Here is a 60,948-nt window from a genome sequence, read left to right as displayed (position 1 = left end):
GTTCACACCTTTAATCCCAGCACTTTGGGAAGCCAAGGTGGGAGGATCGCTTGAGCCCAGGAGTCTGAGATCAGCCTGGACAACATAGTGAGACTCCCATCTCTACAAAAAATATGAAAATTAGCCGGGTGTGGTGGCATGCGTCTGTAGTCCCAGCTACTTGGGAGGCTGGGATGGGAGAATCACTTGAGCCCAGGAGGCAGAGGTTGCAGTGAGCCAAGATCACGCCACTGCACTCCGACCTGGGTGACAGAGCAAGACCTTGTCTTGGAAAAAAAAAAAGTTCTGTATGTACTGAGGACCCTCTCAGGCAGACAGTCCTCAGAGGAGCCTGAGCCAAAGCTCCTATCCCCAGGGAATGAGGTTCAACCCTTCCCATCACTTGTTCCTCACTCTGGTTGAGAAGAAAGAGGCCCAGGTAAGAATGGGGAGCTCCTACAGGCCCAGGTAGGAATCTAGGAGTCTGAGACCTCCCTTACTGCCTCTGGTTCCCCCCACGACACCCACCCTCCAGACTCTTCTTGGCTACAAGCAAGATCTCATCCAACTTCCCCAAGCTGATACACTACTCCCAAGCCAGGAGTCCTGTGGACTTGTCCCTAACTTACCTATGTCAAGCCATATGCGCTTGCCTGGGTCTGCTTCCACCTCTATACAAAGCAGGGTTTGGCTTTAGGCATACAAGCCTTGCATGAGACAATGGATCAAGATGGACTTGCAGACAGGACTGAGGGGCAGGCACCTGTATCCATCAGGACCAGAAATCCCAGGGACCCTCTGCCTCCTCTAAGGCTACAGTGCAGGGAAGCATACCCTTAACACTTAGAGCCAAGCCTGGTCACTGCTAGAGGGTGAAAGGGAGGGAGGTGGGAAGGACTGCTATCTGGGAGCCAAGCAGAGGGGCCAGATGGCCACATCCTAGGCCTGCCCCTACCTGCGCCAGAGATTGGTAGAGGGCCTAGCTCCACCTGGCCACACCCAGACAGGCAGGTGGGAGCTACCCTGTTTGGTCCAGATTTGACTAAGAACAAAAGACGGGAAGATGTTCCATTGCTCTAGTAAGCAGGATTAAATGTTGGCAAGGTGGGAAAATGAAGATTCTTATAACCCTGAAATATGTGAAAATTTGGAGAGCAATTTGGCAATACCTAGTAAAGCTGATGACTTAGAGAAAAAGAAGTTGCAGAATGCCCAAGATGATACCATTTATGTAAACCTGAAACTCATAAAATGATACTGTATGCTCTCAGACATAAGGATTTGCTTTTTTGTTTTTTTGTTTTCTGAGACAGTCTCACTCAGCTGCCCAGGCTGGAGTGCAGTGGCGTGATCTTGGCTCACTACAACCACCGTCTCCCGGGTTCAAGCGATTCTCTTATCTCAGTCTCCCAAGTAGCTGGAATTACAGGCACCCAACGTCATGCCCGGCTAATTTTTGTATTTTAGTAGAGACAGGGTTTCACCATGTTGGCCAGGCTGGTCCTGAACTCCTGGCCTCAGATGATCCACCTGCCTTGGCCTCCCAAAGTGCTAGGACTACAGGAGTGAGCCACCTCGCCCGGCCAGGATTTGCTTCTAACATCACATTTATATGAAAGTATAAAAACCTGAATGAAAAGGAAACAAGCCCCTGCAAGCATTATATTCTTTCATGTTAAAATGAAAAGACCTCACCAAACTAATTTGCAACCATGAGAAACAGCGGGGAGATGATAATGAAAAACAAAGGGAATTTCATTTTTGTCATTTATTAACCTGGAAGCAAATATGACAAAACAGTCATACTAGTAAGTCATCTGAATTTTTTAAATCTCTTAATAAAACAACCAAATCCCACGCAAATCAGTCCACAAGGGAGGCCCCCGCCTCCACAGTGCAGGGTGACTGAGTGTATAACTACGGGCCAACCCCCGCCTCTCAACCGGAAGGGAGGGCACTCAAAAGAGGAATTTAGAGAAAAGGCGGAGAGGGCGGACCTCGGGAAAGGGTCTGGGCGGGAGCCCCACCTGGCTCCCCACCCCTCCCGAAACCAGGGGAAAAGCCTGTGGCGTGGCGCTGCTGTCTCCCATTAGCAGTTACAGGGCCGAGGCTTCCCGCTGATTGGTGGAAATTCCGATCTTCTGATCCCTGATTTGCATAGAGACTGGGGCCTGCACCCCCGCCCCTCCACCAGCAGCAATCGGCCAACGGTGCTGCGCCAGGAGCGTTCTGGGCTCGGCGCCGCCCAGTCCTCCTGGTCATCTCGGAAGCTGTTTTCTTCCAGCTGCTTGGGACAGCTTTTGTGAATGCCTCCCTTAGGGATGTTCGAAAGAGGAGTGGCCCGACACTGCTAGAAACTGGTCCTTTCCTTCCCACCTGTGGTAAGGATAGGTTCTGCTACGGCAAGCACTCAAACTCAGGCTGGTTTGAAGCTAAACGATTCAGACAACTTCCAAGTATCAAGAATGAAAGAAAAAGAAACATAATAAGGAGCCCACCACCAAGACTTGTAGTTATTTCCTCAGAAAGCCCCCATGCCCCATTTGTGACAAAATCCATTCCTGAAGACTGATTCTAAAAGAAACCAAGTAAGATCTAGAACTTTCCCCACCAGCATCACTTTCCAAAATGTAGGCAGAAGTTTACCAAATATAATTTATTCAGGAAAAAAATAAATTTTAAGAACTTATTTTTATTTTATTTTAGAACTTAAAAATAAATTTTTAAGAACTAAAAAACTGAAAGAGCCCAGTGGCTGAGCAGAAAACAGCTTACTACGAGGAGTACCAGATCAGGGCAGAGACTTCCCAGCTGGGTAAGGCATGCTTTGAGGGAAGACTCCACCAGCCCTGCCAGGAAAGGGCAGCAGGCGCAGTGCCCCTATGGGGCCCACATGGCTGGTGACAGCAGCAGGACACCTCTTCCAAAGCTGTCCACCAGCCCCACTAGGGGCTCCTACTCATGGCGAAAAAGACTACATGAGCCCACAACTGTCAACTAACACCGTGCCACCTCCTCCCAAAGCAAACACACATACATACAATGTTAAGAACCTATTATCAGAACAGCAGTGCAGCAGACCCTGGCCTTGGTCTCTGAAAGTCCTGTGTCACTGGCTGTAAGGACGCTTGGCCACAGGTTCCTCCTCCTTCTCCCGCTTCAGCCATTGCTCTAGGAGTCCTGCAGTGCCTCTCTTGGTGGGGAGTGGACTCTTCTGCAGGAACTGACTGGACCACTGGGGAACATCTGACTCTTCCTTTTGAGGTGTTTTTGAGTCTTCCTTTTTGGGTGACTTTGTGGCCAACCACTGCAACATCCTCTGGCTACTGCCACTTGCCTTGAGCTCCTACAAGAAAGAGGAAAAAGCTCAAACCATACAGCTCAAGCTTTTGGGAAAAGGCCAAGTCCAAGGGAAGAAACAGGGGAAGAGGCATTAGGTACTTACCCAGGCTTGGAAAATGTTACTAAGGGCCAGCTGGGGCCCACCAGTCAAGAGTAGAAAGAGAGGAGTGTGCTCTAAGGGGCAGGAAAGTAGCTCTTAGAGAAGGTTTCACAGAGGATTGTGTGGGACCAGCCAGAGAAGAGAGCTGAAAGGCATTCCAAATGTGCAGAGAATGAAGCATTCTCAGGGAAAAGAATGTAATTCAGCATGACCCAGGGGGAGTGTTGGAAAACGAGACTGGAGAGATACAGAAGAATTTCTAACAGCCACTGTGATAAGGCTAAATTGTTTCCTCTTTGTGCAGACAATCTGTACAACCTCTTCTTGACTGTCACTACTCCATTCTGCTTCCTTTACATCACACCCCAATCCTGAACTGAAAGGTTCTGAATTAGCACAATGCCACCTCTCCAGAATGTGACATCTTTTGGAGTAAACACCATGGCAGGGCTAGGTACAGTGGTGCATGCCTGTAATCCCAGCACTTTGGGAGGCTGAGGTGGGAAGATCGCTTGAGCCCAGGAGTTTGAGACCAGCCTAGGAAACATAGGAAGACCCCATCTCTATAAAAAATTTAAAAAAATGAGCCAGGCATGGTGGTGTACGCTTGTAGTCCCAGCTACCTGGGAGGCTGAGGTGGGAGGATCATTTGAGTCCAGGAGTTCGAGGCTGCAGTGAACTATGATCATGCCACTGCAGTCTAACCTGGGCAACAGAGCATGACCCCGTCTCTAAAAAAGAAAAAGGAAAAAAAAAAAAGACCATGGCAGAAATGGGCAGCGTCTAGTCCAAAATGAATACAGGTTGAGCATCCTAACCCTGAAAATCCAAGATCCAAAATGCTCCAAAATCCTAAACTTTTTAAGTGCTTACATGACTTTGAAAGGAAGTGCTTGTTGGTACATTTCAGATTTAGGATATTCGGCTAGGAAGTATATAATGCAAATATTCCAAAATTTGAAAAAATTCAAAATCTAAAACACTTCTGTTCCCAAGCATTTTGGATAGGGATATTCAACCTGTATATAGAATTAGTTTTAGAGTTATCCAATTTTTAAAAAGTGCCACAGTTGCAGGAGTTTATCAGAATCAAGACAAAAGAAAAAAAGATGACACTGACTGTGGGTATGGAAAAAACTTTAAGAAAAATAGAGAGGGGGACAGCTGTTCTTACAATCATCCTTAACACGGCATTCTAAAATGTCTATTCTTGGAACATTCCAAGTATGTCCTATTTTAAGTCCCTCCATGCCACCTAAAAACAATCACTACTCCTAAATCCTTACCCCAAATGTCAGTGGGGGCCAGCTTTTTGCTCTGGAACTTCTCTCCCCACTGCAGGCCTTCTGTTTGTTTGCCTTCCATTCCTAAAATACACCCTCTGGATCCTTGCTGATTCTAAGAAGTTAAGGTTCATGGTAGGAATGCTCTCAAATCCTCCTGAAGGAGACTAAGGACTAGAGCTCCTGCAACTTGTAGTTCGGAAAGCAAAGATACAGAAAAGAGACACCAAAAATCATGGTTGGGGACGGAGAAACAATATGGTCAAGGGCTCCTTTGTCTTTCTCACCATCACTGTCTAGATTAGGAGTCCTCAAATGTGGTTTATCAGACTCATCAAAGAAGCTTTTTTTTTTCCTTTTTGTGGAGAACGGGGTCTCACTATATTGCCCAGGCAGGTCTGGAACTCCTCAGGTAAAGTTACCCTCCCACCTTTGCCTTCTAAGTGCTGGCATTACAGACATGAGCCACTGCACCCAGCTGAAGCTTCTTTTTTTTGAAACGCAGTCTCGCCCTGTCACCAAGCTGGAGTGCAGTGGCCCAATCTAGGCTCACGGCAACCTCCACCTCCCAGGTTCAAGTGATTCTCCTGCCTCAGCCTCCCAAGTAGCTGGGATTACAGGCACGGGCCACCACACCCAGCTAATTTTTGTATTTTTAGTAGAGACGGGGTTTCACCATATTGGCCAGGATGGTCTTGATCTGTTGACCTCGTGATCCACTTGCCTCGGCCTCCCAAAGTGCTGGGATTACAGGCGTGAGCCACCGCGCCCAGCCTGAAGCTTCTTAATTATACAAAAGTCCAAGCCTAGCTCTAAATGTTGATTCAGGATGTCTAGATAGGGTCTAGCATTTACATTTTGAAAGAGTTCTTCTCCTGGGGACTCTGAGTCACAGCCAGGTTTGAGAATTGCTGCTCTACACTACCTTGCTGTGTACAAGGAGTATGAGAGCTTTTGATGGTCCAAATTAAAGGGCTGATCATAAAAGGCCACATCCTAAAAGAAAGGGAACACTGACAGAAGACAGAAAGCTCAAAAAGGACTGTACCAGTCACAGGCCCCTACCTTTTTGACCACCAAGTCGACAGGAGCCAGACACTCAGGAGTGTTGTTTCGCGAGTTGTTCACCACAGAAGAGACTGCATGGAAGGTGATGTTCTCTGTTGGGTGGATTAATTTCAGAGCTTCCTGAGTTGACACTTCACCAAAGTCAAGCCATTTAGAAACTGCCTCCTCTCCATCTAATATGGCAGGCATCCTGGCCAGGGAAGTCAAGACAATGGTTGGGAGAGGCAGCATGAGAATAAGGAGAGAAGGGAGAGAGACTTGAGTCAGCTGATACCTCAAATATCACAAGGGGAGCTTGCCCTCCCTCTGCACCTCACATGCTGATTGCTGCCATGTGTTCCCTGAGCACAGGGTGACAGGGCACCAGATTCAACACCTGGAGAGCCATGTTATAAAGTTTCATGGCAAAGACAGTGAAGAGTACTAACTGGTCTAGTGTACTCCAGTGTCCACTCTAGTAAATTGGTAAACTTTCTATGACACCCCAGCCTAGAATGAAGGGAAAATAGATCTTGAAAACTTGTCTATCAACAGCAATCTCAAGCCTCACCACCTCTGAAAGACTTACAGTAAGAAAATTGTGAACAAAAGGAAGCCATGCGTCAGAAAAGCAGAGAAGCTGTCAAACATGACTCCTGGTACCCAGAGGATGTAAGGAAAATATACTAGGTTTAGCTTCCAGTTTTATGTCCCAGGCCAATGCAAAGTGTGGCACACACTTTTTGGGCGGTACAGTTGATTCAGATACAGACAAATGTTCATTTGTCTCCTAAATATATACATAACATATAAAATAATGTTAAATACTGTAATGTATAAAATAATGGTACATTTTTAAATGGTGATTTAGATTAAATGAAATATAATTTTTAAAGGTTAATTACTAAAAGAGAACTACATCACATGAAAGCATATTTTGTTTTTTTTTTTCTTCTTCTTCTTTTTTTTTTTGAGACAGAGTCTTGCTGTGTTGCCCAGGCTGGAGTGCAGTGGCGTGATCTCCACTCACTGCAAGCTCCACCCCCCGGGTTCATGCCATTCTCCTGCCTCAGCCTCCTGAGTAGCTGGGACTACAGGCACCCGCCACCATGCCTGGCTAATTTTTTTTTTTTTTTTTTTTTGAGATGGAGTCTCACTCTGTTGCCCAGGCTGGAGTTCAATGGCATGATCTCGGCTCATTGCAAGCTCCACCTCCTGGGTTCACGCCATTCTCCTGCCTCAGCCTCCCAAGTAGCTGGGACTACAGGCAGCCGCCACCACGTCTGGCTAATTTTTTGTATTTTTTAGTAGAGACAGAGTTTCACCGTGTTAGCCAGGATGGTCTCGATCTCCTGACCTCATGATCCACCCGCCTCAGCCTCCCAAAGTGCTGGGATTACAGGCGTGAGCCACCGCGCCTGGCCATTTTTTTGTATTTTTAGTAGAGATGGGGTTTCACAGTGTTCACCAGGATGGTCTTGATCTCCTGACCTCCTGATCCACCCACCTCGGCGTCCCAAAGTGCTGGGATTACAGGTGTGAGCCACTGCGCCCGGCCACATGAAAGCATATTTTCACAGATATAGCCTAGGACAAGGCTAAAGCAGGTAATCCTGACAGGTGTCACACTGCATTCTTTTCAGGAGAACTCCAAAAAATCACTTCAGGGAGTACTCAGCTCTGGCAGAAAGTATAAAGGTAGAATACAAGTATAGTCAGTTCTGCCAATGCTTATGTTTAAAATGCAAATCTGTTCCAATGCCACTGATATAGTAGAGAGCAATTGGAGCACAATGCAAATTTTGTGTTTGCTTATGCACAGTTTCATCTGTGAGAAACACAAGGTGAACACCGAAAACTGCACCCAGATGAAGTGAGCCACAAAATGCACCCATCTCAAACACTGACTGCTACTTTGGCTCACTGCATACTATTTTACAAAATTGTGTTTTGCTCTTCTTTTGCCTTTCTGAACTTTTCTATATATATATAAAGATGCACATTTAACATCTCAAACATGTCTAAGCTTCCTGGCTCAAAACATGGTAGGCAGTGCATGTGAATGGAAACATTTTAAATATTGAAAAGAAGCTTGAAATAGTAAAGGATCCTGGAAGAAAAATGAGAACATGTGATTATTTCCTGAGCAAAGGATATCAAAGAGTCCACATCAGTGATGATGCTACAAAAAAAAAATGACCATGGCTGGAACAACTTCAAGAAGTACTCCAGCCAGGCGCGGTGGCTCACACCTGTAATCCCAGCACTTTGGGAGGCCGAGGCAGGTGGATCATAAGGTCAGGAGATCTAGACCATCCTGGGTAACATGGTGAAACCCTGTTAGCCGGGCGTGGCGGCGTGTGCCTGTAGTCCCAGCTACTCGGGAGGCTGAGGCAGGAGAATGGTGTGAACCCGGGAGGCGGAGCTTGCAGTGAGCCGAGATCGCACCACTGCACTCCAGCCTGGGCGACAGAGTGAGACTCTGTCTCAAAAAAAAAAAAAAAAAGAAGCACCTATAAGGTTCATACAAAAAATATATAAATAAGGCCTATATATAAATAAAATCTTAAATACCACAAGTGGCTCCTTTTAGTGCTAGTAGTGGTTAGTTTACTGGTTTCGAACATGGCGACAATTTTCAAAGCTTTCTGCTATTGGGAGAAGCCACAAGTACAGATGAAAATGTGCTAAAGAATTTGTAGCAGTGATACAGAAGTTAATTGGAGGAGAAGGCTATACATTGAATCAAATATTCAATTTTAATTAAATAGCATCTATTACAAATGCATGCCTCAAAGGAAACACATTCATAGGAGGAAAACTGTGCCCCAGGATTTAAGACTGCAAAAGATAAAAAATTTTACATAACCTTCCTTCCACAACTTCACAATAACTCATGAGATGCATTTCTTCCAACACTCACTTCCACAAGCAACAAGCAAACTTCAGGTCTTGTCGAGGTATAGTGCCATATTTATTGTATGTATGTATGTATGTATGTATGCATTTATTGAGATGGAATCTCACTCTGTCACCCAGGCTGGGGTGCAGTGGCATGACCTTGGCTCACTGCAAGCTCCACCTCCTAGGTTCACACCATTCTCTTGCCTCAGCCTCCCGTGTAGCTGGGACTACAGGCGCCCGCCACCATGCCCGGCTAATTTAGTTGTTGTATTTTTAGTAGAGACGGGGTTTCACCATGTTAGCCAGAATGGTCTCGATCTCCTGACCTCGTGATCCACCCACCTCAGCCTCCCAAAGTGCTGGGATTACAGGCGTGAGCCACCATGCTCAGCCTGTAGTATTTATTTATTTCTTAACCACCTAACATGAATAAAACAGTGCTACTGTTTTATTAGGTTTCCATTATTTTTTTAATGTGTCACTGACAACATTTTAAGTGTTGTCTCCTTAACCCCACTTTTCCCCTAAGTTATTTGGTTTTTATTCTATCGTTTTGCATAGTACAGTGATTTTTAGGAATGTATGTCATGTTAGAGACAAACTGATTGTAACTTTACGTTGTAAAATGACTTGGTTTCCTACTCTCTAAAGCTACCTAAAAGCAGAGGACAAATCATCTTTTGGATCCTTTTGGATCCAGGGCTAAGAAGTATGACTTGCCTGTGGTGGATGTCACTCAAGCCTTTGCAGGAATCCACTGTGATGATGGTATAGGAATACAGGACATCTCCTCCCTCTGGGGGCTCCCAGCAGTCAAAGATCCCAGCCATTGTCAGCAGCCTCCAGTTGTCCCAGACTTTCTCCCAGTTCTCAGGACTATCTGCAGCACCAATGCTACCTGACTGGAAGCAAAATATATGGGCAGATTAGATGCACTCAGCAGACTTCTTCTACATGCAGGTTAGGTACTACTTCAGACTCGAGAGCATGGAAATCATTTTAAAAGTAATTCAGCCCACGTCTTATTAACCCCTCTGTCACCAAAGGAAAGAAGGTTGGTGGCAAATGCCAACTGAAGCTATAGATTCATGGCTCCTTAATACTTTCAGAATTTAACACCTTCACTGGACATTTAGGCCTTCCGTGAACTGGCCCACCATTCTAGCTATTACTTACATTGTTAATTTGAACCCAAACCAGCTGTTGGTAAATGAAGCTCTCATGCAATGTCATGCTCCTGTGTCTTGCTGAAGCAACCTTCCTCTGCCCAAAATGTCCTTCCCACCCTTTCTTAATTGAATTGAATTTCATGCCAATTCCTAATTGCCATTCAAAATTCAATTCAAGGACTAAAATGTAGAAAGCTGGAAAGAACGTCACTTCTATTCTAACAATAAGAAAAAAGCTGGATAATATGCAAAATTATAACTTTTCTTAAACTCATCAGAGAGGTAAGTCGATCAATTTCCCTGAAATTTAAGAAAAGACAAGGTCCTCCAAGGGGCAATGGGACACAAGTACTGGCTTATTGCCAGCATCAGGAGGGAGACACAAGCCTTCATACAACCAGGTTAAGAATTCAGATAATGTTATTATCACATTTCTACAAGCAGCGTACAGGCTAGCAGGATAGTACAGAATCCCTAGGAGCTGCAAACCTCAGAGGAGTTTGCACCAGCTCACAGGCTCTTCTCCTTGGACTTTGCCAGTGCTCAAAAAAGACGGCACAGGGCAGGAGCCTGGAGGAAGCCATCCTCACTGTTGCATACCTTAAAGGCAAGCTCCTCTGCCTCACCTAATCACTTTTCCCCTAAGGAGCAAAAGTCTTAAGCTGCCAGGGAAAGGGTAATAATAATAATCCCTGTCACTCCTAGGAATCAGGTAAACACCCACGGAGGCTGGGGAAGGAGAAAAAGAAAAAGCCCCCTACGCCCTGGGGAAGACTGAGTCAGAGAGCCACATCTGCTTAAGACAGACTGAACGGAGAACTGCCTCCACCCCTGTTTAGACGACAAACATTAAGTGACAAGCAGAAGCAGTCTACCTCTGGAAGAGGGAAAAGGGCACAAGAAAGACCATGTCTAAGGCACAGGCTCACAGGAAAATCCAACAACTGAAGAGAGGAGGGCTGCTGAGAAACCCTCTGGAAAGTCAATCCTTATCCTAAACACTGGATAACACCAGAGCACTTGAAAGCCTGTGGTCAAACAAAGGCACTGTAGCCTGGGCGTGGTGGCTCATGCCTGTAATCCCAGCACTTTGGGAGGCCGAGGCAGGCGGATCACGAGGTCAGGAGATCGAGACCATCCTGGCTAACACGGTGAAACCCCGTCTCTACTAAAAATACAAAAAGTTAGCTGGGCCTGGTGACGGGCGCCTGTAGTCCCAGCTACTCGGGAGGCTGAGGCGGAGCTTGCAGTGAGCTGAGATCGCACCACTGCACTCCAGCCTGGGCAACAGAGGGAGACTCCGTCTCAAAAACAAAAACAAAAACAAAACAAAGGCACTGTAATGAGAACAAAGCCCAAACCCAGTTCAATTCCTGACAAGACTGACTTAACCCCATATATTAATGGCCTAATAGAAGAATTTCCAGACATAAATATTATTAATCTCAGTCTCTGTCCTACATATCATCTCTGGCAACAATAAAAAATTACAAGACACACAAAAAAAGCTAAAGCAATCAACCACCAAGAGATTTAGAAATTAATAGAACCAGATTCAAGAGATTATATTTCCCAGATGCTGAAATTATCAGAGAACTTGAAGTAAGTAAAATTAATGTCAAAGACTCTTGTGGAAAAGGTGGACAACATACATGAACAGATAAGGAACTTTAGCAGAGAGACAGAAACTATAAGAAAGACTCAGTGAACTTAAAGATAGGTCAATAATGGCCAGGCGCAGTGGCTCATGCCTGTAATCCCAATACTCTGGGAGGCCAAGGCAGGCAGATCACTTGAGGTCAGGCGTTCAAGACCCACCTGGCCAACCTTATCAAACCCCGTCTCTACTAAAAATACAAAAAAAATTAGCTGGGCATGGTGGTGCATGCCTGTAATCCCAGCTATTTGGGAGGCTGAGGCAGAATTGTTTGAACTTGGGAAGTAGGGGTTACAGTGAGCCAAGATTGCACCACTGTACTCCAGCTTGGGTGACAGAGCGAGACTTCATCTCAAAAAAAGAAAAAAAAAGGTCAGTGAAAAGTATCTAAACTGAAACAGAGAGAAAAAAAGAAAGAAAAATGGAGAGAATATCCAAGAACGATGGGACAATTAAATCATCTAACACGTGTCATTAGAATCCCAGAAAGAGAAAATGGGGCAGAAGAAATATTTGAAGAGGAAAAAGCCAAGACATTTCCATAAATTATGAAAGATATCAAACTGCAGATCCAAGCAGCAAAGAGAATAGGCTAAAACACATACACACAATGTATTCAAACAGCTGCCCTAAGAGAAAATCTTAAAAGCAGGGGTGGAGGGAGGTGGAGGGGAAGGTGGTGAGAGCAGCACACATTTATGCATTACATACAAAAGAAAAAAGACAGTTATACACTAGACTTCTCAAAAGAAACTATGAGAGCCAGAGACAATGAAGTGTATTTTTTTAAAGTACTGAAAGAAAACAAAACACCACTGACCCAAAATCTTATATACAGTGAAAAATACCTCTCAGACAGTGGTTGCCAGGGGTTAAAGACAGGGAGGTATGGAAAGTGACTACTAATGGGTGTGGTTTTATTTGGGGTTGACAACAGCATTGTGGAATTAGTGATGATGGCTGCACAACATTTTGTGGTTTTTTTTTTTTTTGATAGAGTCTCACTGTGTCACCTAGGCTGGAGTGTAGTGGTGTGATCTCGGCTCACTGCAACTTCGACCTCCTAAGCTCAAGTGATCTTCCCACGTCAGACTCCCAAGTAGCTGGGACCACAGGCGCGAGCCACCATGCATGGTTAATTTTAGAGCCACTGTGCCTGGCCAAGGTTTTGACTATACTAAAAACCACTGTACATTTTAAAAGGGTGAATTTTATTATATGTGAATTATATATCAATCAAAAGCATGAATTTTTTTTTTTTTTTTTTGAGATGGAGTCTCACTCTGTCGCCCAGGCTGGAGTGCAGTGGCGCCATCTCGGTTCACTGCAAGTTCTGCCTCCTGGGTTCACGCCATTCTCCTGCCTCAGCCTCCCAAGTAGCTGGGACTACAGGTGCCTGCCACCACACCCGGCTAATTTTTTGTGTGTTTTTAGTAGAGATGGGGTTTCACCGTGTTAGCCAAGATGGTCTCGATTTCCGATTTCCTGACCTGGTGATCCGCCCACCTCGGCCTCCCGAAGTGCTGGGATTACAGGCATGAGCCACTGCACCCGGCCCTGATGATTTTTTAAAATAAAAAAATAGATACTTTTTCAGACCAAAAAAATCAGAATTTATTACCAGCAGACCCACACTACAAGAAAAATTAAAGTCCTTCAGGCAGAAGGACTATAATACCAGAGAGAAAACTGGATCTATACAAATAAGTGAAGATCCATGGAAATGGCTAAAATGAAGGTACATGTACAAAAACTTTTGTTATTTTTTACCACTCTAAAACATAATTGACCATCTACAGTAAAATAGCAATGTATTGTAAGTTTATAGTATATGTAAAAATAAAATGCATAACAGTAGCCCAAAAGACAGGAGGAACTGGGAGAATACTGTTGTAAGGTCTTTTCAATAGTAATGTAGTGTATAAAGACAGAATGTTATTAACTTAAAATGTATGCCGTAAGCTGTAGGGCAACTACTAAAAACATTTATTTATTTATTATTTTTTTTGAGACGGAGTCTCGCTCTGTCGCCCAGGCTGGAGCACAGTGGCGCAATCTTGGCTCACTGCAAGCTCCGCCTCCCGGGTTCATACCATTCTCCTGCCTCAGCCTCCCAAGTAGCTGGGACTACAGGCACCCACCACTGCACCCGGCTAATTTTTTTTTGTATTTTTAGTAGAGACAGGGTTTCACCGTGTTAGCCAGGATGGTCTCGATCTCCTGACCTCATGATCCGCCCGCCTTGGCCTCCCAAAGTGCTGGGATTAGAGTTGTGAGCCACTGCGCCCGGCCTAAAGACATTTTTTGAGAGGTAAAAATAATAAGCCAATAATGGAGATAAAAGATTATTCCCAAAACAGAAAGATCAGGAGAAAAGGAACAAAGAGTTGATGGAACAAATAGAAAACTAGCAAAACAATGGATTTTAACCCAATCACATCAATAATTACATTAAATTAAATGTTCTAAACACAAATTAAAAGAATGATTGTCAGACTGAATCAAAAAGGAAAACCCAACTATCTGTAGTGTAAAAATTAAGTTCAAGTCCAGGCGCAGTAGCTCATGCCTGTAATCCCAGCACTTAGGGGGTGCTGAGGCAGGCGGATCACCTGAGGTCAGGAGTTAGAGACCAGCCTGGTTAACATGGTGAAACCCTGTCTCTACTAAAAATACAAAAATTAGCCAGACATGGTGGCACGCACCTGTAATCCCAGCTATTCAGGCGGCTGAGGCAGAATTGCTTGAACCCAGGAGGTGGAGGTTGTAGTGAGCTAAGACCACACCATTGCACTCCATCCTGGGCAACAAGAGTGAAACTCTGTCTCAAAAAAAAAAAAAAAAAAAAAAGAATTAATGTATATTAAGCTAATACACATTAAGTTCCTAGAAAGAGTAACTGACTAGTAGTAAGTGCTTAATATTTGCTATTATAATTGATAGATGTTTTTATAAATTAATCTTGTCTTGTACCAAATCATTTGTGTGTTACTAGACTGGCTAGACCGGGAATTTTCTTTTTTAATTTATGTTTTATTTCAATAGTTTCTGGGGAACAGGTGGTGTCTGGTTACATGAATAAATTCTTTAGTGGTGATTTCTGAGATTTTGGTGCACCCATCACTGATAGGGAATTTTCTGAGGGTGAGGCAAACTCTCTTGACTACTGAAACTGCCCCGAAGAGTTAAAAAACAAACAAACAAAAACACCAATGACTAAATTCTTGGGCTTACAGGATAGCACATAAGAAAATAACTTGCTGAAACAGTGAAACTCCCTCCGCTTGTAAGATAACAAAACTGGCTGAATTGGTTGGAACCAATAACTGACTAGAGTATATGCAAAACAAGCTTGCTTATATCACAGCCTGAATTTCCACCACATTTCATACTAACTCCCCCTGAATTTGCACATGAGACCTATATGGAGGCAGGAAGAGATAACTGCACATACCTGAAGACTTTCCAGGCCTCCCCTTTCCTTCCACCAATCACCTACTAATCCCAGAATCCACTCCCTAAACCTTTTTTTAATAAAAGTACTCCTTAAAGCCAGCTAGGGAGACAGAGTTGGGCTGGACTCCTGTCTTCTTGTTAGTCGACTTGAAATAAAAAACTTTTCTCGGCGAGGCGCAGTGGCTCACGCCTGTAATCCCAGCACTTTGGGAGGCCGAGGTGGGTGGATCACGATGTCAGGAGATTGAGACCATTCTGGCTAACACCGCGTCTCTACTAAAAATACAAAAAGTTAGCCGGGCCTGGTAGCACAGGCCTGTAGTCCCAGCTACTTGGGAGGCTGAGGCAGGAGAATCGCTTGAACCCGGGAGGCAGAGGTTGCAGTGAGCCGAGATCGCGCCACTGCACTCCAGCCTGGGCAACACAGAGAGACTCTGTCTCAAAAAAAAAAACTTAAAAAAAAAAAAACTTTTCTCTGTTACCCAGGCTGGAGTGCAGTGGTGCAATCTCGGCTCACTGCACCCTCCACTCCCCACCTCAGGCTCAAGCTATCATTCCACCTCAGCCTGCCAAGTAGCTGGGACCAGCTACTCAGTATCATGGTATTGGCTTCTAGCACATTGGGTAGCAAGTCCCTTTTACTCAGTAACACTATTTCCAGTCCCCAAAATGAGATGACAGGTGAACAAACAATTCCCAATTTTAACACGCAAACTGCTAAGAACTCAGGTGCTTTAGCAGTGTCAGACTAAATAATCTAATTAAAAATAAAACATGATGTTGGCATGTCAGATTTGTTTTCAATCTCCTGATAATGTTTTAACATGAACAGTTCAAATTATGTCTTACAGTGAAAGGGTTTTTGTTTCATTTCTGAGATGGGGTCTCACTCTGTCACTCAGGCTGGAGTACAGTGGCACGACCTCAGCTCACTGCAACCTCCACCTCCTGGGCTCAAGTCATCTTCCCACCTCAGCCTCCCAAGTAGCTGGGACCACGCCCAGCTAATTTTTTGTATTTTTGGTAGAGATGGGTTTTCGCCATGTTGCCCAGATTGGTCTTGAACTCCTGAGCTCAAGCAATCCACCTGCTCTGGCCTCCCAAAGTGCTGGGATTACAGGCATGAGCCACCGTGCCTGGCCTGAACCACTGCGCCCAGCCACAGTGAAAGTTTTATGAAGGAAATGTTAAACGTAGAGTTGTAATATGACCTAGCAATTCCACTCCTAGGCATCTATCCAAGAGAGATGAAAACAAATCCATGCAAAACTTGTACATGAATGTTCATAGCAGCATTATTCATAATAACCAAAAAGTGGAAACAATCCAAGTGTCTATCAACTGATGAACGAATTAACAAAATGTGGTCTGTTCTTACAAAAAGGAATGAAGTGCTGATCCATGCCAAACATGGATGCATCTTGAAAACATTATGCTAAATCAAAGAAGCCAGTCACAAAAGACCACATATTCTATGATTCCATTTTTATGAAATGTCCAAAATAGGCAAATCCATAGAGATGGAAAGTAGATTCGTGTTTGACAGGGGCTGGGCATAGTGGAGAATAAAGAGTGATTGCTAATGGATATGTAGTTTCCTTCTAGAGTGATAAAAATATTCTAAAAATAGAGGTAATAATTGCATACTTTGAATATACTAAAACACTCCTGAATTGCACATTTTAAAAAGGTGAATTTTAAGGTGAATTATCTCTCAATGAGCTCATTTCATTTCATTTCACTTTATTTTATTTTATTTTGACAGAGTCTTGCTCTGTCGCCCAGTGCAGTGGTGTGATCATAGCTCATTGCAGCCTCTATCTCATGGGTTCAAGTGATCCTCCCACCTCAGCCTTCTGAGTAGCTGGGACTACAGGCATACACCACCATGCCCAGCTAGTTTTGTATTGTTTGTAGAGACGGGGTTTCACCATGTTGCCCAGGCTGGTCTCAAACTCCTGGGCTCAAGCAATCTTCCCGTCTTGGGCTCCCAAAGTGCTGGGATCACAGGCGTGAGCCACCGCACTGGGCCAAAGCTGTTATTTTAAAATAAATAAATAAAACTATGGGGAAGAAAAAAATGTCGTTTGGATTAATTTGTTTCCCTGTGCCTTTCCAAATATATATTGTGAATGCTGATAATGATACCTTCTCTGTCTTGATCTGAGGAAAATAGATGAAGTATGGCTGCCTCTGGTTTGTTCCTTGACATCGCTGCCACTCATAGAATCCATCTGCTAAAACGACACAGCGTCTTCCCTTTCTCAGAGGCACCTGAGGGAAAATGTGAGCAAGATATGGTCTTAGTGATACAATCATGTTTCACAGGTTGCCATTACTTGGAGAACTTGAATTAAAATCTGAGGTTTGGGCCAGGCGGGTGGCTCACGGCTGTAATCCCAAGACTTTGGGAGGCCGAGATGGGAGGATCACTTGAGGTCAGGAGTTCGAGACCAGCCTGGCTAACAAGGTGAAAGCCCATCTCTACTAAAAATATAAAAATCAGCTGGGCGTGGTAGTGCACACCTGTAGTCCCTGCTACCTGGGAGGCTGAAGCACGAGAATCACTTGAACTTGGAGGCAGAGGTGGCAGTGAGCCAAGATCATGCCACTGCACTCCAGCCTGGGCAAAAGTATGAGACTCCATCTCAAAATAAATAAAACAAACAAACAAACAAACAAATATGTAAAATCTGAGGTCTGCCAATGTATGACCTTAAAACGGTTATTTAATTTCTCTGTACCTCTCTTTTCTTTTTTTTTTTTTTTTTGAGACAGAGTCTTGCTCTGTCGCCCACGCTGGAGTGCAGTGGCGTGATCTCGGCTCACTGCAAGCTCCACCTCCTGGGTTTACTTACGCCATTTTCCTGCCTTAGCTTCCCGAGTAGCTGGGACTACAGGCGCCCGCCACCACGCCCGGCTAATTTTTTGTATTTTTAGTAGAGACGGGGTTTCACCGTGTTAGCCAGGATGGTCTCGATCTCCTGACCTCATGATCCGCCCACCTTGGCCTCCCAAAGTGCTGGGATTATAGGTGTGAGCCACCGCGCCCGGCCACTCTCTTTTCTTATGGATAAAGAAAGTCACAACTCACATAGATGTTGAAAAGATTAAATAATGTACATAAAAGCAATCACCTCTTTTCTAACAAATAGGTACTTGTCATAGCTAGTCTTCAAAGGTGCCTCCCCAATGAAGCATGCTTCCCAGTATTCACACCCTATGTAGACACCTCCCACACTGAATTTGGGCTGGCTCTGTGTAACCCATAGAATGCAACAGAAGTAGGCCGGGCGTGATAGCTCACACCTGTAATCCCAGCACTTTGGGAGGCCCAGACAGGTGGATCACTTGAGCCCAGGAGTTTGAGACCAGCCTGGGCAACATAGCCAGACCTTGTCTCTATTTAAAAAAAAAAAATTAAACAATAACAATAAAAGAATACAGCATAAGTAATGCTGTATGACTGCCAAGATTAAGTGATGCTGTAAGACAAAGGCTTGTATCTTCTGTCCTGCTCTGTTGGATCATGAGCTCTGGGGTAAATGAGTCACCATAACAGAAGCCTGGCTACCCTGACACCCTCGAGCTAGGCATATGGAAAGCCTTCTAGTTGTTCTAGTCATCCCAGCTGAAGGGTCAGATGTGGGTGAAGAAGTCATCTTGGACATCCAGCCTCAGCTGCCATCTAACTGCAACATGAGAACTTCCAAGTGAAAACTGCCCAGATGAGCCCAGTCAACCCAGAGAATATGAGAGATAATGTTTATCATTTTGTTTCACACTACTAAGTCTGGTGTGGTTTGTTATGTAGTAACAAAATAGCATTCCACATTAACAACTGGGAACATTCTTTTTTGTGTTATTTATTTATTTTTGGTTGTCCTCTGTAGGCTAGGATGGAAACACCCTTTGGAACCTTATTTCTGAGGTATACGGGGCACTAATAGCTACCAGCCACCTACCTTAAATGACCGTTTCTCCATTATGGTATCACTACGACAGTTGGTAGTATTGAACTGCAGCTTGGAAGGATCACTTTCTTTGAACCAAGAAGGGACCAAGCCCCAGCGCATGGGAGCAATGATACGCTCAGATGAGTCTGCATCCTGCCACGGAGAGAAGATCTAGTGAGGAGATCATAATGAAATTCTAACCTAATTTAACATATGTATTTATTACATTATTTAGTAGTATTGAAATATAAAGAATTCAAGATTATTTTTAAACAGGGAATCTACTTGAAAACAATTTTTTTATTTTTTTTGAGATAAGGTCTGGCTCTGTCATCCAGGCTGGAGTGCAGTGGCGCTATTTTGGCTCAATGCCACCTCTACCTCCTGGCTCAAGCCATCCTCCCACCTCAGCCTCCCAAGTAGCTGGGACTATAGACACATACCCAGCTAATTTTTGTATTGTTTATGGAGATGGGGTTTCGCTATGTTGCCCAGGCTGGTCTTGAACTCCTGGGCTCAAGTGATTTGCCCACCTTAGCCTCCCAAAGTGTTGGGATTGTGGGTGTGAGCCACCACAACCAGCCAAAAACAATTTAATGACTTATCATGATGTAGGTAACTTGAGTTCTTTAGCAATCATATTTACTAGAATTTAAGACATTCTGTTTGAATAAGGTAGAGGGATGCAAAGAGGTTTAGTTTCTTTAAACTTTTTTGTTTTTTAGAGACAGTTTTGCTCTGTTGCCCAGGCTGGAGTGCAGTGGCACAATCATAGCTCACTGCAACGTTGAATTCCTGGGCTCAGGTGATCCTCCTGCTTCAGCCTCCCAAGTAGCTGGGACTACAGGTGCACACCATCATGTCCAGCTAATTTTGTAGAGATGAGGTTTTACTATGTTCCTCAGGCAGGTCTCGAATTTTTTTATTTTTATTTTTTTTTGAGACGGAGTCTCGCTCTGTTGCCCAAGCTGGAGTGCAGTGGCACGATCTTGGCTCATTGCAACCTCTGCCTCCTGGGTTTAAGCGATTCTCCTACCTCAGCCTCCCGAGTAGCTGGGACTACAGGCTTCCACCACCACGCCAGCTAATTTTTGTATTTTTACTAAAGACAGGGTTTCACCATACTGGCCAGGCTGGTGTTGAACTCCTGACCTTGTGATCCACCCGCCTCAGCCTCCCAAAGTGCTGTGATTACAGGCATGAGCCCCTGTGCCTGGCCTGGTCTCGAACTCTTAGGATCAAGCGATTTTCCTGCCTCAGTCTCTCAAAGCACTGGAGGATGCTATTTTTAGGAAAACCTATATACAAGGTTGGCCCTCAACAACTCAGAACTAGATTTTGAGAGTGTTCCCACTTTTCCCCAACTCATAAGGGTGGTTTATTCTGACTAGTCCGTGTAAACAATAAAGTTTATGCCAACACCTGTTTTCCTTCTGGGAGTCTGAAATTTTGGTACCTGCTAGGTACCTGCTAGAGTGCCTACATGATCAGCCTCCAATAAAAACCTCGGACCCTGAGTCTCTAATGGGTTTCTCTGGGCATAAACATTGTACATACTAACCTGGGCATCATGGCAAACTCCAGTTTCTACCAAAAAAAAAAAAAAATTATTCTGGTGTGGTGGCATGCACCTGTAGTTCCAGCTACTTAGAAGGCAGAGGTAGGAGGACCACTTGAGCCTGGGAAGTTGAGGCTGCCAGTGAGCTGTGACTGAGCCACTGCACTCCAACCTGGACCACAGAGCAAGACCTTCTCTCAAAAAAAACAAAACAAAACAAAACAAAAAAAACCCACAAAAAAACAAAAACAAAAACACTGTACATATACATTACTACATTTTTCGTTGCTGGAGAAAGTAACATGCTTGGAAGTATCCTCCCACAGGAAGGAGAACATAAGGAAACCTGTGCATGACTTTTTCCAGATTTCTACTAGTGTCTTTTTCCTTTGCTGATTCTATTCTGCGTCCTTTTACTAATAAACCTTAGACACACTATGCCTTATACGCTTAGCCCTTCTAATGAATCTCTAAATATGGGGGCAGTCTTGGGGACTCCCAACACATGGTTGTCAAACTTTTTTTAAGTAATGGGCCCCTTGATAATTTGATGAAATCTACAGATTAAGCAGCACATACACATTATTCTGCATGGCACAGTACACTCTGGGTTGGGAGAGACCAGTGAGCAGAGAGTGCATTTTGGGGTGTTACTACAATGGTTCAGGGGTCTGGTGATGGCAGTGAGAAAAACAGTGACATCCAAAAGATTTTTAAAAAAAAAAAGAAAGAAATTGTAGTACAAATGGATTTGGATGAAAAAAAGCAAGGATGATTAAGTTTTCAAGCCCAGAAGAGTGAAATAATGATGGTACTACTGAACAGAGAAGAAAAAATGCTGATGAAATGTTTTATGAAGATCATACGTTGAATTTCTGATACTAGTGAGAAGTCTGTGGCAGTTTTCAAAAAATGGTTGCAAAATCTGACACTCCTCCCATTGAGAATTGAGAATCTATGTTCGTTCCCCTTGAATCTGGACGGGCTTGTAACCAACAGAATGTGGCATGAGTGATACTATATGATTTATCTCATAGTTCTGAAAGCTGGGATTAAGGTGCCAGCAGATTTGGTGTCTGGTGAAGGCCCACTTTCTGGTTCACAGATGGTACCTTCTCACTATGTTGTCACATGGCATCTCTGGGGTGTCTTTTATAAGGGCACTAATCCCAATCATGAGGGCTTTGATTGCCAAAGGTCCTATCTCCTAATACCATCATCTTGGGGGTTAGGATTTCAACATATGCATTTTTCAAGGACACAAACATTCAAACCATAGCAGCTGTGGTCTAATAAGACTTTATACAAGCAGGCAGTAGGCCAGATTTGGTCTGAGGACCGTAGTTTGCCAATCCCTGGCGTAGAGGAAAGAGCAAGGTCTTTGTAAGGAGATCCTGGTTCAAAAATCCTTTCTCTGAGCCAGGCATGGTGGCTCACGCCTGTAATCCCAGCACTTTGGGAGGCTGAGGCGAGCGGATCACCTCAGGTCAGGAGTTTGAGACCAGCGTGGCCAACGTGGCAAAACCCCATCTTTCCTAAAAATACAAAACTTAGCTGGGTGTGGTGGCGTGTGCCTGTAACCCCAGTTACTCGGGAGGCTGAGGCATGAGAATTGCTTGAGCTCGGGAGGTGCAGGTTGCATTGAGCTGAGATTGTGCCACTGCACTCTATGACTCTGATGAAAAAAAAAAAATCCTGGGCCGGGCGCAGTGGCTCACGCCTGTAATCCTAGCACTTCGGGAGGCAGGTGGATCATGAGGTCAGGAGATCGAGACCATCCTGGCTAACACGGTGAAACTCCGTCTCTACTAAAAATACAAAAAAAATTAGCTGGGCGTGGTGGCAAGTGCCTGTAGTCCCAGCTACTCGGAAGGCTGAGGCAGGAGAATGGCGTGAACCCGGGAGGCAGAGCTTGCAGTGAGCCGAGTTTGCGCCACTGCACTGCAGCCTGGGCAACAGAGCAAGACTCCGTCTCAAAAAAAAAAAAAAAAAATCCTTTCTCTGCTACTTATGACGTTGGACTAGTCTCAACTTCTTGGGCCTTCAACTTTCCTTATCCAAAAATTAGAACAAACAATAATTACCTTGTAGGATAATTTTCAAGAATGAAAGATAATATAGTTAAAATGTGTGGCATGGAGTAGGCACTCAAATTGTAGTATAATATTTTTCTAAGGTAAGGATTAAAAACAAATCATAAAATTGTCTATAAAAAGATGACTATTAATGCCATGAAGGTAAAGTTTCTTAGAGAGTATATCATGTACAGGATTTAACCTGAGGGTACAAAAAATTTTGTTAAAAGAAGAAATTAGGGTAAAGGCAGAGTTCCAAGTAAAAGTACCTACTAAGATAAAAGTAGAATGAAGAAAGTCAGGAGAGAATGGAATCTGAAGAAAGGAATCATCAGTAGTTGCAGTCTCAGGAGAAGGGCTTCCTTTTGTTTAAAAGCTAATCCCTCCATAGTGCTGCTGATAAAATCCAGTCCTGCTTCTTCCAGAATCCTGCCTGCTGTATCCGTTAATTCTCTTTTTTTTGAGATGGAGTCTCGCTCTGTTGCCCAGGCTGGAGTGCAGTGGCACGATCTCAGCTCAATGCAACCTCTGCCTCCCAGGTTCAAGCGATTCTCCTGCCTCCGCCTCCCAAGTAGCTGGGATTATAGGCATGTGCCACTACACCCAGCTAATTTTGTATTTTTAGTAGAGACAGGGTTTCACTATGTTGGTTACGCTGGTCTCGAACTCCTGACCTCAAGTGATCCACCTGCCTCAGCCTCCCAGCCTCCCAAAGTGCTGGGACTACAGGCGTGAGCCACTGCACCCGGCCAATTCTCTTTTCATATATATACACACAAACAGTTGATTCCCTTTATTTGCAGTAGTTAGATTTCATAAAGTTGCTTTGAGTACTGAACTGCTGCTCTTAGGGAAATGCAAGGTTATGTTTCTAACAGCATCTGGTGACGACACTTTCATCAACTGATCAATATATGACCTTGTTTTATGTGTGTTTCTGTTTAAAGACATCTAATTTAAACTTACTCTTAATTCATTTACACCAAATTCAAGACCAAGAGCACTATAACTCATGCCTGACTAAAGCTTACCCAATGTATATATCTTCTTTGTAAGACATATCACAGCCTTCTTTAGCTTGGGAATACCAGCCAGCACTTTAGTGCTATGCTTGGGATCATTTTAAACAGTGAAATCACACATGGCACTAAACTGGCTGCAAAAAAGATACTTGTTTATAACGTAAGAGATGAAACAAGAAGGCAGAGCTCTGCCTCGATCAACCTCAGCTGGAAACATCAAGGTACTCAAATTTGTCAGCTCTCTGTATGTGCACCAATGATTGCAAAAGCAAAGTGAGTATGAATTTAGGGGTTACAAATAAATTTTAGTGAGTAGGTGAATTTGGAAATATGAAATCTAAGAATAATGAGGACTGTTTGTGTGTGTTTGTGAGAAAGAACAGTTGAAAACAGAGATTTCATAAATCCTCTTTCTCTTCCAGAATCAAATTTGCCTTCTGGCAGCTCAAGCCTATAATCCTGGCACTCTGGTAGGCCAAGTGGGGAGGATCCCTTGAGCTCAAGGTTGATTTTTCTTTTTTGAGACAGAGTTTCGCTCTTGTTGCCCAGGCTGGAGTGCAATGGCGCGATCTTGGCTCACCGCAACCTCCGCCTCCCAGGTTCAAGCGATTCTCCTGCCTCAGCCTCCCAGGTAGCTGGGATTACAGGCACCACCACACCTGACTAATTTTGTATTTTTAGTAGAGACAGGGTTTCACCATGTTGGTCAGGCTGGTCTGCAACTCCCGACTGCAAGCGATCCACCTGCCTCAGCCTCCCAAAGTAATGAGATTACAGGTGTGAGCCTCTGCACCTGGCCTGAGCTCGAGTCTTGAGACCAGTTTGAGCAACATAGTGAGAACTTCCCCCTCAAAATGTCAAAATGAAAAGCCTGTGATCCCAGCTGCTGGGGAGGTTGAGGCAGCAGGATCGCTTGAGCCTGGGAGGTCAAGGCTGCAGTGAGCCATGATTGCGCCACTGCACTCCAGCCTGGGCAACACAGCAAGTCCCTGTCTCCAAAAAAAAAAAAGTCTTCCAAGCAGAAGGACCCCCAGCTCAGTGCATAAATGAGAATGAGACAACATTACGCAATGGTCAACTAAATGATCTTTCATCAGAAATTTGCAAGACAACAATACTGAAAAATCTGCGGTTCTCAGTACGGGACAACTCTGACACACCCCTCCCCACCATCCAGAGACTTCTGGCAGTATCTGGAGATACCTTTGGTTGCTCTGATCTGGGGGATGCTATTGTGGAGGATGCTACTGACATCTAGCTGGTAGAGGATGTTGCTAAACGCTCTACAACGCCCAGAATAGCTCCCTATGACAAAAAATTATCCTGGCCAAAACTGTCAATGGTGTCAAGGTTGAGAATTCTGCTCTCACAAATTCCACTGATCATCGTTGAGAGTGTACCCTTGACAACTGTAAACCAAATCCAAATGTGAGAATGACGAATAGAAAGTAGTTGAAAAGCCAAAATACTAAGACCATTGCTCAATATTAGTCATCTTTCCTCTACCCTTTTGGACTTCTGAACAGAACAGCTGGTAGCACTGGGGTGGATAAATGAAACAGGAAGTAATTTGCAAATCTGTGGTTTCAAATGAAAATGTTGCTATCTATATACATATGCAGGCTGTTAATGATTTGAATGAACTGCTAAAATGGTTCTAATTTTGCTTTATAATTTATAGGTCTGAGAAAAATGAGATATCAAATATTATCAAAATTAAGAAACCATAGCAATCTTAACAAAACTTGTTAGAGATGTGAAATCAAATACTATATCAGCAAATTCATACCACTGGCCCAAATGAGGGCTATATTTGCTAGTGGCTCCACCTTCCCCATTCCTGGTTCCAGGATGCATCCATTGGAGTGGGGTGGTGGTCTGGATCTCAGTTCTAGTTCTGTCCCTCATTGATTAGGTAACCTAGGACAAGTCATAATCTATGTATACTTCTATCTTTACATCTGTTAGACAAATTTTTCTTCCAGCTAACTTTCTATAATTCTAAGGAGGTCATATAAATGACTAAGGCTTTTTTTTTTTTTGTTAAAAACAGGGTCTCATTTGCTCAGGCTGGTGTCCTGAAATCCTGGCCTGAAGCAATTCTCTGGCCTCAGCCTCCCCCAAAGTGCTAGGATTACAGGCGTGAGCCACCAGGCCTGGCCAGGCTCATACACTTAATCCTGCTCTCTATTCTCACTCTAAGTTATGCTTTCCTTTGAAATATGTTTTATGCTCTCTTTTCCCCTTCAAGGTTCTCCAGAATATTTTATTTTGATTCCCCTCTCATTTAAAACAAAAAGTTTCAATAGGGAAGTACGCATCCTCTAAAAATGACACAAAAATAACTATGTCATATAAATGGCTTCATTCAACCAAGAACATTATTTGATTTTTTTTTTTTTTTTTTTTGAGACTGAGTCTTGCTCTGTCACCCAGGCTGGAGTGCAGTGGCACATTCTCAACTCACTGCAACCTCCACATTTTTTTTTTTTTTATAGTACAGACAGAGTTTCATCATGTTGGCCAGACTGATCTCAAACTCCTGACCTCAAGAGATCCCACTGCCCCGCCTCAGCCTCCCAAAGTGCTGAGATTACAGGCGTGAGCCACCGTGCCCAGCCATTATTTGTTATCTTTATTTCTTTTTGAGATGGAGTCTCACTCTGTTGCCCAGGCGAGTACAGTGGCACAATCTTGGCTCACCCCAACCTTCGCCTCCTGGGTTCAAGCGATTCTCCTGCCTCAGCCTCCCAAGTAGCTGAGATTACAGGCGCCCGCCATCACACCCAGCTAATTTTTGTCGCCATCACACCCAGCTAATTTTTGTATTTGCAGTAGAGACGGGGTTTCACCATGTTGGCCAGGCTGGTCTCGAACTCCTGACCTCAGGTGGTCCACCCGTCTTGGCCTCCCAAAGTGCTGGGATTACAGGTGTGAGCCACCATGCCCAGCCTGTTATCTTTATTTCAAAATGATGTGATTCCCTATAATGCAGAAATGAGTCCTTTTTGACTATCATATTATCACAAAAGTTTAAAGAGTATGTACCAGAGGTATAATCAACTTTATAAAGTGATTTCGGCATTATGAATCAAATACAGTCAAAATTCAGGAAGGAAACAATCACAGTTTTTTTTTTTTGAGATGGAGTCTCACTCTGCCGCCAGCCTGGAGTGCAGTGGTGCAATCTCAGCTCACTGCAACCTCCACCTCCCAGGTTCAAGTGATTCTCCTGCCTTAGCCTCCCAAGTAACTGGGACTACAGGTGCGTGCCACCATACTCAGCTAATTTTTGTATTTTTAGTAGAGATAGGGTTTCACCATGTTGGCCAGGATGGTCTCGATCTCTTGACCTCGTGATCCGCCCGCCTCGGCCTCCCAAAGTGCTAGGATTACAGGCGTGGGCCACCGCACCCAGCCAACAATCACGATTTTTAAAAACATGTCAAGGTCATTTAAAATATTTAAGACATGGAGAAACTATTACTTTCTAGAACGACGCATTTTTATTACACACACATACACAGACACACACACTTTCAGGAGATAAGGCAAAAAACTAAAACATGAATGTAAGTGACTGGTAATTCCAACACTACAGTGATAAATACTATAAACACAATGAATGCAATTAAACTTCAGATAACCAAACCAAATATGTGTTTCTAGCCTTAGTAAAAGACAAACACAAAAAGATTGAAAACACAAGCAGAAAGAATAAAACTTTTCAATGTTCAAGAAACATCAGAAGTGTTTTAAATTAACTGATCTTAAGCCTGTCCTAGGCCTAGAGAAGTCTGATTAAGCTGGCCTGGTAAAGGGCATAGAAATATTCTTAAATTTTTTATTTTTTTTAATTTTTTCTTTAGGCAGGGTCTTGATCTGTCACCCAGGTGGGAGTGCAGTGGTACAACCATAGCTCATGAAGCCTCGACCTCCCCAGCTCAAGTGATCTTCCCACCTTATTTTTTTATTTTTTGTAGAGATGGGGTCTCCCTATGTTGCCCAGGCTGGTCTCCAACTCCTAGGCTCAAGTGATCCTCCCACCTCGGCTTCCCAAAGTGCTGGGGTTACAGGCATGAGCCATGGCGCCTGGCCTTAAATTTTTTTATTATATTTTTTAGATACTCCAATGACCCTGATGATCAGTGAAAGCTGCTATTTTAAAACACAAAGCTCATATAAATTTGGCATATATTAAGGCTAGTATGCCATGTATAGCAAAGGCATTTAAATTGAGCCTGAAAAATGCTGAAAAATACGTCTTTATCAGTGTTAGAAGCCACTGATAAAACTTCTTTCATGAGGCCAAGAGAGGTTCTCAACTGGAAGTCAGAATATATCAGTAAAGGCTGGTTTTTAATGTCATCCCAAGAGGCGGAGCACACACCAAACCAAATAGGAGATGACCATCACGAGGCTGGGCGAGGGGCTAGCATAGTGCAATGCTGGTTACCTTCTCAAAGTGAAGTCGAGACAGAAGCACTGGGCTGTTGGATTGAGGACTCTTGTTGTAAGATGGGCAGTACTTATCAGGGTCCCTCCACTCCGGGAGCCGCTGCTGGCCCCGCCGATCCTGGTAGGCGCAAGCTCTCGTGAGAACATCTCTAGGTAAGTGACAGGATGTTCGCCCACACATTCTTCAACACCGCCCCTCGCAACCTTTAAATTACAAAACGTAAGGAAAAGGCTTACGTATCTCAAATATTAGGTCTTATTCCTTGAGTCCCCGCCTTCTCTTTCCGTTCCCACAGGGCCGTGCCCCTCCGTGACCACCGTCTAAAGTCTTCCCCAAAAAGTCCCACAAGGACAAGGATGTGCCCGTTTGCTTCGCTCCCTGAGCCCACTGCCCAGCTCCGTGCAGGGCACTGAGGCAAGTCCCGAGAGGAGCTCTGCAAATGCCTGCCTGAGCGCAGGAAGAGCCGCAGCGGAGGGGGCTTCACAGTCCAGCCAAGCAGGGCAAGCGCAGCTAGCTGGGGTCGCCTCCTCCGGGTGCCTCGGTGCCCCCAACTCCCCGTCCTTCCCCCCAGTCCCCGCTGGGGTCAGCGGCCCACGCCGGCCAGCACCCGCTCACCTCGAGGGCGGCCACTGGACGGCCTGGGGCCGGGGTGCAGAATCCCCGCCTCCCGCCCGCTAGTCCGCAGCGTCCCCGGGCCCGACCTGCGAACCTGTGGGCCGCGGATCCCGCTCCGGACTCTGCTCCCCGGAGCGGGGGCCGGTGCTCGGGGAGCAGGTGGCCCCCAGCCACCGGCCGCGATCCCTCGCCCCTCCCCGCGTCGCCTCCGCTCCGCTCCGGCCCTCAGACTCCGCCGCCCCGCGTCGCCTCACTTCGGCCCAGGCCGCCCTCTCCGCGTCGCCTCGCGTCCTCTCGGGCCTCCCCTCTGTCAGCTCGCGTCGCGTCCTTTCCCCTCCCCTCCCCTCCCCTCGCCATACCCCGACCGCCCGCGTCGCCTCCCCTCCCCTCACCTCGCCCCGGCAGCGCGCGTCACCTCCCTCGACTCTCTTCACCTCCCCTCCGCTCCGCTTTGGCCACCCGCGTCACCGCCCCTCACGTCAGCCCCGCCTCAGCCCGCGCTCCCGGCGCCAGGCCCCGCCCCCAAGGGCCCTTGGTTCCCGCGGTGCCCTCGGGCCCCGGAGGCGGCGTCTTCTCCCCTCCGGTTTGGGATGAATTTTCTCCCGTTTCCCCAGGAGACAGTGACTGCCGTGGGGGACGCATCGATCCCAAGCTTCTCGGGACTCCACTTTCCTCCCTATTGGCCGTTCCCTGGAGGAGTTAACCTTCCTCCCCGCCCCCAGCGTGCTTCAGGGCTGGCAGGGAAGGTTCCCGCCGCGCTGAGTCTAGGGCACAGGGTCATGGAAGGCGGGAAACCAGGAAACTCCACTCCTGGTGGAGTGCCAGCTGCCTCACAGTGCGAGGCAAAAATGAAGGAACACTGAAGAAATGGAAGTCAGAAGAACTTCCAGGAATCGCGCACTTCGCCCTCAAACATTGGTGGGCACTAGAATGAGCCTTTCCTGCCCCAGCCCCTCAGCTGAATCTCTAAGGGTGAGGCCCAGATTTTTAAAACAGCCCTTTCGGGTGTACTTTGGCCTCAAAGTTGGTAAAATAGCCTGGCTTGAGTTTAAAAGCCTGCTCCCCTTGGGACCTAAACCGGAGATTCTTCATCTGCAACCAACAGAGAATGCTCTAGAGGGCTGTTCGCCTATGCTGATTCGCTGAACTGAACAGGGAGCAGAAACCCCAGGGCACACTCCACGTAAGACCAGATGCTGGAACGATCAGACACAGGACCCAAGCCCTTTGGAGCCTCCATTTATCGACTATTAAAGGAGGATGCGTTGTGAAGCAGCACGAACGGGAGGGAGTGTGAACTCTGCCTGTTAGCTGATTCACTCAACCACCCTCTACCGCTCCCACCCCTGGGCTTGGTGCTGGGACAGCGATGACGGGGAGAGGGTCCTGCCTCACAGGACTACAACAGCCAAAGGGCTGTGGGTACAAGGGGGACAGGGCAGGTGTTCTGCCTCTTTGGGGGAGGCCTTGAAGGGGAAGGTGGAGCCCTGAAGCATGAGTGCAGAAGTAGCAATCATTCAATAAATACATGCTGATTTATTACAGGGATAAGATGGTTTCTTGGGGGATAGATTCAAGAGGAGTTGAGAATGTTTTATTCATTTACAATGTCCCTTTCCTGGAAGGGTGGACAGCAAGATTTAGGACAAGCTAAAATCATCCCCTATTTAAAAAAAAAAAAAAAAAAGTCACCCACAAGTAGTCCCGGGTGGGAGGTGGGAGCAGAATAAAAAAAAATCTGCAATGATTCCTAATTGTTTTTCAATACAGAAGCTTGGGAAGGGGTTTCTGCCAGTTTCATGAGGAAGGCACAACTTCCAGGTAGTGTTGGGGAAGGGTATGAGATCCTATGCAGGCTGGCCCCTTATCCCACAGATGCCAAGATGATGTCTACTGGCAGCTCCTCCAAACTTCTGGCTGTCACCTGCATTGTCACTGTGTCCAAAAGCAGCAGCCGGGAGCGCACCAGGATGTCATGACCACCCCGGAACACACCTAGAAGGGAAGAGAGAAGTACAGGTATATACAGCAGAAGGGACTGTACAGGGCAGGCTAAGGATGGCATTTGCAGCAACCCATCAAGGCAGCTCTGGTGTAGTGAAACGGGCAGGAGAGCTGGGCTGAAATCCCTGAGTGAGGGATTTCACTGTGAAAGTCACTGTCTCAGCCAGGCGCGGTGGCTCACGCTTGTAATTCCAGCACTTTGGGAGGCTGAGGTGGGCGGATCATGAGGTCAGGAGTTCGAGACCAGCCTGGCCAACACAGTGAAACCCCATCTCTACTAAAAATACAAAAATTAGCTGGGCATGGTGGTGGGCGCCTGTAATCCCAGCTACTCGGGAGGCTGAAGCAGGAGAATCGCTTGAACCCGGGAGGCGGAGGTTGCAGCGAGCAGAGATTGTGCCACTGCATGCCAGCCTGGGTGACAGAGCTAGACTCCATCTCAAAAAAAAAAAAAAAGTCACTGTCTCTCAGGACTTCAGTATCCTCAACTACAAAGCGGCAGGGATGATAATACCATATTTCAGGCTTCCGCTAAGTTCAAATGAACTGATGGACATAAAAGGCTTATATCTCATGTCACAGAGGCTCTCGCACGTTGACTGAATCTGAGAGCACAAATGAAGGGGACAGCCCCACCACGAGAAAACCACAGGGCAGGTGTCTGCAAGACCCAGGGGACTAGGTTGTTTCAATGTGGCTACAAACTGTCAGCTGTAGGCAGGGTGCTGAAGTAGAGCCTCCTTTCAACCCTGTTTATAAACACTCAGCCAAAAAAAATCATCCCATTTCCTTTTGTTAACTGTTTTAGGTATGATAATTGTATTGTCCTTTCAAAAAGGGAAGGGGTCATTCTCTCTTAGAGAAACATACAGATACAGGATTTACATATAAAATGCTATTTCTGGAGTTTGCTAGTAAATAATCTGGGAAGGAGAATGAGTGTGGGTACACTCAGCCAACCCTGTAGAAAATAAGACAAAGGATATGAAGACAATGATCAGAAAAGGAAATACAAATGCCTCAACATTTAAGAAGATACTTAACTTCATTGAAAATACAAAAACTACACTAAGATATCATTGTCCACACAGACTGGAAAAGATCATAAAGTGTGGTAACATATTATGTTGTCCACAGTGTAGGAAGAAAGGTATACAATTCTATGGAAGGCAACTTGGAGTTATTTATCAAGATGAGAAACACAAATCACTTTGAGCTGGTGATGCCTTGGAAAATTTATCCTACAGATATTCTCAGTGTACACATGCAAAGTAAACTGTGTGTGTGTGTGTGTGTGTGTGTGTGTGTGTGTGTACACGATTATTTACTGTAACATCTGTAATAGCAAGAGATTGAAATCAAACTAAATGTTCATCAGTAGTGGCTGTTCCATAGAATATGTGGTGCATCCACACAATGGAATGCTAAGCAACTATAAAAAAAATGAGGATTCAGTTTGGGATGAAAAAAGTTCTGGAGATGGATGGTGGTCATAGTTTTACAATAGTGTGAATGTACTTAATGCCGCTGAACCATACACTTGAAAATGGTCGAAATGGTGAATTTTATGTATATTTTACCACAATTAAAAGAAAAAGAATGAGGAAGCTCTACATATTGACGGGGAAGATCTCTAAGATGCAATGTAAAGTGAAAAGCAAATCGGAGGACAATATATATACCATTTGTACATAAACATTTGAGTTAAAAAAAGGAAATGCGTTCCTATTAGCTTTTATAGCCATAAAATAACCGCAAGGTTATACAAGTATTGTTTGTAATAGTAACACTGGTCGCTTCTCGGAAGGGAATCTGAATGGCTGGCAGCCAAGGTAGGGAGGAAACATTTCGCTGCAGATTATTTTATACTTTGTGAATTTTAAATGCTGTGAATTTTGACTCCCCATATTTACAGTGGAGTCCTTAGCCCAGGATCCAGTGGCATCCAGGCTGTAAGCTATCCAGGCCCTCCCCATCTAGAAATGCCACTTACCAGCCAGGAGCAACGTGTGGGTGTTCTTGTTATCTGGCACTTTGTCTGACCTCTCACAAGGGTGCATTCCCAAGAACTTCACAATATTACCCACAGCCTCTGTAATGAGAAATCCCAACATTGTTAAGCCATCTTATCTGCCCTTTGTGCCACCACCACTCCCCCATGTTCTGAAGGGCTTTTAATGAAGTGGCATTTGACATATGTGCTCCAGACATGGCCCTGGATCCTTGGAGAGAAAAGGGATGAGCACTTCAATAGTAGCCAAAGATCTTGAACAGTAATTAGGCCAGAGATGGCATTCCCAGGATTTTACCTTCAAGTGTCTTGATGGTAGACAAGGTGAACGTTTCCTCCTTCTCAAATTCATCCCCTACCTCATCCCAGGCTGCTTCGAAGTTCAGTTTCATGACCTTTTGAATGTGATCAGCTACAGTAACTTCCAGATCTTCCAGCTGGAGAGATGGAGGTAGAAATCAGGCACCCATCCACACACCTACGGGCCTCTGCTCTGAACTCATCCACACATCCCTTCCTGCAACTCTTTCCACGGGTGCTTGCTCGGCACTGAGGACTGTGCTAGACTCTGGGGACATAGAGCAACTTGACCAGGTACCTATCCTTGAGGTGCCCAAAGGCAAATGGTATCCTTTCAACATAAAACACCCTAATCCCAAGTACCAATCTACTAATTCAGCCTAGAGCCGCCTGCTGTGAGATCACATCTCTTCTAAGCCTGCCTAGTGTCAGTGCTTCCAGTACCTGGCATGCAGGGAATTACATAGCATTCTCAGAGGTCTGCTTCCTATGCCTGTCGATCCTAGGGGACGATGAGCTCTTCAGGACCAGCAGCTGTTTCTAGTTCAGCAGAAACTAGCAGAAACCTCCTACCCCAGCTGTGTCCTCTGGATTTGACAGATCCTGAATCTCTATCTCCATTTCAGCTGTGTCTTCCCTGAACTTGACACATAATACTCCCACTGAGTCTACATGAAGGTTCCCCATTCATTCTCCCATCAGATTTTCACTGAGGCCCTACTCCTGTCGATGTTTACAGTGTATATAAATACAACTTAGACCCAGCTCTCTCTCTCTCTTTTTTTTTTTCTTCATCTCTGGATGGGCTCAAACAGACCCAGCTCTCTCAAGGAGCTCACTTGGTCTTAGGGCAGCTCCTGCCTCGGGGTCATTTCCAGCTCAAGGAAGGTCCATCCATCCTCAACTGTGACTCCAGGATGACACAATGGCGAATGTCAGTTGTATTCCACTGTGACTGTCCCTCTAGTCAGGAGGAGTTCTAACAGTCCCCATCCACAGGCTGAGCATAATGGTCTGCACTCAGATGGCCCTGAGCCACTGCCCCAAAGTCAGACCTCAGAAGGATCCTGTACCTAGTTCCACCGAGCTAAGATAGGAGAATTTAGAAGGGCTATTCCAGTGCATGAAAGGACTGCCCAGCACAGCAAACAGGTCAAATTTATCCAGAAAGCATTTGACAAGAGGAATCAAAATGTCTTAAAATCATGCTTACCCTTTGACCCAACTATTCTCCTTCTAGGAATCTATCCTAAAGAAATAATCTAAAATGCAGATAAAAATTTGTATCTAAAGGGATATTTAATGCAGCATTATAAATAGTGAAAATATGGAAACCCAAATGCCCAACATTAAAGGAGTGAAAAGTCAATCAAGTTTTGACATAACATATAACAGTATTTTAAATCCACTAAAAAAATTGTGTTTATGAAGTATTTGTAATGACACTGGAAAATACACTATGGTTTTAAAATAGCAAGGTCTACACTGTAAGAATGATTTCAATTATACCACTTCCCCCCAAAAATAACTCTAAGGAGTATGAGTAATGTTTTCCTGTTGTTCATACTTTGTTTTGAATTTTGTTTTTGTATTTCCCAAGTTTTCTTTTACACATGAACATGTATTTCCATAAGTTTAAAAAGTTATTTTAGGCCGGGCGCGGTGGCTCACGCCTGTAATCCCAACACTTTGGGAGGCCAAGGTAGGTGGATCACCTGAGGTGAGGAGATCGCGACCAGCCTAGCCAACATGGTGAAACCCTAACTCTACTAAAAATACAAAAAATTTGGCAGGCATGGTGGTGGGCGCCTGTAATCCCAGCTACTTGGGAGGCTGAGGCAAGAGAATTGCTTGGACCAGGGAGACAGAGGTTGCAGTGAGCCGAGATTGCGCCACTGCACTCCAGCCTGGGTAACAAAAGAGAAACTTCATCTCAAAAAATAAAAATAAAAAAATAAAATTTTAAAGAGCTAAAAAGCCAAAAACAGCTCCAGTCTCACTGTCAGTTCCTGAAGGGAGTTGCTTTGCAGCCTCAGCACAAAACTGAGCTTCCTGACACCAGGCTCTTACCACATACTCATCCTCATAGCCTTCGTCATCAGTCTCCCCAGTGGTGGGATCACAGTCCTTGACAGTGAACTTCATCATGCAGCTGAATGTGCAGGCCACTGTGGGGAAGAGAGGCTGGGTAGTTAGGATGTCCCCAGCCTGCAGGGGATGGGCTCCTCCTGCAGGGGACAAGCAGGCAGGGGTCACAGCCTGCTTTCTAGGCCCCTGCTATGTTATTAGTAGCAGCAACGAGCCATCCAATCCCACAAAGCTGGACAGAGGGTGCCACCTTGTAGGACAGGAAAGTCAAGAGTTCTAGTGAGATCCTGTCTCTTTTAAAAAAAAATTTTTAAAGAAGAGCACTTGGGACTCAGCTATTCTTCTTCTTGGGACTGAAATCAAGGAGCTGAAGCTCTAATAGAAGGCAAACAGCTGGTGCCCAGCTGCCCACCTCCTCCTGACCCCATGAGCTCCCAGGAGGATAGGGTGGTATCTGGAGAGGGGCTCACCAGCTGTGGGGTCTTCTTTGGGCAGTGCCACCAGTGTGTAGCAGGTCCCGGGCTGGTTGTAGGGCAGGCTCCGGGCAGGCACGTAACAGAGCACCTCATAGGCCTCAGTGGGCTCCATCTGCACTGTGACATTCTCCAAGGTCTGGTCATTGAGTGTGTTTGTGCAGTCAAACTGAACAGGGAAGAGAGGGGAGCTTAAACATTGCACTAGGTCTGAGCCATGCTGCAGAGGAAAAGCCAGGAGGTCCCACCTCTTTCCTGTTGACCAAGGTGATTCCCATCCCAGTCCCCCTGCCCCAGGCTCCCTGTCTTCATGCTGACAATCAGGAGCCATGGATGTCCCGAGTCAAGAGATATGAGAGACCGACCTGTTGGGGACAGATTCTGTCATCAAGTTGGGCTCCCAACCAATGCAGTGTGGGGACCCATGACCCTATAGGACCTGCCAGACCTGGGACAACTCCCTGGGCGCATGCCCCAGCAGGGCCTCAGCCCACTTTGCTCACCTGAAAAACCATGTGGTTGGTGAAGGTGTGTTTGGTGCAGCGGATGACATACTCCGTCTCTGACTCGGTGAGGGCCACAGGCTCAGGCGAGGACTTGAAGAGGGGCCCAAGACCCCGGAACTCTGGCACCGCTGCCAACTGCTCTGAAATCCACAGGCCACATTCACTCAGCTTCTCGATCCCCAGACCAACTTGTTGATGGTTTCTAATAAATTCCCATGACCATTCTCAAGGTGTTCCACCCTACCTTAGATGGATAGATATGTTTACCCAACTGGCTACTCATTATTTCCTGAATATATCCATGCATTTTCTCATCTCCCTGACTTCGCTCATGTGGCACAACATGAGCGTTGTACCATGAAAGACCTCAGAAGCAAAAAACTGATATGAGACCACAAAATCCTAGACCTAATTGGAGATTCCCCCAGCTATAGAAGCTTAGCAAGGATTTCCGCCCCCTACCCCAGCAAGGATTCTTAAAAGAAGGTGACAATTAGGAAAATAAGATCGATACTGCTATAGCTACAAAATCAGACAAAATAACAAACTGGTCCTATATATTTATCAGTTAAGACAAATGGCCAATAAAGAGATATTTCAGAATGAGAGCGTTGCAGAAAACCTAACTTAGAATGGTCTGTGTCTGGTAAGACCTATCCCTACACCCTATGGCCAGGTTCAAGCACTGGATTCAAGCACAGGCCCATGGGACCCAACCCTGGCTGGTCCTGGCATTCCTTGCAAACTAAAGGGAATAACCCAAGTGAATGAGGCATCTGGCAGATGTGTGCACATGGTGTCCACCTATAATGGCTACAGCTGCCACTCTTGTACCTATTTTATGGCAGGATTCCTCGCACTATGACCATGGATCAACTGTATCAGAATTACTAGGGGTTGGCGGCAGAGCTTGCTAAAAACTCAGACTCCATCCCAAATCTACTACATCAGAATCTCTGGTTTCAGGATCAAGGAATTTGCATTTCTAACATGTTTCCTCAGATTATTCCAATATATACTGATATTTAAAGACCACTGCTCTAAGATTTTCAACTTGTCTTCCCAATTAATTGAACTCCATGAGAACAGGGATTGTGCTTTGAGGCCATGGATCTGATATTTTTCCCTTTACTTAGAAGGTACTCAATTCACGTTTCAGACATAGAGAAAGGTAGGCCTTATTTTTATTATTTTGCTTTTTTCCTCCACAAAAAGTCAGCCTATGTGACCACTTCAGCCCTCTGCAGCCTGAAGACTGAATCTAATGAATACGCAGGCAATAAAAAGCCCAGAACAATCCAGGCTAGATATTAGGAGGAACTTTTGGGCCACCATGACCATCAACCACCAGAGTGCTTTTCTATTGATATTTATTTTCTTGGGAGTCAGAGTTTTGGGCCTGATACTTACTACCTGGGGGATTCTGTCGGTAGGGTTTCAGACTCTTCATCAATAAAACTGATACCATTATCTTGATCACAGCGTTGTTGTAAAGACAAATGAGGCAATAAATTCAAGATCTAGGAAAGTTCTTGGAACTGAACATGTATGTGATTAGTAAATGTGAGGCTTTTGGATGATTGTTTAAAAATGGAATTGTTACCCTTTAAGCGGCTTAGGAGACTTCCTTGGAAGGTGTGACAGAATAATGACCCCAACATGCCCACAAGCTAATTCCCAGAACCTGCAACTATGTTACCTTGCATGGTAAAAGGGACTTTGTAGATGTGATTAAATTAAGGATCTTGAGCTAGGGGTTATCCTGGATTATCCAGGGGGGGCCAGTGTAATCATAAGGGCCCTTCTAGGGCAGAAGGTCAGAGTAGAGAGATTTGAAAAGGCCAGGAGTGTGGCCTCTTCAAATCACTCTACTCTGACCTTCTGCCCTAGAAGGGCCCTTAAAGGCGGTGGAAGGGGCGACGAGCCAAGGATACGGGCCACCTCTAGTAGCTGGAAAAGGCAAGGGGGCAATACCTGGAGCCTCCTGAAAGAACTCAGCACTGCTAACAAATGAAACCCACTTTGGACTTCTGACCGCAGAGCTATAAGGTTATAAATGTGTTAAGCCACTAAGTTTGTGGTAACGTGTTACAGCAGCAATAGAAAACTGATATAAATGGAAAGTTTCATGTTATAGCGATCCCAATTAGCTCAGGATCCATGCTATATTGATAGAAGACATGATTCTGAATGGAATGGGGAAGGGGGGATTTCATTTAATTCAACATTGATTGGGAACCTACTGTGAGGAAGGCAGGCACTGGGCTCAGTGCTGTGATAGACGCAGAAAATAAAAGACAGAACATGTGAAGAACTATTTAGCACAGAGGGCTGTTTAAGAGAAGACAGAAGAGCTAGGATGGAAGTGAGGGCCCATGAAGGAAGAGGGGTCTATGCTTTTATCTACTGAATTCAGTGGGTAAAACAATCTGCAATTAGACACACAGCCTCTCCCCTTAAAAATGCAACACCGGAGGACAGATGGATACCTGAAGAAAACCTTACAAGACAATGTGGACAGAACACACGTGGAACCCGACAAAAAGTACCAGTGTCTTTGAACCCCAGCACTGCTCTCTCAGACATTCTGAACTGGCCTGGGCTCCAGGGACCCGAGCCCTCCAAATTGAGGCCCAGTAACAGCACTGAGCCAGTTTGATCGGGACCTTAATTCCAGCCCCTCCTACCACTTTCTCTCTCTGAACTTCCAATTCCTCAGATATTGAAGGAACCCAACAACCACCACCTGAGGGTCAAATGTGATAGTAGGTCTAAAGCATCTCAAGGGCCTAGCACTCAGGAGAGACCAATAAATGACAGTTCTTACTCTTGATCCCCCTGAGGAAACTAAGCCCAGGTCCCAAGCATCCCCCAACCACTGTGACTCACCCTGGAAGATCTCCTGCCTGGTAGCTGCCACTTTCTCAGGCTGTTTGACTGCTGTGATGGGGGTACTTTCTGCAGGAGCAAATTATACACGTGATGACCAACAGCTGGAGTCATGGGGCAGTGTGGTGGTGACCCCAGTGCTGTTACTCAGGGATTATAAATACTAACCCTCCTGAGAGTGGGAAGCACAAGACATGTGAGAGAGCCCACGTCTGTGTGTATGTGTGTCTCTATTTTCTGGAGCCAGAGGTGGAAAAGATCATTTCCTCCTCCCAGCATAACTGCCACCCACCCTAGTTAGGTTAGTGGCTTTGCAGCCAATGCAGACCCTCCAACAGAGGCCTGGCCCTGATGGCCTCTGGGAGGAGTATAAATGTTACCTGTTCTCTGCTCTGCCATGGGCGCCGTGGCCAGGGGCACAGACTTGAGGTCAAAAGGTTTTTCTGATGGTTCTAGAGTGTACTGCTGCAGAGCCCTCTCCAGACCAGGGATGGACACAGTCAGACCTGGAGGTGAAGAGAGGTCACCATGCCTGGCAGATAGAGCAAAATGTGCACCAGGGACCACCATGGAGGCCCTGGGATCCCGAAGTTACAAGTCCTAAGTGGTATGACCCTGAGAAAATCACTTTATTCTCTAAGCCTCTGCATTCTCAGACACATCCTCCCTTACAGGGTAGGTGTGGGGAATAAACATATATACAAAGTAACTTGTAAAGGGTAAAGTACTGTAAAAATAAAGTTTTTATTAATGATGAGCATTTCAATTCACTGGACAATTTCCACCCAATTCAGATGTGACCTGAATGACCCGGGACCTCCTGAGGTCACCATGATGCCATGAGGTTGCCAGGCAAGTCCAGCCAAGAGCATCTTGCCTCTGATTTCCCCTGCCCAGGGAGTGATGAGAACCACAGCTCCAGTAAGGTGCTGAGTCCAAGATAGCCAGGGAATGACTCACCATTTAGGATATAGCCTGCATTAAGGGCCTTCTGCTTCTGCTCCAGGACATTTAGGTAGAAGGTGGCTCGGTCCCTTACTTCATTGTCATCATCCATCACACACCTGCAGCCAGGACACAAGGTGGTCCTGACTGGGACCCAGCAGGGATGGCAGGAGGGATCCTGCAGGGCTTCATTAGAGGCAAGTCCATAGGGATAACAAGTAGACTAGTGGTGGCCCCAGGCGGAGGGTGGAGGGAGTGAGGAGAGGCCACACTCATGAACACTGAGTTCCCTTTGGGGTGATGAAATGTTTTAAACTCAGGTTGTGGTGATGGTTCCATCACTCTGTGAATATGCTAAAACCCATCAAACTACACATCTTAAATGGGTAAATTGTATGGTATGTGAATTATATCTCAATAGAGCTATTTTTTTTTTGAGCTGGAGTCTCGCTCTGTCACCCAGGCTGGAATGCGGGGCATGATCTCAGCTCACTGCAAGCTCCATCTCCCAGGTTCACACCATTCTCCTGCCTCAGCCTCCCAAGTAGCTGGGACTACAGGCACCCGCCACCACACCTGGCTAATTTTTTGTATTTGTAGTAGAGACGGGGTTTCACTGTGTTAGCCAGGGCGGTCTCAATCTCCTGACCTTGTGATCCACCCGCCTTGGCCTCCCAAAGTGCTGGGATTACAGGCGGGAGCCACTATGCCCGGCCTCAATAGAGCTATTTTTAAAAAATGGACAAAATAATTCAAGTTACCAATTGTCACATCTGGTTGGTGCAATTTGCACAGCATTGTTTTTCATGCTTTTCTATGCTTTCTCTTTTTTTTCTACAATCAGTAGCTGTATAACTTTTCTCTCCCTTTTCAGTTAAAAAAAAAATAAAGACAAAGGAAAGCTGCTTGGGTCCAAGGGAACACTGTTCCCATTAGGGCCCCTGGGCCTAGACTCACCTCTTCAGCAACACCAAGATACTGGGTAACATCTCTTCATTCTGGGCTCCAAACTTGGCCAGAGCACTCACAGCACCTGTGTTTAGGAAGCGAATGTGATTTACCCAATGCACCCTGACAACTCACTGTTTGAGCACTTCCAGCACTCAGAATGGGTCTTCAGGCAGAAGAGCCCCAGAGGCAAGAAGTCTCAAGCCAGGAGGCCCAAAGTCACTACCAACACAGTGAGTGGCTTTGGGTGGATCTTGGCACCATCCCAGGCCTCAACTTCCTTATCTATTTAATGGAGAAGGGTGCCAGATGGGATTAGTAGCTTCCATTCTAAGGTTCCAGGAGCTAATTTCAAATTAACCATGATGAGGTCACAGAAGCTCGCTATAATGTAAAGCTCCTCACCTTCCATATCCAAATGGCGTCAATTTGCAGTTAAGGCTCAGAATAATATAAATGAGAAAGGGAACAATTACTTAAAGATCATTTATTGCTGAAAGAAGAAAATCTGTCCAGTGGGGGCATGAAAAGAAATTAAAAATAAAGAATAGGAAGGTTGCTCACTGAATTGTAAATTTTATATAAATGGGTGAATTTTATGGCATGTGAATTATATCTCAACAAAGCTTTTTGTTTTTTAGCTAAACATCAACATATAGTGAAAGTTAAAAAAAAAAAAAATCACTTAAGGCAAGGCACAGTGGCTCTGTAATCCCAGCACTTTCAGAGACTGAGGCAGGAGGATAGCTTGAGCCCAGGAGTTCGTGACCAGCCTGGACAACATAGCAAGACCCAGTCTCAATTAAAAAAATACTTAAAAAAATTATAGGGGTTAAGAACCATGGCCGAGCACGGTGGCTCACGCCTGTAATCCCAGCACTTTTGGGAGGCCGAGACGGGCAGATGATGAGGTCAAGAGATCGAGACCGTCCTGGCCAACATGGTGAAATCCCATCTCTACTAAAAATACAAAAATTAGCTGGGCATGATGGCGCACACCTGTAGTCCCACCTACTCGGGAGGCTGAGGCAGGAGAATCGCTTGAACCCGGGAGGCAGAGGTTGCAGTGAGCTGAGATTGCGCCACTGCATTCCAGCCTGGTGACAGAGCGAGACCCCATCTCAAAAAAACAAAAACAAAAAACAAAGAACCGTTCAACTAGATGACATGTAAGGTCCTGCCTACAATATTATGAAAAATAGCTTGTGCAGCAAGAACACTGAGTGCACAAATCCCCACTGGAGGCTCAGGTCCCTTTGCTGGGACATTTATTCAAGGGTAAGCTAAGTTTCCAAGTTCAGCCCTGGCTCAGACCTACCTGCCCGGACCTCCTCATGCTCCAAGACCACTCGGTTATAGATGAAGCGGATGTACTTTGAGGGGTTGGTGGTCTTGGGCCCCTCCTGGCCCAGGAGATGTAGAATACGGGTGGCCAGCACTGTGAACTCGCAGTCCTCGATGAACTCGCACAGATGTGACAGCCCTGTCTCCTTGCTCTCTGAGTTCTCTTCAATGATGCTGATGATGCAGTCCACGATAGCGCGCTTATACTCAAAGCCACCCTGCAAAGAGAAGCTGAGCTAAGCAAGGAGCCTGCTCTCTCCAGAAAAGAGTTGAAGACCTGAGCTGGACCAAGGACAGTTGTCCAAACACAGAACTTGGAGACAGGGCACTTGGTTCTCTGGGCCTCTATCACTCTTTCCTGTCAAACAAAAGGCTGGTCAGGTGCAGTGGCTCACACCTATAATCCCAGCACTTTGAGAGGCTGAGGTGGGCGGACCACTTGAGCTCAGGAGTTCGAAATCAGCCTGGGCATCATGGAGAGACCCCATCACTACAAAAAATAGAAAAATTAGCTGGGCATGGTGGTGCATGCCTATAATTCCAGCTGCTTGGGGGTCTGAGGTGAGACGATTGCTTGATCCCAGGAGGTTGAGGCTGCAGTGAGCCGTGATCACACCACCACACTCCAGCCTGGGTGACAGATGGAGGCCGGGCGCAGTGGCTCACGTCTGTAATCCCAGCACTTTGGGAGGCCAAGGTGGGTGGATCACCTGAGGTCAAGAGTTTGAGACCAGCCTGACCAACATGGTAAAACCCCGTCTCTACTAAATATAAAAAATTAGCTGGGCGTGGTGGGGGGCACCTGTAGTCCCAGGTACTCGGGAGGCTGAGGCAGGAGAATCACTTGAACCCAGGAGGTGGAGGTTGCAGTGAGCCAAGACCGCACCACTGCACTCCAGCCTGGGCAGCAGAACGAGACTCCTACTCAAAAGAAAAAAAAAAACAAACTGCTATCATGCATACAGTGTCTCCAAAGTGCTAGGCCTGGCCAGGCACGATGGCTCACACCTGTAATCCCAGAATTTGGGTGGCTAAGGTGGGAAGATCACTTATAGCCAGGAGTTTGAGACCAGCCTGGGCAACCCAGCAAGACCCCATCTCTACTTAAAAAAAACAAACACAATCACCAAAGTGCTGGGCCCATTAGCTGACGACTCACTAAACATTAGTGCCCTTCTACAACAACATTCTTGGGAAACGCAAAGACACTCAAGGCAATGGCTCCTCTACTGCCTAGTCCATGGGCCACTCTGGGGCTGGGTGAAAGGGGTACCATGTATCTGAGGAACAAATCTACTCCATGAACATCTGCTATTGCTCCTAAGAATTAACCCATTTTGTTGAGACGTCCAAGAAAGGTGGCATAAGTGAATCAGTAATTCACGTCAGGAACAGAAATAGAACCAATGTCGTATTATTAGCACCAGTTTCACAAGAAACCACTCCTAGAGCTCCTGGAATGGTCTAGAATATTTCTGCACTAGAGTCCACCAGAAAAGAACATGCATTTTCCCATCTTCTGCACAAGCATCACCTCAGGACATCCAGTTTTTAAAGTCAGGCTGGTGAGTCATAGTTATTACTGCAATTACTAGCAATTGGTACGTGTTTACATGTCCACAAGGAGTTTAAAGGGTTGCAGGCACCATGAAAACCAGTTGGTTAACAGGCTAACATAAGCACACGCACAAAGCTGAGCATGGAACCAGTGGTCAGGTCACTCCCTGCACCAGGAGACCTGGCATCCCCCAAATGCCCCTGACTCTTACCTCTTCCCGCAGCATGGTGAACAGGAAGTTCATAAGGACGGCGTGTTTGCGAGGATATTTCTGACACAGGGCACTGATGGCCTGGACAACCACCACCTGAATGAAATAGACATGCATGAGCAGCAGGCCCTGCCACCAAGATGGGGTGACTCAGTTCCCTGAGTGCCCACTGAGTCCTTCCTTAGGTAAGGCCAGGCCTTGGGCATGACACAAGGGCAAGGAGACCAGAGGAACTCAACTCCACGCTTGAAGGGCACAATCCCTGAGCCCACCCAAGGCAGTGCCAACAGCCCCAGTGTCAGACTCTCAGACTCTGGGTCCCCCAAACTCTGCTCTTCTACTCAGGCTTCTTAAGTCTCCGAGTCCCCTCCACCCAACCTGTCCTGCTTCTCTCCCTACCACCGGCTCCCACTGATGGTTCCCACCCATCATCTCCTCTGGCTCCTTTTTGGTTAAGCGTGTCTCTGGGGTATTCTGTCCTTGGCCGCTTCTCTTCTCACAGTCTCTTCGGCAATCTTATCCCCTCCCATGGCTTTAACCGCCTCTTATATGCCACTGACTCCCAATATTTATCTCCTGTCTGAGCTTAAGACCTGCCATTTCCAACTGCCTGCCAGACAACTCCACCTGGCGCCCACAGCACTTCAAACTCCACATGTCTGCAACCACAAACATCTCCATCTCCTTCCCCCTCCCTCATCCAATACCCCATCTTTTCCTCCTCCTGCAAACTAGTCAAGAGCACCACTGTCAGCTCAAAGTAGAAAATGGCATCATCTCTGTTGACATCCACCCCTCAACCCTCACACCAACCCTGCCAACAGGCGTTATCCCTCAAAAAGCTCTTGCACTGTCCCACCTTTCCTACTCCCGCCGGTTCAGGCACCATCCTCTCCTTCTGAATTACTCCAGCAGTCTCTTTACCCAGTCACCCCTCCACTCTGCTCCAGAAGGACTCTTTTTTTTTTTTTTTTTTTTTTTGAGACGGAGTCTCGCTCCGTCTGGAGTGCAGTGGCACCATCTCGGCTTACTGCAACCTCCACCTCCAGGCCAGGTCAAGCGACTCTCCTACCTCAGCCTCCGGAGTAGCTGGGACTACAGGTGTGAGCCACTACACCAGCTAATTTTTTAATTTTTTTAGTAGAGACAGGGTTTCACCATGTTGGCCAGGCTGATCTCAAACTGCTGATCTCAAGTGATCTGCCGACCTCAGCCTCCCAAAGTGCTGTGATTACAGGCATAAGCCACCGCGCCCAGCCAATTTTTTTTTTTTTGAGACAAGGTCTCACTCTGTCACCCAGGCTGGAGTGCAGTGGCATGATCATGGCTCACTGCAGCCTCGAACTCCTGGGTTCAAGTGATCCTCACACCTCAGCCTCCAGAGTAGCTGGGACTACAGGTGCGCATCACCACACATGGCTAATTTTTAAAAAAATTTTCTGTAGGCCGAGTGCGGTGGCTCACGTCTGTAATCCCAGCACTTTGGGAGGCCAAGGTGGGTCAGGAGATCGAGACCATCCTGGCTAACATGGTGAAACACCGTCTCTACTAAAAAATACAAAAAATTAGCTGGGCATGGTGGCGGGCGCCTCTAGTCTCAGCTACTCAGGAGGCTGAGGCAGAAGAATGGCGTGAACCCGGGAGGCGGAGCTTGCAGTGAGCTGAGGTCACACCACTGCACTCCAGCCTGAGCAACAGAGCGAGACTCCGACTCAAAAAAAAAAAAAAAATTTTGTAGAGATGAGGTCTTGCTACGTTGCCCAGACTGGTCTCAAAATTCAGGCCTCAAGTGATCCTCCCTCCTTGGCCTCCCAAAGCACTGAGATTACAAGCATGAGCCACCGTGCCCAGCCCCAGAAGGATCTAGTATGCAAATCTCACTGTGTCATTTCAGCCTGCAAAGCATTCTTGTAACCCACAGGCAGAGTAGACTGCTGCCTACTTTGCATAACCCACACTATAGAATTTACCACATTATTCATATTATTGTTTGCTCTGATTAAAACTCTCCGGTGACGTACTTCATTGTTCTATGAATTAACAGTTGTGAAATAACAGAATTACAGAAATTGAGAACAAATTAATGGCTGCCAGGGGTTAGGGATAGAGAGGTAGGAATGGGCGTGACTATGAAGAGGTAACGAGAGTCTTGTGGAGATGGATAGTTGAGTGTCTTCACTGTGGTGGCAATTTTGAAAGTCTCCACATGACAGCTTGCATAGAACTTCACATATATACACACAGGAGTTGCCTGTGTAGCTGGTGAAATCTGAATGAGCTCTATGGGTCATGCCAGTGTCACTTTCCTGGTTGACATTGTCCTGTGCTAGTATAGGATGCTGGCACTGTAGGAGAGGGTTGATGGAGGGGTGCATAGGACTTCTCAGTATATTTCTTTGTAACTTCCTATGAATTATTTCAAAATATAAGCTCAAAAAATATTCACATCCTTCCTCCTGCCCCAAAAGAACACCTTTCCAATGTCTTCCTTGCAATTAAAACTCTTTACCTGACCATGGGCCTTACATGATTGAGCCCTGTCTATTCTGACTTTGTCACCTGCACTGGCCCCACAGCTCTTCCGCCCACTGGCCTTCTCTCTCCTTGACTTGCTCCTGCCTTTCCTCCTGGTTCTTTGCACTGATTCAGGTTTGAGCTCAAATGTCACCCTCCAGAAGGGCCTTCCCAGACTGTGCTCTTCCTAGGATCATCCCTGCTGTATTTCTACACTCTTGACTGCAGTACCCATGCCTGAGATGATCTAGTCTACTCCTTTCTTTACCTGTTTACTGTTCCTCTCCCATCCTTAGAAAGGAAGCTCCAGGAGGGCAGTCACCTGCTTTGTTCACTGCTATGTTCCCTTTTTGTCACTCTACATAGCAGACAGCAAGTGCTCAAGAAATACTTGGACAACAAATCAATGAACCCTTAACTGGCCTGGAAACTACTGTTCTTTCAGTACAAGGGGACGATATGGATGGAGGCCTGGAGGCAGGACTACACACATTTCTCGGAAGGCCAAGTCTCTGCAGAGCAAACTGCTGGCCTCCTCTTAGTCCTCAAGGCTGACCAGCCCCTCAGGTCAGTCCTGGCAGGAAGGCTGTGGCCACAGAGAGCAGGGACAGAGCTCCTTCCTCTGGGGGCCGTGGGTGTCCTGGGGGTAGCAGGTACCTTGAATTCATCCGAGATTTCTGACATGAAGGAGGAGATCTGCTTCATGAGGCGGTCGATGCTGCTCTCACTGCCCGTCTTAAGGAGGGTGGTGATGGCCAGCGTGGCAATGCTGCGGTTTGAATCTGTGACCAGGTTCTCCAGATCCAGATTACAAGCTGTCACAGCTGACGGATGCTTCATGGCAACCTGTTTTGGGAGGACAGTGACAGAGAGGGCAGGACCCCAATGCTGTCACTACATTTGATAGTTTGGCCCAGTCAGAAGTCCTTTGGATGAGATCATCTCACCATCTAGAAGAAACTAACTGTGACCAGGGCTATTATCCTTCCCAGCCAGGTCAGAGGCTAGGACACACCTCCAGTTGGATCAGACAGCTTCCTCCAACCCCCAACCTGGACTCTTACCTTATTGAGGGTACGAACAGCAGCATAGCGGAGAGCAGCCTTGGGTGAGCTACAGAAAAGCTGGAGCACTGTGGGGAGATGAATGCCACATGTCAGGTTGCCTTCACTGCTGGGCAGCTGGGAAAACCGGGGGCTGCTGTTCTGACTCAAACCCTCTGCTCAGCTCATTTCCCTGCTGACACCCCCATCCCAACCCAAGACAGAGAGCTCCCCTCACCCTGCACACCTGAGCCATGGACAGAGGCCATAATGTCTGTGAGCACCCAGGGGTTCCAGTGAGGGCTGTTATTCACTGGGCATCTGCTGTGTGCCAGGTGCTGTGCTATACAGTGGACATGCCTCACTTCTATAGCTTGCAGCCACCACTAGCCCACTTTACAGATAAGCAGACTGAGGCACAAAGGGGAAAGCAAACAAACTTTATTAGGTTGGCAGCCAGTAAGTGGCAGAACCAAGATTAAATTCCAAGACTGCCTGCACCTGCAGCCTAAGCCCTTAACCTCTGTGAAGTAATATTCCACTCCTCTCTCCTACTGTGTCTACAGGATCCAACAGAACTTCCCCCTTGGCACTAAGTGCTGAAGAACAAAGTCCTCACTTAAACAAATGGTTTATTTCCTTTAACTAGATGAGAGCCATTCGGGTACCATATCCCTCCCTTGCCCTGGCTGCCCGGAAGCTCAGAGCTAAATTTGGCACTCAATCATAGGAGCGAAGATGACTACTGTTTTCTGGAATATCTATGTTCCTTTCTTCATAACTTGGCTTTTATTCTCTAATACTCAAAAAAAATTTTTTCTTAATGCTTATTTTGAAGACCCTACTTTATTTACATCTTTCATTATTCTGGAAATATGCGGGATATAATAAGAATGAATGAATACCCAAATCAGTGACTGAATTCATTACTTCTTTTTTCATTTCTTTTTTTTTTTTTTTTTTTTTTTGAGATAGAGTCTCCCTCTGTCGCCCAGGCTGGAGGGCAGTGGCGCGATCTCGGCTCACTGCAACCTCCGCCTCCCAGGTTCAAGTGATTCTCCTGCCTCAGCCTCCTGAGTAGCTGCGATTACAGATGCGCACCACCACGCCCGGCTAATTTTTGTATTTTTAGTAGAGATGGGGTTTCACCATGTTGGTCAGGCTGGCCTCGGACTCCTGACCTGGTGATCCCCCCGCCTTGGCCTCCCAAAGCGCTGGGATTACAGGCGTGAGCCACCGTGCCCAGCAGTTCATTCTTTCTTCATTTCTAAGGAGGAAGGGAGACTTCTCTCTCCAAACATGAACTCCATCTGTTTGCCTGACCAAGTTTACACTGTTATAGTAGAGAATAACAGAAAAACAGGAGGCCCAATCATTTCTCAAAACCTGCAAATCTAACTGTCCTGCCACAACATCTTTGCTTTCCATGGGCCTGTTCTAAAACACTCCCCTCTTCTCTTCCACTTTGAATCCAGGTTTCTCACCCTGAGCACCTCTCCTTTTCTAGCCTCTCGACATATCCACTTTCCAGTACCAACCACTTTGCACCTCTTCATAGGCTTTCTCCTCCCTGACAGGGGATTCCCACACCCAGAGCAGGGCCCTGCACAGAGGAGACACCAAAGACTCCAGGACTCAAGGCTGCTGGATTCCCCTTAATAACAGCAAACAACGGCTGGGCGCAGTGGCTGACGCCTGTAATCCCAGCACTTTGGGAGGCCGAGGCGGGCGGATCATGAGGTCAGGAGTTCGAGAACAGCCTGGCCAATATGGTGAAACCCCATCTCAACTAAAAATACAAAAATTAGCCAGGCGTGGTGGTGGGCGCCTGTAGTCCCAGCTACTCGGGAGGCTCAGGCAGGAGAATCGCTTGAACCTGGGAGGCAGAGGTTGCAGTGAGCTGAGATCGCACCACTGCACTCCAGCCTGGGCGACATAGTGAGACTCCGTCTCAAAAAGCAAAAACAAAAAACAGCAAACAGCAAACAACAAACATGTTGCCTTCTAAGCAATTTGTCTAGATCACACATTTTCTGGCTATATAACCCTATGTAATAGGCATGATCTATCATCCACATCTGAGAAAAGGAAGGCATGGAGAGGATGGGCGGCCTTGCCAGGCTTGCCCAGTTGGTAAGGGGCAGAGCCAGGGCTCTAACCCAGGCTGCTCTGCTCCAGTGCTGGAGCTGGAGGCTCAGAACGACCCTCTATACTGTTCTCTCCTTCACCTGGAAAAGTGCAGCCCCAGTTCACATGCACCAGTTTCACAGATCCTGGGTTCCTCCACCAGGCCTCCTCCTGTGGCCAGCCAACCTGACAGGCTCCAGAGTGGACCCGAGCCTTACCTCAGCCTCTTCAGCAGTCAGATGGAACTAACAGCAGCCCACCCCCAAAACATGATACAAGTGGGGACTCAGCATAGTGTCTGGGGCAGGTGCTTCCTAGGTACAGACTCCTTAACACTTGTGTGTGGCCTATTTGAGAGCATTTTCTTTCTTTCTCCTAGCCCGGGAACCCAGGCCTAGTTCCCAGCAAGCATAAACATGTGAGGCTGGGTGAAGGAATGCCCAGTGACCTGACACAGCCGGGGCCAGCTCTTTGGCACTGCAGCCTGGCAGATTGACGATGGCCGAGGCGGCTTCATACACCACCATCTCGTGCTTGTTGCGCAAGCAGCTCTCGATGAAGTCAAACAGTGGGCTGTCACGGCTACAAAAGAACACAGGGCGGCAAGAAAACGTTGGGGGTGGCCCAGCATGGTAGGATGAGTGAGGCATCATCTAGCTGGTGAGAGATGAGAGCCGTTACCTGCCATCCTCCTCTTCCAGCTGCTTGCTGGCCACCCGGATCATCATGCAGTAGGCAAAGGGAGACTTAAGGCCGTGCCGTGTGACCTTGCTGATCATCTTATTGACGGCTAGGCGGTCATTCTTACGCACATGGTACAGGAGCCCTAGTGCGTGGTACTATAGGACAGGAGACAGCAACAGAGTACAAATGTATGACTTTTGGGTATACTGGCTGTGTGGCCCTGGGCGGGTCCTTCAGCCTTCTCATTTCTAAGATGGGCACAGTAGCAGCTACCACACAGAGTGGCTGTGACAACTGCCCCAGGTACTCTGTGTACACAGCCCTCCACACAATGCTTCACAAACCACAGAAATATATCTGTGGTTCTTGTTCCCACCCCCGCTTCGGCAAGAGCCCTAACAGGTAGCATAAATACAGATATGGAAAGGGACAACAAACAGCACAAAGATGAAAGCAGTGTGGGAGACCTGGTGCTTTCAATCAGACAATGAGAGAGAGAAGGCGGGAGCCAGACCCTGAGCATTGTCATGTTTTGTAAGTCACTGTGTGGGACACCTTAGCCATGAAATCTTGCATTAACCACAACAACCCTGAAGGTAGACAGTTTAATCTTTGCTGACTTGCCCAAAGACTCCTGGCTGGTACTGACAAAGCTAGGCCTGGAGGACCAAAAGCCCAGGGACTCCCTTTCTAAAGATGTGAGGTCTCATAGTTATTTCCTGTCCTCGATACTCTCTTTTGTTTCCTGAAGGAGCGACATTTGGGGGCAAAGATATGGCAGCTGTGGATGCCTTCTATGTGGGAAGCTTATCTGGCCCTCATAAGTGTTTTGAGGGGCCACAGCTGGCCCTGAAGACAAGAATCGTGCAAAGGATGAGAAGACAGATGAGAGATAAAGGGAATACATAAACACACAGGGAGCGCCGATAGGCACTCATGACCCAGATGGGTCACATGTTACATGCATGATCTCAGCTCGTCCTTGCTGCTTTGTGAGGCAGTAACCTTCATTCATATTTTACAGACAAGGAAACCAAGACCCAGAGAGATAAAAGGAACAGCTGTCCTAGGTCACTGAGGAAGAGTAAAGTGGATGAAAGCCTCATCAAGATAATTCCACACATCATAACAAAGCCAGGCTGGCAAAGGCCTAAATTTAGGCGGCCCTCTGCCTGCCTTGGCCAAGTTTGCCACATCATATGCTCCAAAACAATACTCAGCTGGTTATCAAAATACTTGAATATTTCAGCACCAGCTGGTAAGCAGTCTGTAACCCAAGCGCCCCAAGTGGTACCCTGGATTCTCTAACCCAGGACCTCCTAATTCCTCCCATGATCCAATGACGAAAGGATTAAAGCCTGCTATGGCCAGGGGTCACAAGGATCTCGGTGGCAAGTGTCCATGCCAACTGGCCAGTGCCTTACCACCTGCCTGAGTGTTTTAAATATCACTCCCTTGCTCACATCTCACCTGGACCATGATGTTATCACTGGATGCTGCCTCCTGAGCCTCATTCACCCAGCGCTTGACCACGTCAAAGCTGCACTTCAGCAGGTGCTGTGGGCAACAGGACACATTAAGGGGCAGGTAGGAAGTGTCCCCATCACACATTCTGGGCCCAGTTCTGGTCTTCCCTCAGACACAGCTCAGGGGCTCGCCACCGTCCTGGTCCTCAGAGACCACGGACAAACTCAGGATGCTCCCACCCTCACTGTCCCTGCCCAAGGTATGGGTCAACACCATCCACCCACGACTCTCTTCAATCACCCCAGAGTTTCTTGGCTGTCTTCACTGAGAAGGGTGGGACTCTCAGGTTTACAGATACAGAAATACTTTATTTTGGCCAGGTGCGGTGGCTCCTGCTTTGTAATCCCAGCACTTTGGGAGGCCGAGGCGGGTGGATCACTTGAGGTCAGGAGTTCAAGACCAGCCTGGCCAACATGGTGAAACTACGTCTATACCAAAAATACAAAAATCAGTTGGGCGTGGTGGTGTACACCTGCAATCTCAGCTACTCAGGTGGCTGAGGCATGTGAATCGCTTGAGCCAGGGAGACAGAGGTTGCAGTGAGCTGAAATCGAGCCATTGCACTCCAGCCTGGGCAACAGAGTGAGACTCTGTCTCAAAAAAAAAAAAAAGAAGAAAGAGAGGCCAGGCACAGTGGCTCACGCCTGCAATCCCAGCACTTTGGGAGGCTGAGGCGGGTAGATCATGAGGTCCGTAGTTCAAGACCAGCCTGGCCAAGATGATGAAACCCTGTCTCTACTAAAAACACAAAAATTAGCTGGGCACAGTGGCAGACGCCTGTAATCCCAGCTACTTGAGAGGCTGAGACAAGAGAATCACTTGAACCCCGGCGGCAGAGGTTGCAGTGAGCCGAGATCGTGGCACTGCACTCTAGCCTGGGTGACAGAGTGAGACTCTGTCTCAATCAAAAAAAAAAAAAAGAAAGAAAGAAACACTTTCTTTTTTCCTACTGGAATGTGACTCTGAAATTTTCTTCAATTTTCTACCCCACCCCCAGCAGGGCTCCAGCAGCAACTACACACCAAGGAAGACACAAGGGCAGAGCTGGAGACACTGGGCACCTTGTCCACAATGGCTTGTTTCATGTAGCGCTCAATAGCCTGCAGCATGGTGCTCTGTGGGCAAAAGGAGCAGGGTGGAAGGAGATCCAGTCAGTCCTTGGCAGCTCTCAGGAGTGCAGGAATGGGGGCAGAGAGGAGTATGAGGAGGAAGTAAGCGTTTCTCATGTGCTCCTGCACACTGCCTCCACCCCACATCACCTGGCTCAGTGAGATAGGGGACACCCCAAAGCATGCAAAAGATGATGCCGAGGCCTCAATCAAGAGGCCAGGAAGCAGGGAGGAACCGGCACGACTCACATCAGTGATCTGGCAGAGGGCTCGCACGGCCGGGCCCCGGTAGTTGTCTTCTTTCCCAGTCATGTCTTTTGTTAGGCTGCAGGGAAGAAGGCATTGTCAGCATGCAGAGAGCCTGGGCCTGTTTACTCCTCTCCAGCTCCCAACACCACCCTTGCCCAGATTACTACACGAGCCTCCTAACCAGTGCTCTCCCTCTATTCCTGCCCCTCCAAGCCTAACTCCACACAGCTGCTGGAGGGAGTTTCATAAAACTCAAAACCAAACAGGTCATCCCCCTGCTTTTGCTAAAAAGTTTCCATAGCTTCCTACTGCCAGTGACCTGAATGTAACTCCTTGAACTTCCCTAACTGGCTATGCTCACTCCTCTCCAGCCTTTGCATGTGCTGTTTCCTCAGCCTGTAGCATTCCTCACCCCTCACCTCCACTCTGTCCTACTCTTTTTTTTTTTTTTTTGAGACAGAGTCTCGCTTTGTCGCCCAGGCTGGAGTGCAATGGGGTGCGATCTTGGCTCATTGCAACCTCTACCTCCCGGGCTCAAGCTCTACTGCCTCAGCCTCCCCAGTAGCTGGGACTACAGGCACATGCCACCATACCCGGCTAATTTTTGTATTTTTAGTAGAGACGGGGTTTCACTATGTTGGCCAGGCTGGTCTTGAACTCCTGACCTTGTGATCCACCCGCCTCGGCCTCCCAAACTGCTGGGATTACAGGCATGAGCCATCACTCCTGGCTTTTTTTTTTTTTTTGAGACGGAGTCTCGTTCTGTCACCCAGGCTGGAGTGTAAGTGGCATGATCTCAGCTCACTGCAACCTCCACCTCCCCAGTTCAAGCAATTCTCCTGCCTCAGCCTCCCCAGTAGCTGGGATTATAGGTGTGCGCCACCACACCTGGCTAATTTTTGTATTTTTAGTAGAGACAGGGTTTCACCATGTTGGCCAGGATGGTCTCAAACTCCTGACCTCAGGTGATCCACCCATCGCAGCCTGTGGATTACATTGTGGATACAGTGCTGGGATTACAGGCATGAGCCACTGTGCCTGGCCTGTCCTACTATTTCTTACTCATCCTTCAGGACTCCACTTAGATCATTCCTCTGGGAGGACTTTCGTAATTCAAATCAAGCTGGATGCTCTTCTGGTCTGCTCTCATAGCCCATAACACTTCTGTGATAAACTATATTACACCCTACCTTAATGGCCTGATGCCTGGTTATTTCTCTGTTAATTCTGGGGCTACAGAGGCCATGTCTGTCTTTTTTGTTGCTACATCCCCAGAGCTACACACAGGGACTGACAGACAATATTTTCTAACTGAACCTACAAATCAATGTATGAACCCCCCAACCTTAAACTGTGGCAGGAAGAAATAAGAGAACTGAGCCCCAGTTCTTAAGGGCAGTGATTACACTTTAGTCACATCTGTCCCTGAATCGCTTAGCTTAAAGCAGACACCAGTCACTTAGTAAGCAGTATACCGCTTGTACTCTCTGTTTATTTTTCTTGTGTTCTCTCTTTATACTCAAGAAAGTCTTTGGGAAAGTTCTAAGCTGGTTTGGTTGACTAAGAGAAATCAAGAAAAGGAAGCATTTGTGTCCAAGTCAAGGTCAGAGAATTAAAATAGAAACAGCACACCTGGAGGCTGCCATGGGGTGGGCGGTGGTAACAGGGAAGCTGCCATGGGGTGGGCAGCTGGCAATATGCAACCAAGTCTCATTGTCTGGTACACACAAGAAAAAAATGGTCTGTCAATGGAACCCATCAGAAGAGCCACCCACAACCCCATGACTTGCCTGCTGGTGACAATGATGACATCCTCTGCAATGCAAGACATCTCCTTGATGGTCAAGTAGCACATCCGACGGAGTGTGGGCTGGGAGATAGGTGGGAAAAGCCCTATCAGCCCGGGCTCACCAAGGGCCAGAGTTGGGAGAAGATACCTCCTATCTCCACAAAGGCAGCCCACACTGACTGGTGGGGCCAGCTCTCTTTGGCCCTCCCACCACCTTGTTACAGCTGCCACCTCTCAAGGAAAGCTGGGTTGAGGCACTTACATCATTGGACTGAAAGAGCTTGGTCATGGCAAAGAAGGCCTCGGTTGCTTCTGTGGTCCCCAGGTGCTCCCCCTGTGTTAATCAAGAAAGAAGTCTCAGCTTGGGACAGAGGGTCAGACAGCAGTTCTTTCAGGATCACCCCACACCAGATCCCCAGACCCTAAAGAGGCTCAAGGGCAACATATGAGACTTGGATGCTGAGGGGACCCAGAGCTGAGCTGTTGTCTATAGCCACACAGAGGCTGTCCAATAGCCTAAGAGTGATCATGATTTGTCCACTCCCCTCCAATCCCCCAGCACCATTCTCCCTACCCCCAAGCTTCACTCTGTTACCTGGTTTATGAGATAAAGAATCTTGGTGAGGATGTGGGCACATTTCCGAGGGTTGATGGGAGTTTCATTAAATACACGGGCCTAAGAAGAAGTGACCAAAGATGTTACCTTCTAGCCTAGTTCATTTCCCTTCAAGTATATTCAATGTCTGAGAAGCCTCAGGGTAAACTGACTTGTCTAAACAGGGCTTTCTGGGTATGCAACAAGGTTATTTTCATAAGGAAAGGGTTTGTTGTTCTTTAATCAACTACTAATTATTCTTAGACTCTCGTGTAAATATTAGTTAGGGATGTGCTAACCTATTGACTAGCAGATACTTAGCAACCATCTGCTAACTGGAAACAGAAACAATGAACGACAACAATAAAGAAAGAAGCGGCTGGACGCAGTAGCTCACGCCTGTAATCCTAGCACTTTGGGAGGCCGAGGCAGGTGGATCACCTGAGGTCAGGAGTTCGAGACCAGCCTGGCCAACATGGTGAAACCCCGTCTGTACTAAAAACACAAAACTTAGCCAGGCATGGTGGTGGGCACCTGTAATCTCAGCTACTCGGGAGGCCGAGGCAGGAAAATTGCTGGAACCCAGGAGGCGGAGGTTGCAGCAAGCCAAGATCATGCCATTGCACTCCACTCCAGGCTGACACCAGCGAGTCTCCATCTCAAAAAAAAAAAAGAGAAGTGGCCGGGCGCGGGGGCTCACGCCTATAATCCCAGCACTTTGGGAGGCCGAGGCGGGCGGATCAAGAGGTCAGGTATTCACACCATTCTCCTGCCTGGCCAACATGGTGAAACCTCATCTCTACTAAAAATATAAAAATCAGCCAGGCATAGTGGCGTGTGCCTGTAGTCCCGGCTACTCGGGAGGCTGAGACAGGAAAATTGCTTGAACCCAGGAGGCAGAGGCTGCAGTTGAGCCGAGATCGTGCCACTGCACTCCAGCCTGAGCAACAAGAGACGCCTTCTAAAAAAAAATATATATATATATATATAAAATATATATATAATAAAAATAAACAAGTCAGGCAAAATCTCTACCTGCTTAATGGCCACAGTCTAGCTGAGGTGATAGTTTTAAACCAGTTTCCTTAGCTTTGGAATTAACTTTAAATAGAGAAATTTTTTAAATTTTTAAATAGAGAGGCCAGGCGCAGTGGCTCAAGCCTGTAATCCCAGCACTTTGGGAGGCCGAGGCGGGTGGATCACGGGGTCAGGAGATCAAGACCGTCCTGGCTAACACGGTGAAACCCCGTCTCTACTAAAAATACAAAAAATTAGCCGGGTGTGGTGGTGGGCGCCTGTAGTCCCAGCTACTTGGGAGGCTGAGGCAGGAGAATGGCGTGAACCTGGAAGGCGGAGCTTGCAGTGAGCCGAGATCACGCCACTGCACTCCAGCCTGGGCGACAGAGCAAGACTCCGTCTCAGAAAAAAAAAAAAAAAAAAAAAAAGAAGTAAGCATAACTAAGTCTCTCCAGAAACAAAGTTTTCCTGTCTTCCAGAAAACTTCCAGGCACAAGTTTTCTCCCATGTTGCTCTTTGAAACAACACTTTGAATGTGTTGGTATTTCAGTTGCATTGGTGGTGAATATTTATGATGGAAGCTAGAGGGGAGCAAATGTCACTTGCCTCCTGGAGTACGGCACTCTTCTCAAGGTGCTGGAATGGGTTGGAGCCTCCACCTACAGTCAAGGACAATGGAGAAGGTAGGTTGTGACTCTGAACTTCAAAACTCTCCCAGACATAGGTAAAGGGAAGATGTCCCTTCCTAGTAAATCTAGTAAAGTTCAAACTCCTCAGGAACGGCAATCAAGCCTCTACAATCTGTCTAGGGATCCTACTAGTCTCCTGCAAGCAGGTGGGCTCCACTCTACCCCAAACCACTCACAATCTCCCAGCAGCCCTGGTACAGTCCTGTGCTTCTCATGGTGCCATGTCTTGTGTTCATTTATATAACTTGTAATTAACTAAGTCCCTATGTGCCAGGGACCACCATCTCGTTGTAACTAGTTCCTTCATAGCAGATGACACATTTGCAAATAATTACACGTGTGATTATCTGGTTGATGTCTGTCTCCTCTGTCGTGGGTGCAACCATTCTAATATTCCCAGCTCAGGCACTGAGTGTCCCACTTGCTCTGTTGCAGTATCCAGGACACCGTACAGTACCTGGCATACAGTAACTGCTCAATATACTTTGCTGAATAAATGAATGATGGGGTCAGAGTTCCCAGTCACAGGACGCTGGCTCCGCAGGTTACACCCCAGTTTGGCCAGCACCAACGTAGCCCCAGCGAATCCCAAGAGGTTGGACGAAGAAAGTAACAAGAGAACATTCGGCCTGGTCCCCTCCTTTGACAGATGGGTAAATTGAGGCCTGGAGGGGGTGTCTGTCGCGCCCAAGGTCACCCAGAAAATTGCAGTCCGAGCTTACAAGAGTGAGACAGCCGCGCATGCTCGGGCTCTCCGAGGCCTGCCACTGACTAGCTGTGGACCCTGGCACAAGCCCCTGCCCCTCACTGGGCCTCAGCCTCCGGGTCAGGACAGAGAAGCAGAAGGAAGGTTCGGCGAGTGGGGGTCCGGCCTCCCTCAGACCCAGGCCTGGCCCCCTCACCTGACTCCTCATCCTTCTTGTCGAATTTCTTCAACATAGTGGAGTCGGTGGGGCGCAATGCAGCAACGCAATGCTCGACGGGCGCGGCACGGAGTAGCGGTGCCACAGTGGTTTTACAGGGACCACTTCCGGGCCCCGGCTGGCCACGTCGCCCTGCGCTCTGCGCAGGCGCATTCCGCGCTCTGCGCCTGCGCTCTTTCCGGTAGCCACAGCCTCGTCTGTTAACCTTAGCTCCGCCGGAGCGGGAGTGGGGAAAGCCAGACGGAGGGGCAAGGGCTAGGTGCAGGGGGTTACTGACTAGCATCCCAACTCTGCTCCCTACGCTTCTTTCCGTATACAAAGGGAGGAGGAGGAGCCCCTGCCTCGTTGCGTTGTGGTGTGAGTCTTTGTGGCTTTCGGGTGTGAGGTTGGTGGCACACACTGGCCCGCAGTAAACACCCAATTGATGTGACCGGTCTATGACTGTTATTGCCACCTTCCGAAGGAGCCTTGCCAGCCACTCACTCCTCGCTTTCAGATTCTTTCCCCTGCCTGATTTCCTCCTCAGCTCGAATCGCCATCTAACACTTTATTTTTACTTTCTGGCTTTTATTTGTTTATTTATTTCTCGTTCTGCTGCCCAGGCTGTGGTGCAGTTGTGCGATCCTGGCTCACTGCAGCCTACAGTTCCTGGGCTCAAGCGATCCTCCCACCTCAACCTCCCGAGTAGAGCTGGGCGCACCACCCCCGACTAATTTTTTAATTTTTGTAGAGACGAGGTCTCACTATGATGTTGCCCAGTCTGGTCTTGAACTCGTGGGCTCAAGCGAGCCTCCTTTCTCGACCTTCCAAAGTGCTGGGATTACAGTGGTGAGCCACTGCACCCGGCCACTTTCTTGCTCTTTTGGTTTTTTTTTTGTTTGTTTGTTTGCTTGTTTGTTTGTCTTTTATTCACTGCAGTGGATAATGTTGGCACATAGTAGTTGCTCAGTGAGTTCTCGTTGAATGAATGCGTGCAATTGCATTTTTAATTTATATCTGCCGGGCCCTATCTCGTCTGCTCCTGATGCAAATTGCCTTGTACATTATCAACCTTAAGAGATCTAACTAAACAGCATAGAACTTCAACGTTATTTTGTAAATACTTTGGATATTTATGGAGTGCCAACTAGATGCGCTGCCTACGCGGGGAGGTGGGGGGAAGGGCGTGGGAAGGAACGGAAAGGGGAAAATGACACATCACCCAGGGTTTATCTTCCTGGGGACCTATGCAGGACACCCTGAGGCTAAGGTAAGCACAGTGCATGCCAGTGAGCCAGATTGCATTGGCAACGGCAAAGTCGTGATGGCCAAGCGCTGCGACACGGCCCCAGCTTGCCTGGGGAGGGGAAGCCCGCAGCCCTGTGGGCAGGAGAAGGAGTGGGCTGTGGTGAGGAGAGGCAGGGGGCTGAGGCAGAGGCCCCAGGTGAAAAGGGTGACCGCAAAGCTGGAGGAAGGGAGATGTCAGAGGGGCCAGCCCTTAGGGTCTGGCTTTGCAGAGGCTAGGGCCAAGGACAACAGATCTTGTTACATGCAAAATTGTCAAGAGTCAGAAAGATGTTCAAAATGTCTGATCAGTAACCCCACCCCTAATCAGGAGGAAATTGTTCAAAAGAAGAAAATGAGGCCGGGCGCAGTGTCTCAAGCCTGTAATCCCAGCACTTTGGAAGGCTGAGGCAGGTGGATCACCTGAGGTCAGGAGTTTGAGAGCAGCCTGACCAACATGGTGAAACCCCGTCTCTACTAAATACAAAAAAAAAAAAATTAGCCTGGCGTGGTGGTGCATACCTGTAATCCCAGCTACTTGGGAGGCTGAGGCAGGAGAATCGTTTGAACCTGGGAGGCAGAGGCTGCAGTGAGCTGAGATCACGCTGTTGCACTCCAGCCTGGAGTCTGGGCAACAAAAGCGAAACTGTCTCAAAAAAAAGAAAAAAGAAAATGAAGTTGCCTGCTGCAGCAGTTTGCAGCAAAATAATTGTAAACACCCTAAATGTCTATCAATAAAGGGATGATTAAGGAAGTTATGGTACATCTGAGGACTAAACTGATTTTTATCTTGTCTCAGCTACTCCAGGAGTCTGAGATGGGAGGATCGCTTAAGCCTGGGAGGTCAAGGCTGCAGTGAGCCGTGATCATGCCACTGTACTTCCAGCGTGCGCAACAGAGCAAGACCCTGTCTCAAAAAATACATAGGGGTGGCCAGGCGAGGTGGCTCACGCCTATAATCCCAGCACTCGGGAGGCTGAGGAGGGTGAATCACCTGAGGTCAAGAGTTTGAGACCAACCTGACCAACATGGTGAAACCCCGTCTCTACTAAAAATATAAAAATTCACTGGGCATGGCGGCAGATGCCTGTAATCCCAGCTACTTGGGAGGCTGAGGCAGGAGAATTGCTTGAACCCTGGAGGTGGAGGTTGTCCTGAGCCAAGATCGTGCCATTGCACTCCAGCCTGGGTGACGGGCGAGACTCTGTCTCAAAAAAAAAGTGTATATATATATATATATATATATATATATATATATATATACACACACATGCATATATAAATAGGTGTACAATTCAGTGGGTTTTAGTATATTAAAAAAAAGTTTATGTACCTGTCCGCACTAATTGGAGAACGTTTTCATCATCCCAAAAAGAAAGCTATTCATTAGCAGTCACTTTCCATTTGCCCATCTGCCCAGCCCCTGGCAACCACTAATCTACTTTCTGTCTATAGATTTGCATGTTCTGGATATTTCATATAAATAGGATCATATGCTATGTAGTCTTTTGTGTGTTTTG

General features: G+C 46.9%; 2 protein-coding genes across 6 annotated transcripts; both read right to left on the bottom strand.

Annotated features, from left to right (window-relative positions):
* Positions 1–1,732: 1,732 nt before the first annotated feature.
* HMCES (5-hydroxymethylcytosine binding, ES cell specific) lies at positions 1,733–29,145 on the bottom strand. Of its 5 annotated transcripts, none has more exons than XM_031008959.3 (7): positions 29,015–29,145; positions 28,005–28,210; positions 18,903–19,046; positions 17,086–17,211; positions 9,376–9,557; positions 5,770–5,962; positions 1,733–3,325 (listed from the first exon to the last, which is right to left on the bottom strand). In XM_031008959.3, the coding sequence occupies exons 2-7, from the start codon at positions 28,185–28,187 to the stop codon at positions 3,089–3,091; spliced, it is 1,065 nt and encodes a 354-aa protein (XP_030864819.3). In that variant the 5' UTR covers positions 28,188–28,210; positions 29,015–29,145; the 3' UTR covers positions 1,733–3,088. The 5 variants fall into 5 exon arrangements, with proteins under 5 accessions (XP_030864819.3, XP_055237496.2, XP_055237498.2 ...); XM_055381521.2 differs by lacking the exon at positions 29,015–29,145 and adding an exon at positions 28,877–28,947; XM_055381523.2 differs by lacking the exon at positions 29,015–29,145 and adding an exon at positions 28,709–28,942.
* Positions 29,146–30,138: 993 nt separating this feature from the next.
* COPG1 (COPI coat complex subunit gamma 1) lies at positions 30,139–58,335 on the bottom strand. Its single transcript, XM_004036269.5, has 24 exons — positions 58,145–58,335; positions 57,160–57,212; positions 55,537–55,617; positions 55,204–55,275; positions 54,943–55,022; positions 53,153–53,228; positions 52,817–52,909; positions 51,738–51,824; positions 50,265–50,422; positions 50,032–50,165; positions 47,478–47,545; positions 47,071–47,259; positions 43,900–43,995; positions 42,105–42,348; positions 40,796–40,871; positions 39,854–39,957; positions 39,274–39,399; positions 38,894–38,962; positions 36,002–36,144; positions 35,496–35,667; positions 35,008–35,105; positions 32,936–33,074; positions 32,620–32,718; positions 30,139–30,617 (listed from the first exon to the last, which is right to left on the bottom strand). The coding sequence occupies exons 1-24, from the start codon at positions 58,179–58,181 to the stop codon at positions 30,487–30,489; spliced, it is 2,625 nt and encodes an 874-aa protein (XP_004036317.1). The 5' UTR covers positions 58,182–58,335; the 3' UTR covers positions 30,139–30,486.
* Positions 58,336–60,948: the final 2,613 nt, after the last annotated feature.

This window comes from Gorilla gorilla, chromosome 2, assembly GCF_029281585.2.
Source record: "Gorilla gorilla gorilla isolate KB3781 chromosome 2, NHGRI_mGorGor1-v2.1_pri, whole genome shotgun sequence".
Classification (NCBI taxonomy): domain Eukaryota; kingdom Metazoa; phylum Chordata; class Mammalia; order Primates; family Hominidae; genus Gorilla; species Gorilla gorilla.
This window is presented reverse-complemented; position numbering and strand designations above follow the sequence as displayed.

Excerpts from the sequence above, each read along its gene's own strand:
- HMCES (XM_031008959.3), bottom strand. The coding sequence starts at position 28,187 with ATGTGTGGGCGAACATCCTGTCACTTACCTAGAGATGTTCTCACGAGA. Across the intron at positions 19,047-28,004 it reads CTCGACTTCACTTTGAGAAG|GATGCAGACTCATCTGAGCG; the intron begins GTAACCAGCATT and ends TCTCCGTGGCAG. Across the intron at positions 9,558-17,085 it reads CTCAGATCAAGACAGAGAAG|TCAGGTAGCATTGGTGCTGC; the intron begins GTATCATTATCA and ends TTTTGCTTCCAG.
- COPG1 (XM_004036269.5), bottom strand. The coding sequence starts at position 58,181 with ATGTTGAAGAAATTCGACAAGAAGGATGAGGAGTCAG. Across the intron at positions 50,166-50,264 it reads CTGGAAGAGGAGGATGGCAG|CCGTGACAGCCCACTGTTTG; the intron begins GTAACGGCTCTC and ends GTTCTTTTGTAG. Across the intron at positions 35,668-36,001 it reads CCAACCACATGGTTTTTCAG|TTTGACTGCACAAACACACT; the intron begins GTGAGCAAAGTG and ends TTCCCTGTTCAG.